The sequence below is a fragment of the Coffea arabica genome, chromosome 5c (assembly GCF_036785885.1).
Source record: "Coffea arabica cultivar ET-39 chromosome 5c, Coffea Arabica ET-39 HiFi, whole genome shotgun sequence".
Lineage (NCBI taxonomy): Eukaryota > Viridiplantae > Streptophyta > Magnoliopsida > Gentianales > Rubiaceae > Coffea > Coffea arabica.
Genome location: NC_092319.1, coordinates 34390622 through 34462710, shown reverse-complemented (window position 1 = coordinate 34462710; position 72089 = coordinate 34390622). Strand labels below are relative to the sequence as shown.

Here is a 72089-nt window from a genome sequence, read left to right as displayed (position 1 = left end):
TTGGAAATTTGAGGCCGGTTGCTGTTATTTTTGTGTTATGTTTAGTTATTGTACTATATGGTTGTAAATAAGAGTTGACTGTACTCCGCTAGTGGTTACTATTGAGTAATCGGGGACCTTCACCTAAAGTATCGATTCTCGCGTCAAAAGGTAGTAGTTACTATGAGTGCGTGGTCCCGTAGCAATCAAGGTTTGTAAAATCGGGATCCTACGTAGGATCGATTTTAGTTTCACAGAATCGGATTGTAGAATCGTAAGATCCTACCAAAAGCTCCTAATTGCAATTAAAGGTTGCAATTCTTTGATAAATTACAAATATACCACAAATATTTCATTTACTTGCAAAATGGAGCTTCGTATTTCACAAATTTACAAAAAAATTGTAGGATCGTACGATCTTACGATCCTACACGATCCTACCGATCCTGCTACTAGCAATTGGAGCTGAGTAACCGGGCTCCTCCATCTGGCAAATGTTGGAGTTCGCGTCAAAAGGCTCTAAGGGCTATAGACTAAATCTTTTGTTACTCAAAAAAAAAAAAAAAGAAACAAAAACAAAACAAAAAGAAAAAAAAATAAAATAAAGATTGTGTTAGTATGTGAATAAGTCAGCTTATCGGTTCGTGATCTTAATGTCGAGATTTTGGTTAATAGTTGGACCATTTGATGATAAATATGAGCAACCATTCTTTTTTCTTAGATTAGTTTGCTTTAAATTGGTGGAGTTGGTGGTTGGGAAGCTAACTGGGGTGATTTTTCTTGGATCTTAACTTGTGAAGCTTGATATATGTTTTTCTGGATATCTTGGCAATACGGTAGTTGGAGCAACAGCCATTGTCAAATTTTGGTGTTCAATTGATGTTCTCATGCTTGAGAGCAAGCATGGTTCAGGTGTGGGGGGAATTGATAGGGTGTTAATTGCTGATTATTTTATTATTAATTTCTCCTTTGTCCTTGCCAAATATGGTTTTAATTATTAATATTTACTTATATTTGCCAATCTGGTCAGCAGCTTCCAAGTAGAGTTCGGTCGCTGATTAATTTGGATGCAATAGGTTATCCATACATTCGCAGATTTACTGTGTAGGAGTAGTACTCCTAGTTCTCCGGCATGTATTGAAGGTTGGGATTTTTTCCACCTTCTTGGTTTTTTCCTTTACAATAAATAAATGATCGGGGGTTTTCCCTTTTATTAAAAAAAAATATTTGGTATCTGGACTTAATTTCAGGGAATGGAGCAGAAAACTACAAAAAAGGAGGTATTTTCTGGAGAAAATGGAGACTTCTAAATACTCCACAGACCTGGCCCACATTGCTGAGAAGAACCGGACTTCCATTCCCCTTTTTTACTGACTAAGAGTCCTCCTACCAAGAGAAAACATAATACAAGGAATTTGGCAGAGCTTTCTTTTGAGTACTTGGACTCTCAATTTCGGCGGGGACCACGGATAAGAAGCATGAGTCATTTGGACTCTTGGAAAAGAAACGTACAAAGGCTTGTGAAATGGAATTGGACTCTCAATTCCGGCGGGGACCACTAGAGATAGCATTAGACTTTCTTTTGGCTTTAAAAAGGGAGAAACGTACAGAGGGTTGGTGGCTGAGTTTTTAGAGACAGTTTAGTTTTCTTTCTTTTCATTATGCATGCGTTTTCTTTGGTTCGTATGTACGCCAGAAGTATTGTGACAATCTTGCGTGGGTTCTCCTCAATAGGGATGAACTAAATCCCTTCTTCTAGTCAAGAACAATGGAGAATTTGGTTCGACTTAAATTGTGAGATCTAATCGATTTTAGCTTTCCTATTATTTTCTGGTATCCGTATATTTTCTTATGGTTATTGTATTATTAAATTGTCCTGGGCTCGGATGTTAGATTAATTCAATAACCTAGAGCCAATTAGAATAATTAAATCCGTAATTGTTTGATTGTTTTAAATTAGTGGTAACTGGCATAATCAAGATTATGTCAGGAAAATATACGGGCTAATTAGTAGACAACCCTCGTAGCGTGTTGTCTGGTTAGAACAGGGTTTCTCTAAATCTTAAGGCAATTGTGAAATTTAATTCTATGGTCGTACCTAGGATTATTTTGCAATTAGGGTAATAGCTAACGGTCGTACCTTAGTTATCGATAATTACGGAGGAATTGATTGTCATCGTTTATTTGATAATTATAACTTGTTTGTCAGTTTATATGTGGAATATTCTTGCATCGATGATCAATTAGAAGAACCATTTCCGAAGTTGCTTCTTGACTAGAGCTGTCCAATACTATTTGAGTTTCTATAGTTTGCTATTTAATTTCTATTTAATTGTAATAATTGATTAGTATAGTTCATTGTTAATTTTCCTAAAATCCCCCGTTGTTAATTTGAGCTTTAAAAGAGACAAATATCCTCAGTCCCTGTGGATTCGACTCTGCTTATCACTGTCTACAGAAATTATATTTTGTTTGAGCAGGTATTTATTATTGCACAGGTTTCAACAACCTGTCATATTTCAAAAAATATCTATCAATTTTTTGGGTAGACATTATAGTATTAATCAATATTATTATATCATAGTAAAAGCATGTACAGAAGTTTTAAAAAATTGGTATGGTAACTAAACACTTAGAATGCATCAATTTTCTAAAGCCAATTTTAAAGAATATGTAAGAAGAATGACTTGAATTATTCATACTATATTCACAAACAATTAGAAAAAGAATAAATCTTATACACACTGACACCATATATACTATCATCATTGGATCTATGATACATGTGCAAAAATTAAATTTTAAATTTAAATATTACATAATTCTTATTCATCCAAAACTGACGATATATACACTATTAGTGTAGGAAAGGTTAATCGATTAGAAAAAAATAAAAAGTGTGCTAGGCACGAGCTAAATACTAGTATAATTTGAGAGGAGATTAGGAATTTATATTGACATTGGAATAGCTTCAAATTTAAGGGCAAAAAGGACTCCAGGATAACTGGAAAAACAAAAGTTTTGCAGATCCAAATGGATACATCTAAAAGACTATGGGATTAACTTGAAAATGACACGAAAGTAGATCGAGCAAAATAAATTTAATCAAATCTGAAAATTGAAAATTTTCCGCTTGTCTAGGTATCCTTCAACGAACCTATTTAACCTTTCTCATTTCCTTGCACGCGCCCGCAAGTCATGGTGTCAACAGAGAAATCAGTGGACTTTGGTTGCCGACTCATTTGAAACCAATTTAAACTTAAATTGAAAATTTTGATAAACCAAGGAATACACTTTCGTTTAAAGTTCAAAGACCAGGATGCTCACTTTACCTAAATTTTATGAGCTTCATGGATAGAATCACCATGCCATATAGATGTGATGCGTATTCCACAAAAAGATAGCCTTAAGCATGGAGTCAATGGAGGAACTCAAATCAATTTGTTCTACTGTAATTGTGGTTGCCAATTTGCCAAGCAAGGCCTTAATTTTTGTTTATTAGATCTGAGAGTTTTTTCAAAAATTTGTATGCCAAATTTAGGATTTTTAGGCCCTCCTATCAATATTCATCCTAGAATTTCAAATTTGTTGTTACAAAATTTCTTTCCAACAATGATGACACGCATTGTTCTTTGCCTTTAGAAAATGTTTTGCAACTTAGAACCCTTTAACTTACTTGTATCGCTTGATTAGTTCTTACTAATAGGACCCCAAAAGGAAAAAAGGGAAAATGAAAGGCAAGAAAGTTAAACCCATTTGGATGGCCGTGCTTCAATGTCCAAGAAGTTGGGGGGAATCCAGAATTTGTATTCCAAGTCAATTGTCAAGGTTCAAATTACATTCCTTTTCACCATTACGAGGTAGCCAAGGTCCTGTCTAAATCAACTTGACCATTCTTCTAAAAGGAAAAAAGCTGGACGCTTCTTGTAATGACTTATCCAGATTCTTCAGCAAACCAGCCAACCATTTGTTGTTTAGAGGTCCATATCACACATATTGCCAGTTAAAATTTCTCTATAATCCATATCAAAATCGCGATTGGGATTATCAAATTCTTAATGTGGCTATATAGTTCACCTCTACTCGTGGCGTCCCCGTCTTTTCTTCACATAGCTTTTCCCCTAAATCTACCTTTCTAATTGTAAAGAATCAGATCATTATTTAGGTGATTCAGCCAAAAGAAGAAAAACCAAAAAGATGTTTATTTAGGTGTAATATATGTGAAGAAGACAAAACTTTAGAGCCGACCATAACATAAAATGGACCATCTTGTACGAAACAAATCACATGCCCGATGAAGACAACTACAGCTTAAAAACGATTTACACAAAATCAATACACAACCAAGTGAAAAGATTTTTGTATGTATATGAAAAAAAAGAGAATTTCAATCAATTAGAGAAAGCCGAACCAATGGTAACAAATACGTGAAAAACATGCAACAAAAAAAAAGAACAACAGATAAAAGGGATTTTCATCACGTCTTGGAAACCAATAAAGAAATAATACTATAAAGCTCCAAAATTTTCTTACAAACACAGATTCTCTGTAGCTCCAATGCATGATTCGTGCATGTTTTCCACGGACAGATTATATAAATTTTAGTTTCGAACTCTGAAACAATTGATTTAACAAGTTTTAGTTTAAAGGCCAAGTTTTTCTCCTATAAGTTTTTTTAACAACGTTATATATATTAACTCAAAAAACTCCTCAAAATTTTTAATATACACACTTCAAAAATACCAAAAAATACAAAAAAAAAAAAAATTCCCTTCTTTCCTTTCTTTTTCTTCCTCCCCCACATCAACCCACCACCACCTCCAATGCCGGTCACCTCTTTCGACACCGGCCATCTCTTCCGGAAAGGGAAAAAGAAAAGAAAAAGAAAAAAATATTTACATCTAAAATTTTTTTTCTATAACTTCTACAGTAAATTATAGTAAAGTTTAAATAAGTTTTACTTTCAAACTCCGCTTCCAAATAGATTGGACCAAATTGATTTAAAAGACCCCAGATCTAGCAAGAACATAGAAAATAAAGAAAATAATAACCATAAAAAACTCTCATTAAGAGACAAAAAAATTTTTACAAGGAAAGTGCAAGACAAGAATAAACTCTTACTAGGAGAATCCTAGAAGAGAAAATTTATTTCAAAAGCAAAGAAAAAAACAATTGGGAGAGAGACCAAGGGAACTGGAGAATGAGAGGTGGAGTTCGTTAGCTGAAGAAATTTTTGAAAGAAGAGGGAAAGAAGGGGCGAGCAAATGAAGCGATAAATATGAAGAAGTATCCAAATGCATGTGCACTTGATTTCTACATGACCTTTTTCTATTTGTGGTCTAACGGCAGGATACGCATACCAAATAAAATAATGTACTCATTATGAAATTCTAACATTATCATGCACCCAGTAAACTGTATATAATAAATGGATTAATTTTATATACACTGTTAGTGTATACACTATCACTATTAAATATATGACACATGTACAAAATTTAAATTTAAAATTCAAAAGTTGCTCATGTGTCATTTATCTAACCGTGATAGTGTATACACTAACAGTGTATATAAATTTTTTTTTTCCAAAATGGTAACATGATATTAATCATAAAACTAATAGAAAATCAGAGCAACTGCTCCATTAAGTCTGCTTGAGCTAGCTCCAGCAGCCATGCTGGGAAGTCACACTTCCATTCAGCAACATCTATCAAACTTATAGATATTTTGCTAGATGGTGACTCACAAAGTTGTTTATCCTTCTAGTGAAGGAAAAACAACATTCATCAAAGTCTTTTTTCAATCTCCAGATATCTAACGGAATGGTTGCAATGCTGGCCTCCTCCTCCTTTGCATTGATCTTATCCACTACAAGTTTACAATCAGATTCGAATTCTACTTTCCTCCATCCCTTTAGTTTGGCAATTACCATTGCTTCCCTTAGCGCCAATGCTTCCTCTATTTTTGCATCTACACAGCTTTTGGTTAGGCACGCCCAGGTGCTTATCAGCTTTCCTTGGCAGTTCCTAGCCACGATACCCCACCCCGCTTTGTTGATCTTCCTATTCAAGGCCGCATCTGTGGTGATTTTGATCCAATTTGCTTGTGGTTTTTTCTAGCCCTTGTCCACCTCTGCCTCTCCTGTTCCTTGATCTTCTTTTACTGTCCCATCCTCCTGAGCCATCTGGTATTCATTCCATTCTGGTACCGCCTTGTTAACTGCCATCATTGGATCTCTGCTCTTATTATTGAATTGCTTATCATTCCTAGATTTCCAGATTTGCTACAGAATGTTCACAGTGAGAGCTATATGCTCCCTTCCATTCTCCCTATTCACAACCCCTCTGAGCTCTTCCCACTAATGCCAAAATTGTTGCTAAACACCTCTAATCCATCGCAATTCAATGGAGCAGCTTTCCATATTGCTCCAGCGTTGCCACAAAGAAATAGCATGTGCTCCAGTGTCTCAACATTATCACTACAACACCTGCACACATGATCTCCTTTTGCACATTCCTCCTTAACCACTGTATTAGTTGGCAAAATTCCTTGCAGACATTTCCAAATGAAATGTTTTAGCTTACTCTTCATGTTCAGACCCCATAAAAAATTCCAACTTTGAGACTTGATTCTCCTGCTGCTGCTTGATTCTAATGTTCTTTTGGGATAGTTGTTCCCCTTCTTCATTTCTTTTACTTGTCTATAGCCAAATTTGACTGTATATGCTCCTGTACTTGATTTTGCCTAGCAGATCCTACTTTTAATTTCCCCAGACTAAATGGTATCCTCAATATGGGCATTCTATCATTTTCCTCAAACTCCTGCAAAAGCAAATCTCTATTCCATTTTCCATCCTTGATCAGCTCACACACCCTCTGGATTTTACTATCTAATTTCTTCTGTGATTTTATTTCCATCGTCAAAACCAAATAGCCATCTGTCCTCCCATACCTTAATGGTTTCACCATCCCCCACCCTTTTCCTCATCTCTTCTTCCAATACTCCTCTTGCACTCAGTAAGCTCTTCCAGCACCATGAGTCTATGCCTCTTTGTTGTGTCTCCCAAATTGACTTTCTTGAAAAGTATTTGGTTTTCATGATTCTACTCATCAGTAAGTCTGGCCTCGTTAGGATTCTCCATAGCTGTTTCCCCAATAAAGCCAAGTTAAAGTCTTATAGGTCCCTAAAACCAAGTCCCCCATCTCCTTTGAGATCAGTCATTCTGCTCCACTTAAGCCAGTGAATTTTCTTCTGACCCTACCAGAACTTGGCCATCTCTGAACATATGTTTCTACATAATTCCTTAGGCAATCTACAACAGGACATGACATAGGTTGAGAGGGATAGGATTACAGACTTTAGTAGAATCTCCTTGTCAGCTTGACTCAGAAGTTTTTCCTTCCATCCTCTAAGTCTGTTTACTGTTTTCTGTCGAATGAAATAAAAAACTTGCCTTTTTGATCTTCCTATAACTAGAGCGAGTCCTACATATTTGCTCTGCTAAACCTGTTTCATACGTACAAGCTTCTTGAGCACCTCTTCTTTATGCTTTTCTTTTACATTTCTGCTGAAGAAGATGGATGACTCCTCTTTGTTTATCAGTTGGCCTAATGTTCTACCATAGACTTCCAATACCTTCATGAACTGAGCAGTCTCATCAGCTTTGGCTCAACAAAAAGTTAGTGAATCATCTGCAAAAAAAGAGATGGGACAAGCTGGGAGCTCCATTAGCAATATTCATTCCAGACATAATGCCCCATCTATTGGCCTTTTCTAATAATGCAGAGAACTCTTCAGTACAAATCAGAAACAAGTAGGGTGATAAGGGATCACCCTGTCTTTATCTTCTAATAGGCTTAATGAACCCTCTCTTTTCCCCATTAACATTTATGGAATAAGTGACACTGGTTATGCACTCCAGAATCCATTGAATCCATTTTGAGCAGAATCCCATTTTCTACATTATCTTTGTCAAGAACACCCATTCTACTCAATCATAATCCTTAGACATGTCTAGTTTAATAGCCATATAACCATTTTTTCCAGTTCTTTTATTTTTCAGGGAGTGAATACTTTCATGAGCAATAAGGACATTGTCTAAGATCTGCCTTCCAGGAACAAAGGTAGATTGGGAAGGGCTAATGCAACAATCAAGGATAGTTTTGAATCTGTTATCAATACTTTTGATATGATCTTATAGATGACATTGCACAAACTAATAGGTCTGTACCTTGTGATCATGGTTGAGGAATCATATTTAGGGATGAGACTAATCATGGTTTCATTTATAGACTTGAGAATATGGCCAGAATGAAAGAAATCTTGGACTGCATTAATAACATCTTTTCTAATAACATGCCAAAATTTTTGGAAGAAGATAGGAGACATACCATCTGGCCCTGGAGACTTGTTAGGATGCATGGAATTCACTGCATGGCTAATTTCTTGTTTTGAAACTGGTCTGATCAGCTTTCTATTCATCTCAGCAGTTATAGTTTGTGGGATCCCTTCCAAGATATCACTGAAATCAGTAGGATCATCAGTCGTGAACAATTGTTAAAAATAATCCACAATTTTCTCACTTATCTCCTCCCCATTATTGCACCACTCCCCATTTTTCCTTTTTAACACATTAATTTTATTCTGTCTTCTCCTGCTCATCACACTGGCATGGAAAAAACTAGTATTCTTATCTCCCTCTTTAAGCCATTTGAACCTTGCTTTCTGGCTCCAGTAGATTTCTTCCCTCTTATAAGCATCCACCAGTGTCCTTTTTAGCCCTATAGTTTTTACTCTATCTTCACTATTATTACTCTCCCTCAACTCTTTGATTTGATCTATGTATTTTTTTTGAATTCATATTCAGTTTCTTATTCCAGTTCAGAAGATTTATTCTAACTGGTTTTTATCTTGGTTTGCACCCTATACAGTCTAGACCCCTACTGATTAGTATCCCATGCTTCCTTTACTACTTCCCCCACACAATCTTGCATAAGTCATCTCCTATCGAACACAAATCTTCTTCTCCTTTTCATTTCTACATATGTAGTATCTAAAATCAAAACACAATGGTCAGAAGCTTCAGTTTCAACATTAGTACACTTGGCCTTTCCAAAGTTGTCACACCACTATTTACTTCCCGTTATCCTATCAATTCTCTTTTTAATCTCTTTCTTCTTGTCTTAGTTATTACACCAAGTCCAAGGTACTCCCTCAAACCACCCAATATCAATCAACATATTCTTATTGATAAAATTGTTAAAGATTTCAAAGCTGGTATCTGACCTAGTTCTACCTCCCCACTTTTCCCATTAGAAGTGATATCATTTGGATTCCCCATCATTGCCCAACAATCACCCCAAATTTGTTTTCTTCTCTCTATAACCTTCCATTGTTGTTCTCTAAGTTTACCATCTGAACTAGCATATATGCACACACACTACCAGTCTCTTTTCCTTTCATGATCAACAATTAACAACTCGATAATAAAACTTGTAAACAAAATATTTTTCACATGAACATCATTTTTCCAGATAACAGCCAGACCTCCAGTAATACCCGCTGGATCTGCTCCAAATAGGTTATCAAACTTTACCCATTGTTTAATACTGTTCATAAAACTCTTCTTTTTTGTCTCTGATAGAAAAATCAGAGAAGGGGAGTGAACTCTAACAAGTTCCTTGAGTTGGGGAACTGTCAAGGGGCCCCTCGCACCTTGATAATTGTACACCAGAGCTCTCATTTGGATATGGGAGCCCCACTAAGGGAGGGCTCCACCACCTTAGTAATCATCAGCACATCTTCAGTCCTCTCAAGCAACCTGGCCTTCTTTTTATTCTCTGATTCCCTCTGATTCCCTACTTGATCTCCTCTATTGGCATCCTTCTTTCTTTTTCCTGTTTCCAGCTTATTCAGATTTTTCCCTACCTCAGAAAAGGGTTTTCTTCTACTAACTTCGTGCACTAGTCTCTTCCATGTTTTACTAGTCCTATGATTTCTTGTACTAGTTTTGGTCGTCTTGCATGCATAATTTGTTTCCTTCACCCTTTCTCCCCTCATCTTCCCCACCATTTCCCCTTTAAAACTGTTGTTACTCTCTCCATCAACTCACATAATATCCTTACTGTCTTTTCCCTTCTTAACATTCTCCTCTTCTATCACTTTATACCTCTGAATCCCTCCTCCCCTATCCTTTTCTGTTATTTCCTTAACTTCTTCCTGTGTATAAGGCTCTACCTTGCTCTCTTCCCCCTGCTAGATGTTTACCTACTCCTATAATCTCTTGTCTCTCTTCAAACCTACTAGTTTTTCCCCTCCAAACTACTCCATTCTGAGCATCACCTCCTAAATTTGAGGTTCCTGATTTTCTAGAGGCACTGTGGAATTCTTTAGTGTAAGTTAGTAGAGGATACTATTGAATTCCAACTTCCTCTTCTAGATTTTGTTCCCTATATCCTTCTCTCTCTGGCTTCTCATCTTCCCTCCCATTCCTGAATTTCTTCTTAGGACTCCTAGGAAAGCTAGCTCTAAGCCAGCTACCATATTGATTTTTCTTATCCATGTTCATTCTCTTCCTGATGCAATTTCATTCATTATGTCCTTTCAGGCCACAACAGAAACAAAAATTTGGACATTTTTCGTATTTAGATTCAATCCATCTTGTCATACCATTGCTTTTAACCATAATTCCCCTAGGTAAAGGCACTTTAAGATTTAGTTCAGCAAGAATTTTTAAATGTCTACCATCCTTACCTCCTCCCTAGGGAATAATAACCTCTTTGACACCGGTAAAGATGCCTCCTATTTTGCGCCTAGCTTCCTTCATAGCCCAATAAAGATGTATAGTCCAGGTCCGGACCCATACTAGAGTCTTACTAAAAGCCATCTCTGCTTCCTTCAACCCTGCTTTCCATTCTAGCAACACCAAAGGCTGACCATCATAGATCCATGGTCTTTTGCTTAGCACTAGCTCAATGTCCTTCCTACTCTCAAACATAAATTGGAACATATTGGCTCTGATTTCTGTAATTTTTAAATTTCTCAGTTAAGGCCACATATTATATGCAAAGCTCTTCATATCGGTAATATTGGCATGTTTTCCCCCCTAGACTTTACCAATTAAACTCAGTTTGCATTCCTTTATTCCTTCTTCCAGCTTCTCATTTTCCAGACAAACTCCCTCCCTTTCACTCTCGGATAAGGGGAATTTCCTCAAAACCTCCTCTATACGCTCCATCTCAGAAGATCCCATAGTCTATACTACTTCAGGTTCCAAATCTTGCAACTCCAGTCCAGCTCTTGAAATCGCCACCGTTTTCCACTTCTCCATACATTGTCTTCGCGGCTGAGCAGTAGAGCCCTAGGATCAGGGATCTAGGATGAGGGACTTGAAAAACTCAAACAAAAGAAGAAAGAGAAAAGGAAAAAAGAAAAGGAAAGGAGAAGAAAAAAAGAAAAAAAGAAAAAAGACAAAAAAATCGGATTACACTTCTTGCCGAACTAGATGGATGAATTTGTATGGCTATTAACTAGAAATGCTCTTGCTATTTTAGGATAGATTGATGTTCTCAACAAAGAAGCTTAAAATGGAATGAATCTCTTTAAAGTTCAGACAGAATTCTATCAGGATAGATTTCAGTTATTTTGGGATTTGGAATTTGAAAAACTGTTAGGAAACTTGCCTCCCACGAGAGGGGGATTTCTCTTTCCATAATAGGGAAAAAAACTCTCAGAGTGAGAGACTAGTTCAACAGTACATATAAAATTTACTCATAATAAATTGTTATCAATATAAACTTTTACTGATTAGATAATAGTGGAACCACCTATTAGCCAATTTTAAACTCACCATTAGTGTACGTCAGGTTAATTGTCCACTAATATTGTAAAAGGATTTAACACAAACCACACAACAATTGAACGGATGAGCTGCTCATACAGTTAATAGGTTTAGTGTGACAGCCCTACCTTCCCCTAAGGCGTACCAAAGGAGTTAGCGGACTGCCTGCCCAACTCTCGTCAGGACTACTAAAACGGTACAACACCAGCTCAAGTCGTTCGGGTGTCTATTAGCGCGCTTAACCAAACCAACAATCGAGAAACGGAAAACAAAAGTTAAAACGTAAAGCAAATAATGACTGCCAGGTCACAATCCGCTCAAGACCCAATCAAATGCAAGTAACTTCATACAATCCTTGAAATGAACATATACAAGTCCCGTATAATACATTAAACATGAGTACACACACTAATATAAACCACATCTGTAGGGTTACAAACCAAAAGAAAGCATTTAAATCCAGGTACAATTAAGGTTCTAACTATTGAGGAGCTACACAAAATCTCTCAACTAGCTCTACTCAACTCATTCTTCAAAAGCAAAAGTCCAAAAGGTAATTCCCTGTAAGGAAAATAAAATTAACGGAGTGAGCTTTCGCCTAATGAGATACCATCACGTAATATATCAGGAGCACATAAACACAAGAATATTCAATCCAAATACGTACGTCAAGTAAGCAAAAGCAACAACGCCCAAATATAAGGAATAAAAGCCATCCAACACAACCACAAGCACCCAAGCAATTCATAAGCCATTCAATATACTTCATTAGGATCACAATACCCCTCAATTAGAGCCAATTAGAAGTGCAACAATCATCCATAGAAAACCCCCAATTTGAAACCCTAAATCTGAAATTTTTCGCAAATAACCACAATTAACGTACAAGAGAGCTATTTAACACCATTTAGAACCATCAATTCAAGCCCAAACATATCCATCATAGGAAAACAGAAATAAACCCACAAAAATCAGAAAATTAGCTAGCTTCACTCCAATCCACCAAATCTTCCGTAAAATCACGTATATAGCTACTATAAGGCACCAATTGGCCAAAATTAGAAACAAAAGATGAGTTCCAAGTAAGATACCTTAGTTCTTCAAGAAAGGTTGTAGCTTAGGAGGTTTTCTTCCAAAACAACACCACCAAGTTCTTCAAACACCCTTAGCAAGATGATTTTATGGACTAATTCAAGAAACAATCGGTTAATTTTCAAGATTTGGCAAGGATTTGAAGATGGAAGGTTGAAGATTTCTTCCCTTTTCTTCCTAGAGGAATTCGGCCAAGAGAGGATGAAGAATGAAGATGTCTTGGTCAAAATTAGACCTTTAAGTAAAGATAAAGAAAGTTAGGCAAAGTTAAGCAAGTTTAATCCAACAAGAATTGGACACTTGGCACTTTGTTTTGTTTAGAGTTATCTTCTTGTCCCTCCATAATTAAACCATCTAGATAACCTCTAATCATCTACTAACACCTAGTAATTAAATCCCTTTATGAAAAATTGAACTGAATTGGCCGAAATTCTCTCACTAAATACACTAGCGGGCCCCACGTCCAAAATATACTTCCAATTTCTCACGAACTACCTTATACTAGAAAAATGATTTAAAAACTATATTTCCTGATAACATGTGGATAAAAGTAATATAATAAAGAAAATAAAAGAAAACGGGTGCACAGGAATAAAACCCTAAATTTTTTTTTTCCGTTCTGGGTTCTCACATCCTCTCCCCCTTAAAAAATTTCGCCATCGAAATTGCTCACCTGGGTTACTAAACAGCTCAGGGTATTTCTTTTGCATCTCTTCCTCCATCTCCCAGATTGCCTCTTCTATTCCATGATTCCTCCATAAAACTTTCACTAATGGAATTTGTTTATTCCTCAGTTCCTTAATCCTTCGATCGAGTATTTGTATAGGTCTCTCTTCGTAAGTGAGTACCTTATCTAACTCAATCTCCTCTGGTCGCACAATGTGGATTGGATCATGGTAGTACTTTTTCAACATCGAAACATGGAAAACGTCATGAATCCGAGCTAAACTTGGCGACAACTCGAGTCGGTACGCTACTTTCCCAACTCGTTGAAGAATTTTGTAAGGCCCCACGAACCGTGGTTGAAGTTTCTTTCCTCTACCCGCAGTGACGCTTCGTAGTGACGTGATTTTAAGGAAAACACGGTCTCCAACTTCGAACTCCAAATCTTTCCTTCGGTTATCGGCGTAGCTCTTTTGTCGGCTTTGAGCTATTTAGAGTCTTTGACGGATCAATTTAACCTTTTCTTGTGCATCCTCCATCCAAGGAATGGTTGTTGGATCTAGAACTTTTTTTTCTCCTACTTCATCCCAATAAATGGGCGAACGACACTTCCGTCCGTAGAGAGCTTCATATGGTGCCATTTGAATGGACGAATGGTAACTGTTATTGTAAGCAAACTCTACCAAAGTCATATGTTGACCCCAGTTACCCCCAAAATCCAGAATACAAGTTCGTAACATATCCTCGAGGGTTTGAATCGTTCGCTCCGACTGCCCATCCGTCTGGGGGTGATAAGTGGTACTAAGGTTAATTTTGGTCCCTAAGTGCTCCTGAAACTTTTGCCAAAACCTCGATACAAAACGAGGATCTCGATCTGAAACTATACTCACTGGAACCCCATGTAACCTCACAATTTCATTCAGGTACAACCGAGCCAGCTTATCCATAGAATCCTTCACATTCACAGGTAAGAAATGGGCCGATTTGGTCAACCGATCAACGATCACCCAAACGGCATCATGTCCTTTTTGAGTTCTTGGCAGTCCAGAAACAAAGTCCATCGTGATATTTTTTCACTTCCATTCGGGTATCTCAAGAGGTTGTAATAGTCCAGAGGGTTTTTGGTGTTCAGCCTTAACTTGCTGGCAAATCAGACAGGTTTGGATATATTGGGCAATCTCTCTCTTCATCTTATCCCACCAGTACAATCGTCGCAAGTCTTGGTACATCTTATTACTACCAGGATGGATCGTGTATTTCGATCGATGGGATTCCTCCAAAATTTTTCTTTTCAAGTTTTCATCATTGGCTACCACCACCCGGTTCCTATATCTTAAAATCCCTTCAGGACCCAAATTGAAATCAGGTAATGCTTCCTTTTCTACCTTTTCCTTCCACTTTTGTACCGTCGGATCCTTCTCTTGAGTTTCTTTAATTCGATTAAGAATAGTAGAGGTTACCCGAATATTTTCAAAAGTTATTTTCTTGCATCCCAATCTAGGGTTCCACTCGCTAGTTGCTCCTAACATCTCCCACTCCTTGACCAACAACCCTGCTACTTGAGCTTTCTGACTTAGGGCGTCCGCTACTACATTAGCTTTACCCGGATGGTAATTGATTGTGCAGTCATAATCTTCTAAGAGTTCCATCCACCGGCGTTGCCTCATATTCAACTCTTTTTGGGAGAAGAGATACTTAAGACTTTTATAGTCTGAATAAACCTCAAAGGTAACCCCGTAGAGATAGTGTCTCCACTTTTTCAGAGCAAAGACCACCGCAGCTAACTCCAAGTCATAGGTAGGGTAGTTTTGTTCATGGATTTTTAGTTTCCTAGAGGCAAAGGCAATCACGTTCTTGTTTTGCATTAACACACACCCCAAACCTTCCCTCGAAGCATCGATATAAACAGTGAAACTGTCATTCCCATTAGACAAGGCTAAAACAGGAGCCATGGTTAACCTTCGCTTCAACTCCTGAAAACTGGTTTCACACCTAGTATCCCACACAAAACGGCCATTTTTCTTCGTCAGATCGGTTAAAGGGCCGGCTAGTTTGGAAAAGTTTTTAATAAAGCGTCGATAATACCCAGCCAACCCTAGGAAACTGCGAATCTCAGTGGGATTTTCTGGCCTCTTCCATTCAGCTACCACCTCTACTTTCGCGGGGTCTACCGTGATACCTTCTTTTGAAATCACATGTCCCAGGAAAGAAATTTTCTCCAGCCAAAATTCACACTTACTAAATTTGGCGTATAGTTGATGATCTCTCAGGGTTTGTAACACTAACTTTAAACGCTGCTCATGTTCCTCACGGGTTTTAGAATAGACCAAAATGTCGTCAATAAACACGACAACAAATCGGTCCAGGTAGGGTTTGAAAACCCGATGCATCAGATCCATAAAGGCGGCAGGGGCATTGGTCAACCCAAAGGGCATGACTGCAAATTCAAAATGCCCATATCTAGAATTGAAAGCAGTATTTGGTACATCTTCTTTCTTAATTAGCAACTGATAGTAACTCTGTCGGAGATCTAACTTTGAAAAGACCACTGCGCCTTGTAACTGGTCAAACAGTTCATCAATATGGGGAAGTGTGTATTTGTTCTTAATGGTCATATTGTTTAGTCCCCGATAATCGATACACAATCTTAAAGTCAATCCTTCTTCTTAACAAATAGTACCGGAGCCCCCCAAGAAGATCCACTTTCATGAATTAACCCACGCTCCAACAGATCTTGCAACTGCAATTTCAACTCCTTGAGTTCAGCAGGTGCCATTCGATAGGGGGTCTTAGAGATAGGTGACGCTCCTGGCAATAGGTCAATCTTAAACTCTATCTCTCTTTTCGGAGGTAAAGTTACTAATTCATCAGGAAACACATCCGGATATTCACTTACAATAGGCACATCTTCAACCCTTAGCTTATCAGTGGGAGTGTTTATCAGAAAAGCTAGAAACCCTTGAGCCCCTCTATACAGAAATTTCCTAGCCTTAATACCCGAGATCAATGCAGATGAGACTAAACTACCTCTTACATCTAGTCTTAAGGTTGCCTCCCCCGGTATACGAAGTTCCACTATTTTCCTCTTACAATCAAGTTGTGCATCGTACCTTGCTAGCCAGTCCATACCCAGTATAACGTCGTACCCCTGAATGGCTAAACTTATAAGGTTCCCCAAAAGCTTCCTCTCTCCTACCCAAATTTTGCAATTCGCATACATCGAACCAGTAATCAAACGTTGGTCCCCCATAGGAGTACTAACTTCTAAGTCATAAGGCAAGCTAATAGGGTTTATATCAATGCCGCACATAAAATTGGGGTTAACAAAGGAATGGGTAGCACCAGGATCTATCAAAATCCTAGCTAGACGATGGAAAACCGGGATCGTACCTTCTACAACCCCAGAGGAATCAGGGACTTGATGTTGCTCCAGGGAGTAAACCCGAGCTGGCACCTTTAGCTTTGTCCCTTCTACCTTAGACTGTCCCGAGTTGGCCTTCGACGACTGGGTGGTTGCTCTCGCCTCCCGAGGTAACACTGGACAGTTAGCTATTTGATGCTCTGCACTCCCGCAGCGCAAGCATCTTCTCTCCTTCCTCCAACAGTCATCCTCGGTGTGGTTTGATTTTCCACAAAATCCACAGGGTCCTCGTGCAACTGAGGCCGAACTTCCTTGTTAGGTGCTTTTCTGCGGGCTCCGTCCATTATGACCACCCCTCGGCGGAGTCTCTTGCGTCATCCCCGGTTGCCTTCCTCCACCGGCTCCTCGTCCAAACTTGGGAGGGGTCCCTTTATCTCCTTGGGTCGAACTACTCCCCGTTTTTTCACCTGAAAGTTTCTTACTTGAAGCCTTGCATTTTCAACTCGCAAAACTTTCTCCACGGTGTCACTAAAGGTATTGATCTGGGCTACCGCCAGATCCTTTTGAATTTCCACATTGAGCCCCTGAATAAAACGTCGAACTCTCCTTTGCTCCGTCAGAATGAGTTCAGGGACGAATTTAGATAAACGAGTAAACTGGCTCTCGTACTCAGCTACCGATTGAGTCCCCTGACGGAGTCTAATGAACTCGTCCTCCTTCTTTTCCTGGACTAGAGGGGGAAAGTATTTCGCATTGAAGTCCCTCACAAAGTTTACCCATGTTCTTGGTGTTTGTTCTCGGTCCCACTTCATTCGTATCACGTTCCACCAAGAACGTGCGGCCCCTTCCAATTGAAAGACAGCGAAAGTAACCTGCCTCTCCTCTGAATAGTGTAGGGCGGTAAAAATATCTATCATTTTCTCTAACCACTTTTCGGCCACGTCCGGATCTGGCCCGCCCAGAAATTTTGGTGGAGAGAACTTCTGAAATCTCTCTAGGACCCGATCTTCACTCTCTACTACATGGCCAGGGTTCCCAGGTTGCTGGATAGGAGGTTGGCCCTGCTGTTGCACTACGTGGGCTAACAGGTCAGTCATTTGCTGCATAGCAGCAGCTATCTGGGCACTAGGGTCAACCCTAGGTTCAGGATTTGGTTCAGTCGTGGTATCCCTAGTACCCTCGTCAGTTGTGAGTTGCCTAACCCCGCGCCCGCTGTCTCGCCCACTACGAGTGCCTTCCATTCTTTAAGTCAATCTAAAGTCGAGGCACAAAATAATATTAAAAGTGCATATAATTATAGTCATATAAGCATGAACAAAGAATCAAAAGTAAACACCACTTAAGGCATATATTCACATAGCACATTTATACATGGAACACATAACTGTGTCAAACAGTCATACATAAGCAGTCAGGCAGATATATACAAAGGTACTCCCGTGAAGCTAAAAGAGGGTCTACCAAAATACACTGTACAACCTAGGTCCCAAAAGGTGCAAAACAACTAACCAAAAACTTTTCCTAGGTATCCCTCACACGGGATCAAAACAAGGTTCAAAAATCCTAATCTAGTCCTTGACGGAGCCAACCGACTCCCCCCCAGAACTAGAGCTAGGGGCGCCTCCCTGACCTGGAGCTCCGCCACCTGGAACTCCCCCTGGCGCATTGGCGCCAATCACTCCCTGGATTAGCGCCCCACACTCGTCGATAATAGCGCCGGACCGGTCTCTCACTTCCCGGACTACTCTAGTAAGGCGGTCGTTAACCACCTGCAACTGCTCTCTCAGAGCGTCCGTCCTCTCCCGCTCCATGACCACGTCCCCCTGGAGCTCTCCAATCCTATCGGCCTGCATCCGCATGATGCCCCTAAGTCTAAGGGTCTCAGTGCGCTCCCTGGCGGCGTCACATCCAAGCCTCCGTCGCTCGGCAAGTACCGCCTCAACCACGTGGTCCGCGTAAGAGTAAAACTGGCAACGCTTACAGCGGCGGGTTCGGCTAGCGGTATACCACAGCCGAATCGGACCTCCCGGTCTCTCCTGGTAATCGATAACCCGAGGGTAGCCTCTGAGGTGGCTCGTCTCCGCCCGCTCCACTAGTGCCGGCCATAACCTACAAAGATAGCAAAGGTTTACATCTTAGACAATATATTCACACTTAATGGCGTCTAAACACAATCCTCAAAATGCTAAGAATTAGGTCTTAGGTTCGCCCAGGTTATTTCTAATCTAGGCTCTGATACCACCTGTGACAGCCCCACCTTCCCCTAAGGCGTACCAAAGGAGTTAGCGGATTGCCTGCCTAACTCTCGCCAGGACTACTAAAACGGTACAACACCAGCTCAAGTTGTTCGGGTGTCTATTAGCGCGCTTAACCAAACCAACAATCGAGAAACGGAAAGCAAAAGTTAAAACGTAAAGCGAATAGTGACTGCCAGGTCACAATCCGCTCAAGACCCAATCAAATGCAAGCAACTTCATACAATTCTTGAAATGAACATATACAAGTCCCGTATAATACATTGAACATGAGTACACACACTAATATAAACCACATCTGTAGGGTTACAAACCAAAAGAAAGCATTTAAATCCAGGTACAATTAAGGTTCCAACTATTGAGGAGCTACACAAAATCTCTCAACTAGCTCTACTCAACTCATTCTTCAAAAGCAAAAGTCCAAAAGGTAATTCCCTGTAAGGAAAACAAAATTAACGGAGTGAGCTTTCGCCCAATGAGATACCATCACGTAATATACCAGGAGCACATAAACACAAGAATATTCAATTCAAATACGTACGTCAAGTAAGCAAAAGCAACAACGCCCAAATATAAGGAATAAAAGGATACGGATGGCTCTCAAAAGCCCTTTTCCTCTTTTGCCATACTTGATCTCATCTCATTGACCCTCCGTCAATGTATACCAGGTAATCATGACCGTAGACTCCTCTTTACTCCAATTATCCGTCCACCTCACTTTCCCTTTACCGGGCCCGAACACCAAACAGTACAGAATTGGTATTATTCGAGTATACCGGAATCAAGGGTCTCATACCCAAAGATTCCCAAATACAATCCCCATGGCTTGTCAAATGTCCCCGACCAAGTCCTTACTAGCTCGAGTCCATTGACTTCCAATAAGGTAGAGCTCAGAGTGAACGGCAAAAGTCCAGAGTTACAGTAAAGGTTGGTATCCAATCGACACCAAATCAAGTACAGTCAAGAGTATTCAAGTGATATCATAAACAAGCAAGTAGGCCTAATATAATAATCAGTCAAGGAGGCCAGAGAGTACGAGAGTGGTAAAGTACACCCTTGCCTCACCTAGCTCAACCAATCATCACAACTAGCCCAAATCACAGAATTCAAGTACAAGAAAGCCACGGAATAACAAATATGTGAGTAGTATACTCACCAAGTCAAATAAAGAAATTTCACAAGTTTTCGCCCGACGTGAGTCTCGGATCACCGGCGCGCCCTATAATAATCAAGAAAGTACAATTAAGACTCAAACACGAGTCGAATACCTTATACTAGGAACTATTAAGGTAAAACCCAAATATAGCTTGGAAAATAGGAAATGCATAGCATTTAGGGTTAACAGTAGAAACAATCCCTAAAATTGCTCATTTCTATCCAATCACAACCCAACTCACAAGAACCCAATACCCCAGACACTCGGACAGCATTTCCCCTAAAATGTCAGCTTTTCCAACCTACAAAACAACCATTAAAAGCCATCCAACACAACCACAAGCACCCAAGCAATTCATAAGCCATTCAATATACTTCATTAGGGTCACAATACCCCTCAATTAGAGCCAATTAGAAGCTCAACAATCATCCATAGAAAACCCCCAATTTGAAACCCTAAATCTGAAATTTTTCGCAAATAACCACAATTAACGTATAAGAGAGCTATTTAACACCATTTAGAACCATCAATTCAAGCCCAAACATATCCATCATAGGAAAACAGAAATAAACCCACAAAATCAGAAAATTAGCTAGCTTCACTCCAATCCACCAAATCTTCCGTAAAATCACGTATATAGCTACTATAAGGCACCAATTGGCCAAAATTAGAAACAAAAGATGAGTTCCAAGCAAGATACCTTAGTTCTTCAAGAAAGGTTGTAGCTTAGGAGGTTTTCTTCCAAAACAACACCACCAAGTTTTTCAAACACCCTTAGCAAGATGATTTTATGGACTAATTTAAGAAACAATCGGTTAATTTTCAAGATTTGGCAAGGATTTGAAGATGGAAGGTTGAAGATTTCTTCCCTTTTCTTCCTAGAGGAATTCGGCCAAGAGAGGATGAAGAATGAAGATGTCTTGGTCAAAATTAGACCTTTAAGTAAAGATAAAGAAAGTTAGGCAAAATTAGGCAAGTTTAATCCAACAAGAATTGGACACTTGGCACTTTGTTTTGTTTAGAGTTATCTTCTTGTCCCTCCATAATTAAACCATCTAGATAACCTCTAATCATCTACTAACACCTAGTAATTAAATCCCTTTATGGAAAATTGAACTGAATTGGCCGAAATTCTCTCACTAAATACACTAGCGGGCCCCACGTCCAAAATATACTCCTAATTTCTCACGAACTACCTTATATTAGAAAAATGATTTAAAAACTATATTTCCTGATAACATGTGGATAAAAGTAATATAATAAAGAAAATAAAAGAAAACGGGTGCACAGGAATAAAATCCTAATTTTTTTTTCCGTTCTGGGTTCTCACATTTAGCATGGCAGGGACGGGATTTTTAAAAAGTGGGGCTGAACTCAAAAAATGTGTGCAAATTTTACTTTACGAGCGTAAATTTGAAAATCATAAAATGTGCGTTAATTCTTTGTGACTATATCGCTTAATGATTTGGTCTTTATATATAATCCCAAATCAATGTACATTATTTCAAACCAAATTTCTATATGAAGAAGTTTTTTATGGTCTTAAGATGATTTTTAATAGAGTAATAATAAAAAATAAGTCTACAAACCATAAGTAGGAAGCTATTTCCCCAATATTGGATCAAGATACATGATAATATATCAAATTCGTATAACTATTCATGTCTCTACCTTCTCATTTCTTATGCACCGGGAAAAAAAATCTCTTTGCTTTAATACTGAATTTCAAGGAGGTAATACATAAAATTCTAAAAAAAACATGTATTATGAAGTTAAATTATGTACATGAACTAACTAAATAGAAATCTAAAAGTATTTAAAGTCTAAAAGATAATAATTTTCATGAGGCAAAAATTAGATTGGGGGGAGGGGGGTAAAAGTATGATTTTAAATGGAAATTCTTCAAAGTATTAAGGAATCAAAAGGAATTTTTCATAACTTGGGAGCAGCTGCCCCTAGCCCCCTTGTGACTCCTCCACTGCCGACTGCCATAAAAAAACAAAAAAAGATTGACATAATCACTTAAATTTGACTGATATATGAAACAAAGTCGGTAATGCAAGAAGTTAGAAGTTTTAACTATTTATCCTTACTTGTCTTCTTAAAGAGGACAAACAAGACGATAGAGAAACCCAAGTTGGATTCATTCAATTAGCCAATAAAACTGTCTGTTTCCTTTTAGAACCAGTAAGGAAAGTGAAAACATCTATCGGTTAGACCAAGGACCGCCATGCTTGAAAACCTTATTCCATTCGGCAGCCACGGGTTTATGGATAAAAAAAAAAAAAAAAAGGATTTGGGCGCCTCAATAATTGCTAAATGATGAATAAGGAACGGTTGGAGGCAAAATTGATTTTCAACGGTTGAGATCAGTTTTTGTATAGGTTGCATGAGATAAATGTTAACATATTTTAGACGTAAAATTGTAAATTTCGATATAGGTCATATAATTTTTTTTGCATGAATTATTACTTAAATGGTATATGCATTTAAGTATGAATTAATTTATTCTGCATTATCAACGTATCAATTTTTTATCAATCTGAATGAATTTAAGTGCATGACATATACTTTTTATTTAAATGTAAGTATTATATATATAATTACTAGTGTAAAAAATCTTATTATACAAATCCATCCAAGTATTCAAGCAATTTTGTATGATAACAGCTCAGATCAAATTTCAACAAATAATAATAATAATAATAATAAAATAGGGCAGCCACACATTGTTGGTCTCTTTTTTTTTTTTTTTTCCTGACGGAATGGGTGTTCGGGTCAAGTCCGTAAAGGCGGCCCGACTAATCCCACTTCGGTCCGGCCCAGCGCCCCAACCAGACCTAACACGTTAGATGCACGAAGAAGCCGATGTTACTGCGGAGGTTCGACCCCAGGACCTGATGGTCCCGAGGAAGAGGCGCCAACCACCAGCCCATTCACGTGGGGGCTAGCCACACATTGTTGGTCAAGAAACAAAGAAAGTGTCCAGCCATCAGAAGTGGACCTTTGCACTTCAGGTAAGATGGTCGAACAAGGCAAAACGACCAGAGCAACTGGAATTTAGGTCATGTGTTGTTGGTGGGCCAAATGGAAATTTCCATCCATTTACAACCTTTCGACCACTACATGATTTTCAAGTGCTCTCAGAGTCTCCACTCCTGCCAGCTTTCGCCTATAAATTGCCACCCCAAAATCCAAATCCCACACACAACACACAAACACACAAAATACACAACAAAATCCAACTCCCGCGCACAAAAAACACATTTAGGCAAGAAAAATAGCCACCACAAAGGCTAGTAAGATGGAGAACTTCCCAGTAATCAACATGAAAAACCTCAATGGTGACAAGAGAGCTTCCACCATGGATATTATAAAGGATGCTTGTGAAAACTGGGGTTTCTTTGAGGTACTACACATTCCTTTTTTAAAAAAATTTTCTTTCTGATATAAGGCAAACTAGTTTACCTCATTTTGTTTTTTTGATGTAACAAACTGCTGTACCTAGGATTTTCATGAGTTAGTTTTAATTTTAATGGTTCTAAGAAGTTTACATTATTAACTTTTGTTTCTTTTCTTTTGAAACTTTGATGTAGTTGGTGAACCATGGAATCCCACACGAGATGATGGACACAGTTGAAAGATTGACAAAAGGTCATTACAAGAAATGCATGGAGCAAAGGTTCAAGGAGTTGGTGGCAAGCAAGGCTTTAGAGGGTGTACAAGCTGAAATTACTGATATGGATTGGGAGAGCACATTTTTCTTGCGCCACCTTCCTGTCTCAAACATTTCACAAGTCCCTGATCTAGATGATGAATACAGGTAATAATTATAGCACATTTCCTACTTCAACAAATATTTTGAAGCAAGTCTTATGTGGATAAGTAATGATTTTGCTGACAGAAAGAAAACTAAAAAAAATTTGAAGAAATCATCAGTATGAATTCGTCTTTATGTTACTTGTAATAATCCATAGCTTGGTTGTTAAAGGTTGTAAATTTGAGTATTTGTAAACATTTTATTTGCGTTCTTAGCACAGATTTTCTTCTCATCTTTGTATTATTAGAGTGTTGCTTACAGATGTGGAAAGTTATTCAAATACTACTGTTGCGCTAGTTAGTTCCTAGGTCCCAACACAATAAGAAGTTTTGAGCTGACTGAACCATACTTCCGTGTCCCTTCTCAAGAAACAGATAGATTTGGATTTCCATTCAGGTTTATCAATAAAATAGCCTTTCATCAGACACAATTATTGACAACTTCGCTTAAAATATGCTAAAATAATCCCTTGTTAACGCCTAAAAAGCAAGATATATCCATAGCTCTGTCATAGGCTATTTTTCTCTTTTTATTATTTCCACCTATCCCATCAAATTTTCCTCATTATTTTTTTCTTGTGATGCAGGACCATCATGAAGGAGTTTGCTGTAAGATTAGAAAAACTGGCTGAAGAACTTCTTGATTTGCTATGTGAAAATCTTGGTCTTGAGAAGGGCTATTTGAAGAAAGCCTTTTATGGTTCAAAAGGTCCCAATTTTGGTACCAAGGTTAGCAACTACCCTCCATGTCCCAAGCCAGAATTGATTAAGGGACTTCGACCACACACTGATGCTGGTGGGGTTATCTTGCTTTTCCAAGATGATAAAGTAAGTGGTCTACAACTGCTCAAGGGTGATCAATGGGTTGATGTCCCTCCAATGAAGCACTCTATTGTGGTCAACCTTGGTGACCAACTCGAGGTACACTTTAATTTCTTGGGATTAAAATTTTATACTTTTATAAGTAATATGATAAAGAAACAATAGATTTCTTACTTTCATACCAACATAATACGTATAGCTACACTTGTGCTTCATAAATAAATATTACTTATGAATAGATTATTTCTCATAAAGATTACTTATAATTACGGAATATCATACTAGATTTAGAGGGATGATTGTTATTTGTAAGCAACAATAAACATCAATATTAATTTATGCAAAAATTAACAAATCGAATTGACTGTTTATTCATTTATGCCTTTTTATTTAGGGTTCTAATTATGTTACAAATTAATCACAGGTGATTACCAATGGAAAATACAAAAGTGTGCTCCACAGAGTCATAGCTCAAACAGATGGAAATAGGATGTCACTTGCTTCATTCTACAATCCAGGTAATGATGCAGTTATTTATCCAGCACCAGCACTGCTGGAAAAAGAAGCAGAAGAAAGAAAAGAAGTCTACCCAAAATTTGTTTTTGATGACTACATGAAACTCTATGCTGGACTTAAATTCCAGGCCAAAGAGCCAAGATTTGAACTCATGAAGAACATGGAAGCCAATGTTACCATGGGTCCAATTGCAACTGCTTAGACTCATAGAAATAAACAGTGCTAGGATGTTTTCTTCTCCCTCTTATGTTTTCTACTTATTATTATTATTTTTTTATTGTGGGGGTTGTTTGTTATTCCTAGTCATTTGTTGCTCCAGACAGGAGGGTCCTTTCTACATCTGAGGGACCAAAATTTATTATGTAGTAAGAATTCTAAGACAAAGAAATAAAATAAGCTATACATTTCTCCAAAATCATTTGTGTCTACTGTTGCAAAGCTATATGGTTGATTGACCTAATATTTGGTTTACTTGCCTTTAAAAGTCCTTAAAATTTTCTCAATTATTAGACACTCAACATTTTACTTTAATTTATGAATGCCGGATCAATTTAGTCCTCAAATTTCTAACAAATCTGACAAATCAAATGTCTGGTACTTCGAACAAAAATACAATTATGTTTGGAACTATGAATTACAATTAGCAAACTTAAGAGAGAAAACTTACAAGGAGCAGCCGATATCAATATGCAAGAAAAGCTAAGTTTGTCACACATAACTGCTTATTTAATAGTTGTAAGAGAATAATTAACATATTATGAATTTAACAGTAATGCATTAGTAACATGGCTGAGAACTTAAAATTGGCAATATCCTTCAAAAAGCCACTTTTTGGTACCAAATCAGGAATAACATAAACAAGTCATCAATAGCCAAGACAAGCCAACGATTTGTTGACTACTAGGTTTAAATGAAAAAACAAAAAAATCCATTCAACATTCACCACATTTACGCTTTGCCCCCTTCAACTAAACAAACAGGCAGTTTATCCCACTAGCAAATCTGATTAGTGATTTTGTGGTCAAAAGTCAAAAGCAAGCCAAGTTATCCTCAAGCTGACAGAAATATGGTTGACTACTAAAGGTCAAAAATTTTTAGAGTTAAATATATTTTGTAGAATCATTTAAGAACCAAATGATAATTGGGATGTAGTTTAGAGGAAAATCCAGGTTGATTGGTGAGATAAAAAGAGTTGTGTGTAAGTTCAAGAATTTTCTCGTTGTTTTTTTCTTGTTTTTTTTTTCAAGCTTTTTTCTCGAAAGACATGTCACTATTATCCCTCACCTTTTATATATCACAAGAACAAGCAAACACACACACACACACACACACATGTAACTTACACTTTCTAGTCTTTTACTTTTCACAAGGAGTTGAATTTTGTCTGCTTCTTTCTGTGGATGGAGGCATAGGTTCTTCCCAAGTATAAGGATTAAATAACCAACGACTCATAGAGTAGTTAGCCACTAAAGAGTTTTAAAATTCTCATTGAGTGCAGGTCAAGGGATCATGACCTATATTCTAAAAAATTTAAAATTTTTTGAAAAAATTTCACCAGCAGGTACTCAGATACCCGTTTGAATAGGCGGTGATTCAGTCTCTGGCAAAAAAAAAAAGTATGAGGATTAAATACTGGATTTTTATGATATAAACTGTGTGTATAGGTACACCATCACAAGGTTTGTGAGATGATGTAATTTGTACACCTCGTCCACAATGGAGGCTCTCTAACAACTTTCAATCTCCCAGGAATTATTGGGCAGAAATGTGCCCCATATGTTTGAACCATTTATTTCATTTGTTGATCTTGCTACCAACAGTAAAAACGATAGCATTTGTTTTGTTTATTAATTTACCAGTGACACGAGACAAAACGAGGTCGGTGAAAGCAAAATTAAATTGATTAATCAAGATTTCATTCTGTGGCATATGTGGTAGCAACAAAATTAAGTTTCTCTCACAAAATTACAAATAAAGTGGGTAGACAATTTAGCAAAAGCATATGTCCAAAAATCTTTGAATAAAATGGATAAGTTAGTTACCCATAGTGGGTTATAAAAGTAAAATTCTGATCAAATTTGTTTAAGGGCCATATCACAACTGGGGTATAATCTTATAGGTGTGTAGTGTTATGTCGTTTATCAAAGTAAGTGTAGTTTAAATAAGGTATATTATGAAGTTAAACTTTTATGTAATATTTGCAAGTATGTATGCTTCCAAAATTGGAAAAGAAGAAATTCACTTAAAATGCCAAGTTAAATGTTGCTTTTAGTTAAGATTATAAAACCCTTAGCTTATTGAGATCATAGTAGGTAAGATACAAGAGTGCTATAATATCAAACATTATAGACATCATAGAATACAACGTGGCACTTTTTTATCTTAGTTTTTGTTATCCCTAAATCGCTATCATGTCTTTTAATTAGAATTACTGCATTTCAATGTGGCACTAATTAAAAGAAATAAAACACTCCAATTGATTACATCTCAATAATGTTGATAATTACAATTAAAAATTGCCCATTAAAAATTATTTACCTATCCTTAGACTCCATTTCCAATTATTAAATAGATCAAAATTTCTTAATCGAAGCATGCAAAATTTCTCATTGGCCAATTGAGATTGTAAAAAAAATGAATGTAAAAAAATAGATACTCTGAAAAAAAAAATAGAGAAACATACAAGGAAAAAGATCCCTTATTCATTTGTATATCTTCATACAAATATCACAAGTAAATTTCACAATTATGTACTTTTTACAAATATGAAGAAATTTAAAAAATGAAATGAAAAATCCAACTATTTCAATCAAATGAATTTAACTATCTCACAAATAGAGCTTTCTCTTTCTCATTGAGAACATTTCCCCCCTATTGGTGGAGCTCAACACTGTTTCAAATTTCCAAAAATTCAAACCCACTTTTACCCACCCTAAATTCCAACCCAAATTCCTAGTCTCAAACACAGATTTTCTTAGCTAAAAAGCCCGCACAAGAGTAAATGCAAAGAAGTAACTACAGGAACTAATTTTAACAGCAAAGATTATAAATGCTTTGCTGCACTGAAGTAGAAGATGCAAGCCGGAACACAAGATTAAAGAAGTAAAAGCTAGACAGTGGTGGGCTGGATCTTCACAGACATAAATCTGTCCAACTTGAGGCCAATTCATACTCTTTCAACCCTTTGTTTAGCTAACTTTTCATTTTTTTTCCTTTCTTTTTCTTTTATCTCCCAGCCTAGCATTTACCTAGTGGTAAAAGCTGATTTTCTTTTGATCTGTTTTGGAGTGGTTAGCTTCTATTCATTATCAGATAGATTTGGGATTCCTTTAATATCTTAGCTCGTTACTATGGCAGAAGAGCTAACTAAGATAATGCAGAAGTTTGCCTTAAACAACCAAGAGTGCAATATAACAGATCTGGATGTTGGAGATTCTAGTCTTAGCAGACAGGAATGGTTGCTAAGTTTGATGGGGAAAATCCGGAGTGAAAAGATAGCCAACTTTATTGGAGTTAAAAACTTTGTCACTAATGCCTGGGGCTACCCTAAAGATTTGAAAGTGATAGATTGGGCCTAACCTATACCAATTTATAAACCCAGGAGTGGAAAGTCGAGAAAGGATAGCAAATGGGGGGCCATGGATAGTGGATATCCAACTGCTAGTTTTGAACAAATGGTACAAAGGAATTGAGGATGACCAAGATGCATTCAGAATAGCCCCTTGAGGTATGTTATGAAGTTAAACTTTTATGTAATATTTGCAAGTATGTATGCTGCCATAATTGGAAAAGACGAAATTCACTTAAAATGCCAAGTTAAATGCTGCTTTTAGTTAAGATCATAAAACCCTTAACTTACTGAGATCACAGTGTGTAAGATACAGAAGTGGTATAATATAAAACATTATAGATATCATAGAATACAAAGTGGCACTTTTATAACTTAGTTTTTGTTATCCTTAAATCACCCTCATGTCTTTTAAATAGAATTATTGCATTTCAATGTGGCACTAATTAAAAGAAATAAAACACTCCAATTGATTACACTCAACAATGTTGATAATTACAATTAAAAATTGCCCATTAAAAATTATTTACTTATCCTTAGACTCCATTTCCAATTATTATATAGATCACAATTTCTTAATCGAAGCATGAGAAATTTCACATTAGCCATTTGAAATTGTAAAAAAATCAATGTCAAAAAATAGATAATCTAAAAAAAAAACAGAGAAACATACAAGGAGAAAAGTTTCTTTATTCATTTGTATATTTTCACACAAATATCACAAATAAATTTCACAATTATGTACTTTTTACAAGTATGAAGAAATTTAAAAAATGAAATGGAAAATCCAACTATTTCAATCAAATCAATTTAACTATCTCACAAATAAAGCTTACTCTCTCTCATTGGGAGCCTTTTCCCCCCATTGTGGGAGCTCAACATCTTTTCAAGGGAAATTTGCCAAATTGGTCCCTCACAAAAAACTTTTTTGGTGCCTAACATTTAAAATCTGTCAGAATAGTCCCTAACATATAAATTATGAGCCAGTTTGGTCCTAGTACTCGTATTTGCTCATTTCTCTGACTAAAAATAGCACACCTCTCTCACATGGGCATAATTTTAAGGGTAAAATCGAAAAACATTCGTTAATCCATGGTTTTAGACTAAAGAAAGAGAATATTCTCTTCAAAGTTCAAGCTCTCCAATGGCTACTCTTCCATAACTCCACCCACTCCTCCTAGAGTCAATCTTGAGTTATTTCCCTAGACCTACTCTATCAGATGCATTCCACCATCACCACAATGGCAACTCAGTGTTTCAGGGGGTGAGAGAGGTTATTATTCCTCAAGCAAGAGGTAAAGAAGGAAGGCACTTGAAGGTGCAAGTCTTGGTTGATACTTTCCAGCCACTACTGAGGGGCACTATTGTCAAAATGATTGGTTCCATGAGATGGATAAAGTTTAAATATGAGAGATGCCCAAATTCCTACTACACAAGTGTAGCTATTGGACATAGCGAGAAAGGTTGTAAAACAAGAGTTTCTGTGGGGAGTGGACAACAACAGAACCAACATTGACCTTGGATGAGAGCAAACCCTAGGAAAGGATTCCCACAAAAAGAAAGTAATAGCTACAGATCCCCTTCCAAAAGGAGTTACTGGGGAGTGCTAAATGAAGAAGTAGTTCGAAAAGAGTCAAGCAAGGAGGAATTAGTTTCCAACCAATGTAGCCAAAGGGAGAAGGAAACAGATAGAGGGAGCAACAAGGTAAATACCTCTAGAAGTGAGGAAACAAGAGCAATGCTAACAAAGATTATAGACACAAATTAGAGTAATATCTTCAAATGTGGCAATGATCCAACAAAGAATATGATGAGAACTTAAAACTAGATGCTGTTATAAAACACTACTATGATTACTAGTATTTAACAGGTACGTCAAACATGTTAATGGTGGAGTAAAATGAAAAAAAAAATAACAGTGGGATAAAAAAAACACTTTTTTTTTGTTATTGTATTTCTTTTTTTATTTCAATTGATAATAATAAGTTGAAAGTACAGCATTTCGAACAATTTTCCTAGGGCAATCCATGACGCAGACAAATCGTCATGCAGCCGGCCTATTAAATAACCAGAGAGAAGGAAGACCTAATCTATCCAACCTGAGTGCCCCTCTCGCGAGCTGAGGGAGCATATGGTCATAAACCTTCATCTGGACAAGAGGGTGCAAGACTCCCTCATTGGCGAGGATGTCTGCCACCGTGTTTGCTTCACGAAAACAATGAGAGAAATGCCCTGGATCCTCCGCAAGCTGCCATATGTGGAATACCTCTCTCCGAACTTGCCACGGACACTGAAAACGATGTTGCAATATACCTACCAACACCCATGAGTTGGATTGTACTCGAACCCGTGTGAAACCTTTCTGATCGCAAAGACGGAGACCCACAAGCAGAGCCAATACCTCCGCGCGTAAACTCGTACCAACCCCCAGGCAAACTAAATATCCTATCAAAAATCGACCCTTTGAATCCCGGAGAACACCACCCCCGCCACTTACTCCTGGGTTGCCCTTAGAGCACCCGTTTGTATTAAGTGTCACTAGCCCCGTACCTGCTGCCCGCCACTGAACAATCTTGCACTGACGTAAAACTGGGGGTTTGGAGAGCCTATCAAAAAACTGACCAAAAATTGGGAGGAGATTCCCCCTGTGAACCTTGCTGGTGACCGCCAAAACAACATCATGGATAATGCCCTGACAAATATCTCCCGATGACAATCTAATCCCCTCCCAGACCGCTTTATTTCTTGCCTTCCAAATATGCCAACAGATGAAACATGGGAGAATCGAGACCACCACCCATCTTTGACCCTCCGGCTGCCTGGCCAACCACCACATCACCACTCTGTCGCGCACCTGACTCCGAGGCAAACCTATTCCACAAACGGCACCAAAGAAACCCCATACCTCCCTCGCTTGGTGGCCCGATGCAAAAATATGCTCAATAGACTCCCCTGCCGCCGGTCGACAACAGAAGCACTTTGACGGTAGGTGGACCCCAAACTTGCCCAAGATGTCATCGAGTGGAAGTCTCTGCAACAATAATCGGAGCATAAAAAATGATACCTTTAAGGGGATCTGGCGATGCCAGATGTGGGAGAATATCCCGGAAGCGTTTCGCAATTGCCTGACCTCTTGAAACGCGGAAGATAAAGAGAACTGCCCGGAAACCGACGGCATCCATATCAACTCATCCGGCCGCTCGCCATCCAGGGGTGGCTGTTGTAATATCAACTCCATGATGTCCCTAGGGAAATGTCGGGCAAGAAGCATTGAATTCCATCGTCCATCTACCATAAAATCCTTGAATGTCAGGGTTCCATGAACCGGGACTCCGTGGAAAAGCGCTCCACTACCCATCAGTTGTCATACCAAAAATCACAAGTTCCCGCATTCACCAACCACCGCATGGAGAACTCCGCTTGACGGCTCACATTAAGCAACCATTTCCAAGTAGCCGACGCCCCTGCACTAAGTTCCGCCTGACAAGGGTGAGAATGTCGACAATATTTTGCTAGCAAGAACTTAGCCCATAGAGAAGCCCTCGTGCGGAACTTCCACCATAACTTCAATGAGAAGGCCGTACAATTTATTGTTGTAAAGTACAAACATGACTCTAAATAGAAAAGTTTAAGGTAAAAAGCGTTTAACTTAAAATTTAGGATTAAATGTTGGAGTTGATATTAAATTGAAAGAGAAAAGGAAAGAGATGGATAAAAAAAAAATGATGGTCAAGTGCCGTGAGAAGTTAAACTTCTTTCAACATTTCTAAATTTTAGCATTAACCTATGTTCTTCCTTTATTTTTCTTCTTTTGTTAAAAAATAATAAATTAATTAAAATTAGGAACTGTTTCGACTTTGTATTCTGAAGATGCATGCATAGTTAAATATTTAAATGCTCTGAACTAGTGAACTTTACAATTTCTCTACCTATTGAAATTCTCCATTATGTGCAGTTACCCATCAAATAAGACGACCGAAGCTATTGCTATTAGATTAAAATGATTGCTTTAACCTCAAATAAATTAACTTGTGGAAGTTTATTTTGAGTACATAGAGACACCATGTTTGTGTGCTTCACTTATTTTCCACTCACTATTTGATATCCAAATTCAGCACTTAAAGTTAATGGATTCAGATCTTAATATGTGCAGATATGTTTAATAAAAAATTAAATACTTGAATTAATTAAGTGTCACTGAATTTTTTAGGCAAAACTTGCTCTCAAAAATAAGTGATAAGGTATCTACTTATCACTTAATGTAATATACACTCAAATGTATTTAATTTAATACTTAATAATTTAATAATTTAATGGATTCAGATTTCAGATTTCAATTTTCAAAGTTTAGTTTTATCAAACGCAACCTAATGTCCTATAGTATTAAGTGTATTACTGAGCTATTAGTTCTAACATGTCACAGCAGACATGTTTCTCTTTTTACCATATTTTATGCTTATGCCTATTTGTTCATGTTTACCTTTTGAGTAGGGTGAATAACAACATTTGAATTCTTTACCTCCATAGAATGAGCATCGACCACTAGACTATCAACCAATGGCATATAATAGCACTTATTTCCACGATAAAATGGTCTTTAGAGTAGGAAAATTTGAATACACACACATGCATACAGATACATATACATACACATACATACATATATATATACACACACAAACATGTATGCATGTATATATGAAGTACTAACTCTAATTAACCATTTTCTCTCTCTTAGGTGACATGCATAATTATTTGATGGGTCATTTGAATATTTAGAATTTAGCCATATTTGTATCCAACTCCTCTCTAATTAGTTAATTTTTTTATAGTTTTCATCTCTTCTAACAATTTTTATCTTTTCAAATAAACTTAAAACTGAATATTCATTGATAAATTAATTGCTACATCTTGTGTTTTTAATTGAGCACAAAATTAGTTCTAGGTTTACAACCATTGTTAAAATTTAATTATACACGCACATATACATGTATGTGTGTGAAAGTATTAAAAATTTAATTAACCATTTCTCTCTCCTAGATAGCAAGCCTAATTGAAGAAAATTTGTAGGTCATTTGCATACTTGGGTTTTATCCATATTTGTATCTAACTCTTCTCTAATTAATATGTTATATAATTTTTCTCTCTTCTAACAATATATATATATTTAAATAAATTTGTTTACCCTTTGTATCGGTACGGCTTAAATTTACTTAGTTTAATTATTATATCTATAGAGTTATTAATGTTTCTAGAAATTAAATATTCCTTCATGAAAAATAATGTTTGGATCTTTAGTATTTAATTTGGTACAAATATATAGTTCTAGGTTTATGGTCATTTTATACAATTTTAATTATCTCAAAAAATATCTATCAATTTTTTGGGTATACATTATAGTATTAATCAATATTATTATATCATAGTAAAAACATATATATAAGTTTTTAAAAAGTGGTATGGTAACTAAACACTTAGAATGTATCTATTTTCTAATACCAATTTTAAAGAATATGTAAGAACATTGACTTGAATTATTCATACTGTATTCACAACCAATTAGAAAAAGAGAAAATCTTATACACACTAACAGCATATATACTATCATCATTGGATCTATGATACATGTGTAAAAATTAAATTTTAAATTTAAATATTACATAATTCTTATTCATCCAAAACTGACGATGTATACACTGTTAATGTAGGAAAGGTTAATCGATTAGAAAAAAAAATAACAAGTATGATAGGCACGAGCTAAATACTAGTATAATTTGAGAGGAGATTAGGAATTTATATTGACATTGGAATAGCTTCAAATTTAAGGGCAAAAAGGACTCCAGGATAACTGGAAAAACAAAAGTTTTGCGGATCCAAATGGATACATCTAAAAGACTATGGGATTAACTTGAAAATGACACGAAAGTAGATCGAGCAAAATAAATTTAATCAAATCTGAAAATTGAAAATTTTCCGCTTGTCTAGGTATCCTTCAACGAACCTATTTTACCTTTCTCATTTCCTTGCACGCGCCCGCAAGTCATGGTGTCAACGGAGAAATCAGTGGACTTTGGTTGCCGACTCATTTGAAACCAATTTAAACTTAAATTGAAAATTTTGATAAACCAAGGAATACACTTTCGTTTAAAGTCCAAAGACCAGGATGCTCACTTTACCTAAATTTTATGAGCTTCATGGATAGAATCACCATGACATATAGATGTGATGCGTATTCCACAAAAAGATAGCCTTAAGCATGGAGTCAATGGAGGAACTCAAATCAATTTGTTCTACTGTAATTGTGGTTGCCAATTTGGCAAGCAAGGCCTTAATTTTTGTTTATTAGATCTGAGAGTTTTTTCAAAAATTTGTATGCCAAATTTAGGATTTTTAGGCCCTCCTATCAATATTCATCCTAGAATTTCAAATTTGTTGCTACAAAATTTCTTTCCAACAATGATGACACGCATTGTTCTTTGCCTTTAGAAAATGTTTTTCAACTTAGAACCCTTTAACTTACTTGTATCGCTTGATTAGTTCTTACTAATAGGACCCCAAAAGGAAAAAAGGGAAAATGAAAGGCAAGAAAGTTAAACCCATTTGGATGGCCGTGCTTCAATGTCCAAGAAGTTGGGGGGAATCCAGAATTTGTATTCCAAGTCAATTGTCAAGGTTCAAATTACATTCCTTTTCACCATTACGAGGTAGCCAAGGTCCTGTCTAAATCAACTTGACCATTCTTCGAAAAGGAAAAAAGCTGGACCCTTCTTGTAATGACTTATCCAGATTCTTCAGCAAACCAGCCAACCATTTGTTGTTTAGAGGTCCATATCACACATATTGCCAGTTAAAATTTCTCTATAAGTATCCAAAAAAAAAAAATAATAGTAAAATTTAAGTGGTAGGTGGAACAAGAAAAATGAAATGTTCCCCTTAATATAGTACGTATTTTATTAGTTTAATATGTTTAATGATCTAATAGCAAATAGTCAGAAAATTGTTGAATCAAATATTTAAATTACCTTTCTTCTTGATCTGCATCAAATCGTTGACTTATAAAAATTTTTATTATAGATTTTGTAAAATAATCAGTACTCGACGACTTTCAACAAGTTTAATAATAATATTTTTCTCTTTATTTATTAAAAAAAAGAGTAAAAATTTTTGTAAATCACAAAATTTGAATTCAAGATGTGTCAATGACTCATTGATAAGCACAACATAATGGAATTTAATTGTCATTGTCATCATCTGTTATTTAAACTTGTACCCATCCTTTGGCACGAGGGAATTGCTCTACCATTTTCTATTTCCTCGTCTCTACCCACTTTTACTTTTCAAATATTTCGTCAGATTTGAAGATTTTCTAGTCTTACTAATTAGTGTTATTTTCGGAATTTAGAAGTGACTAGATAGACAGAAGCTTCACGTGGTTTATAGCCTGTGAAATGTGTACCTCAAAATTTGTTTTCTGATACCTAATTCTGCAAAAAAAAAAAAAAAAGGAAAAGAAAATTAAGTTATGAGACTTGCAAGGATACACTATGGACAAATTATATTTTGTACCCTAAAACTTTATATTAATTCCCATATATTATTTCTAACCAACTTTTTTTTCCCCTTTTTTTTTTGCAAAAGTGCCCAATTTTAAATTTAGGACTCAATCTAGAAATTTATATAAAGTTCATATATGCAACATGGAAGGTGATTATAATCCGACCATTATTAAAATTGGAGTCAAAGAATTGGACACTGTTGAACGTAATATGTTTTGAGAGAAGATTAGGAATTTAAATTTGCATTGGAATGGCTTAAAACACAAGAATAAAAAAGGTTCCTATATAATTTGGGAAAAAAAAAGTTTTAAGGGTCCAAGTTGATGCTTCTAAAAGATTAAAGGATTAATTTGAAAGTGACACAAAATTCAACTGAGGAAAATGAATTTTAACCAAATCTTGAAAATCGAAATATCTTTTCCCCCATTTCCAAGTACGCCACCTCTACTCGTGGCGTCCCCGTCTTTTCTTCACATAGCTTTTCCCCTACTCGAAAGCCAAAGCTAAATCTACCTTTCTAATTGTAAAGAATCAGATCATTATTTAGGTGATTCAGCCAAAAGAAGAAAAACCAAAAAGATGTTTATCTAGGTGTAATATATGTGAAGAAGACAAAACTTTAGAGCCGACCATAACACAAAATGGACCATCTTGTACGAAACAAAACACATGCACGAAACGATTTACACAAAATCAACACACAATCAAGTGAAAAGATTTTTTGTATGTATATAAAAAAGAAGAGAATTTCAATCAATTAAAGAAAGCCGAACCAATGGTAACAAATGCGTGAAAAACATGCAACAAAAAAAAAAAACAACAGATGAAAGGGATTTTCTTGACGTCTTAGAAACCAATAAGAAATAATACTGTACAGCTCCAAAATTTTCTTACAAACACAGATTCTCTGTAGCTCCAATGCATGATTCGTGCATGTTTTCCACGGACAGATTATATAAATTTTAGTTTCGAACTCTGAAACAATTGATTTAACAAGTTTTAGTTTAAAGGCCAAGTTTTTCTCCTATAAGTTTTTTTAACAACGTTATATATATTAACTCAAAAAACTCCTCAAAATTTTTAATATACACACTTCAAAAATACCAAAAAATACAAATAAACTTCACTTCTTTCCTTTCCTCTTCTTCCTCCCCCACATCAACCCACCACCACCTCCGGCGCCGGACACCTCTTCCGAAAAAAGAAAAAGAAAAGGAAAAGAAAAAAAAAATTTACATCTTAAAATCTTTTTCTACAATTTCGACGGTAAATTACAGTAAAGTTTAGATCAGTTTTACTTTCAAACTCTGCTTCCAAACAGATTGAACCAAATTGATTTAAAAGACCCCACATCTAACAAGAACATAGAAAATAAAGAAAATAATAACCATAAAAAACTCTCATTAAGAAACAAAGAAATTTTTACTAGGAAAATGCTAGACGAGAATAAACTCTTATTAGGAAAATTCCAGAAGAGAAATATTTATTTCAAAAGCAAAGACAAAAACAATTGGGACAGAGACCAGGGGAACTGGAGAATGAGAGGTGGAGTTCGTTAGCTGAAGAAATTTTTGAAAGAAGAGGGAAAGAGGGTGAGCAAATGAAGAGATAAATACGAGGAAGCATCCAAATGCATATGCACTTGATTTCTACATGAGCTTTTTCTATTTGTGGTCTGACAGCAGGATACACATACCAAATAAAATATCGTACTCATTATGAAATTCTAACATTATCATGCACCCAGCAAACTGCGTATAATACATGGATTAATCTTATATATATTATCAGTGTATACACTATCATCATTTAAAATTCAAAAGTTGCTCATGTATCATCTATCTAACCGTAATAGTATATACATGACAGTATATATGAAATTTATTCAAATAAATTGCTATCAATATAAACTTTTGCTGATTAGATAACAGTGGAACCACCTATTAACCAATTTAAAATTCACCATTAGTGTACTTCAGGTTAATTGTTCACTAATATTGTAAAAGGTTTTAACATAAACCACAAAACAAGTGAACGGATTAGTTGGTCATATAGTTAATAGATTTAGCATGGCGGGGCCAGGATTTTTAAAAAGAGCGGGTGAACTTAAAAATATGGCAAATTTTACTTTACGAGTGTAAATGTGAAAATTATAAAATGCATGTTAATTTTTTGTGACTATATCGCTTAATAATTTGGTCTATATATTTAATCCGAAATCAATGTAAATTATTTAAAACCAAATTTCTATATGAAGAAGTTTTTTATGATCTGAAGATGATTTTTAATAGAGTAATAATAAAAAGCAAGTCTGCAAACCCCAAGAAGGAAGCTATTTCCCCATTGTTGGATCAAGATACATGATAATGTATCAAATTCGTATAACTATTCATGTCTCTACCTTCTCATTTCTTATGTACCAGAAAAACAAACTTCTCTTTGCTTCAATACCAAATTTCAGGGAGGTAATACATAAAGTTCTAAAAAAAAACATGTATTATGAAGTTAAATTATGTATATGAAGTAACTAAATAGAAGTCTAAAGTATTTAAAGTCTAAAAGATAATAGTTTTCATGAGGCAAAAAATTAGATTGGGAGGGGGGCAAAAATATGATTTTAAATGGAAAATCCAAAGTATTCAGGAATCAAAAGGAATTTTTCAGAACTTGGAAGCAGCTGCCCTGTCCCCCTTGTGACTCTGCCACTGCGACTACCATAAAAAAACAAAAAAGATTGACAAACAAGACGATATATGAAAGAAAGTCGGTAATGCAAGAAGTTATCTTAAAGAGGACAAACAAGACGATAAAGAGAACCCAAGTTGGATTCATTCAATTAGCCAATAAAACTGTCTGTTTCCTTTTAGAACCAGTTAGGAAAGTGAAAACATCTATGGGTCAGACCAAGGACTTTGCCAAGCTTGAAAACCTTATTCCATCCGGCAGCCACAGGCTTATGGATAAAAAAAAAAAGGGATTTGTGCGCCTCAATAATTGTTGAATGATGGATAAGGAACGGTTGGAGGCAAAATTGATTTTAAACGGTTGAGATCAGTTTTTGTATAGGTTGCATGAGATAAATGTTAACATATTTTAAACGCAAAATTGTAAATTTTGGTATAGGTCATATAAATTCTTTTGCATGAATTATTACTTAAATGGTATATCTATTTAAGTATGAATTAATTTATTCTACATTATCAACGTATAAATTTATTATGTTTCTGAACAATTTTAAGTGCATGACATATAATTTTTATTTAAATTTAAGTATTATATATAGATAATTACTAGAGTAAAAAATCTTATTATACAAACTCATCCAACTATTCAAGCAATTTTGTATGATAACAACTTAGATCACATTTCAACAAAACAATAATAATAATAATAATAATAGCCACCCGCCCAAAGGGCCAGTGGTCACCACCAAGCAATTTAATTTTAGTGGTGTGGGAGGTCAATTCTTGCCTCCTACCAATTTGTCATTATATGTGATTATCTTGAATGGCTTTCTCCGATGGTGATTTAACTTTCATCCGCTCCCCCTCCTCTTAAATTAAGATAAATTAGATTATAGTGAGTTTGTTTGGATAAGAGTTTATTTGGATGATTTATTTGAGATATTTACTGTAGCATTTTTTGTGATGTGATGTATGTGAGATAAAAAAGTGATTGGGAAGATAAAAAGGTGATTGGGATTTGTGAGAATAAATTTTGCAAACCAAATTCTCTCTATCCAAACAAACTCACTAGTGTGTTTGGATAGGAGATTATTTGAAATATTATTTGAAATAATTAATATAGCACTTTTTATGATATGATATATGTAAAATAATTGAAAAAATAAAAAAATGTATTAGAAATTATAATTGTGATATAAGCAAATAAATTTGGACAAATAATCTCCTTTCCAAACACATTCATTATTATTGTGATAAAAAAAATAATAACAATAATAATAAAATAGGGCAGCCACACATTATCGGTCAAGATACAAAGAAAATGTCCAGCCATCAGAAGTGGGACCTTTGCACTTAAGGTAAGATGGTCTAACAAGGCAAAAGGACCAGAGCAACTGGAATTTAAATCGTGTTGTTGGTGGGCCAAATGGAAATTTCCATCCATTTACAACCTTTCGACCACTACATGATTTTCAAGTGTTCTCTGGTCTCCACTCCTGCCAGCTTTCTCCTATAAATTGCCACCCCAAAATCCAAATCCCACACACAACACACAAACACACAAAATACACAACAAAATCCAACTCCCACGCACAAAACGCACATTTAGGCAAGAAAAATAGCCACCACAAAGGCTAGTAAGATGGAGAACTTCCCAGTAATCAACATGAAAAACCTCAATGGTGACAAGAGAGCTTCCACCATGGATATTATAAAGGATGCTTGTGAAAACTGGGGTTTCTTTGAGGTACTACACATTCCTTTTTTTTTTTTTAATTTTCTTTCTGATATAAGGTAAACTAGTGTAACTCATTTTGTTTTTTTGATGTAACAAACTGCTGTACCTAGGATTTTCATGAGTTAGTTTTAATTTTAATGGTTCTAAGAAGTTTACATTATTAACTTTTGTTTCTTTTCTTTTGAAACTTTGATGTAGTTGGTGAACCATGGAATCCCACATGAGATGATGGACACAGTTGAAAGATTGACAAAAGGTCATTACAAGAAATGCATGGAGCAAAGGTTCAAGGAGTTGGTGGCAAGCAAGGCTTTAGAGGGTGTACAAGCTGAGATTACTGATATGGATTGGGAGAGCACATTTTTCTTGCGCCACCTTCCTGTCTCAAACATTTCACAAGTCCCTGATCTAGATGATGAATACAGGTAATAATTATAGCACATTTCCCACTTCAAGAAACATTTTGAAGCAAGTCTTTATGTGGATAAGTAATCATTTTTCTGACAGAAAGAAAACTAAAAAAAATTTGAAGAAATCATCAGTATGAATTTGTCTTTATGTTACGTGGAATAATTCACAGCTTGGTTGTTAAAGGTTGTAAATTTGAGTCTTTGTTAACGTTTTATTTGTGTTCTTAGCACAGATTTTCTTGTCATCCTTGTACTATTAGAGTGTTGTTTACAGATGTGGATAGTTATTCAAGACAAGATCTTAACAGGAACATGAAAAGCATAAATACTGTTGCGCTGTAGTTAGTTCCTAGGTCTCAACACAATAGGAAGTTTTGAGCTGACCGAACATAATACACATGCAACCATACCTCTGTGTCCCTTCTCAAGAAACAGATAGATTTGGATTTCCATTCAGGTATATCAATAAAATAGCCTTTCATCAGACACAATTATTGACAACTTGGCTTGAAATATCTTAAAATATTCCCTTGTCAATGCCTAAAAAGCAAGATATATCCATAGCTCTGTCATAGGCTATTTTTCTCTTTTTATTATTTCCACCTATCCCATCAAATTTTCCTCATTATTTTTTTCTTGTGATGCAGGACCATCATGAAGGAGTTTGCTGTAAGATTAGAAAAACTGGCTGAAGAACTTCTTGATTTGCTATGTGAAAATCTTGGTCTTGAGAAGGGCTATTTGAAGAAAGCCTTTTATGGTTCAAAAGGTCCCAATTTTGGTACCAAGGTTAGCAACTACCCTCCATGTCCCAAGCCAGAATTGATTAAGGGACTTCGACCACACACTGATGCTGGTGGGGTTATCTTGCTTTTCCAAGATGATAAAGTAAGTGGTCTACAACTGCTCAAGGGTGATCAATGGGTTGATGTCCCTCCAATGAAGCACTCTATTGTGGTCAACCTTGGTGACCAACTCGAGGTACACTTTAATTTCTTGGGATTAAAATTTTATACTTTTATAAGTAATATGATAAAGAAACAATAGATTTCTTACTTTCATACCAACATAATACGTATAGCTACACTTGTGCTTCATAAATAAATATTACTTATGAATAGATTATTTCTCATAAAGATTACTTATAATTACGGAATATCATACTAGATTTAGAGGGATGATTGTAATTTGTAAGCAACAATAAACATCAATATTAATTTATGCAAAAATTAACAAATCGAATTGACTGTTTATTCATTTATGCCTTTTTATTTAGGGTTCTAATTATGTTACAAATTAATCACAGGTGATTACCAATGGAAAATACAAAAGTGTGCTCCACAGAGTCATAGCTCAGACAGATGGAAATAGGATGTCACTTGCTTCATTCTACAATCCAGGTAATGATGCAGTTATTTATCCAGCACCAGCACTGCTGGAAAAAGAAGCAGAAGAAAGAAAAGAAGTCTACCCAAAATTTGTTTTTGATGACTACATGAAACTCTATGCTGGACTTAAATTCCAGGCCAAAGAGCCAAGATTTGAACTCATGAAGAACGTGGAAGCCAATGTTACCATGGGTCCAATTGCAACTGCTTAGACTCATAGGAATAAAACAGTGCTAGGATGTTTTCTTCTCCCTCTTATGTTTTCTACTTATTATTATTATTTTTTTATTGTGGGGGTTGTTGGTTATTCCTAGTCATTTGTTGCTCCAGACAGGAGGATCCTTTCTGCATCTGGGGGACCAAAATTTATTATGTAGTAAGAATTCTAAGACAAAGAAATAAATAAGCTATACATTTCTCCAAAATCATTTGTGGCTACTGTTGCAAAGCTATATGGTTGATTGACCTAATATTTGGTTTAATTGCCTTTAAAAGTCCTTAAAATTTTCTCAATTATTAGACACTCAACATTTTACTTTAATTTATGAATGCCGGATCAATTTAGTCCTCAAATTTCTAACAAATCTGACAAATCAAGTGTCGGGTACTTCGAACAAAAATACAATTATGTTTGGAACTATGAATTACAATAAGCAAACTTAAGAGAGAAAACTTACAAGGAGCAGCCGATATCAATATGCAAGAAAAGCTAAGTTTGTCACACATAACTGCTTATTTAATAGTTGTAAGAGAATAATTAACATACTATGAATTTAACAGTAATGCATTAGTAACATGGCCAGAACTTAAAATTGGCAATATCCATCAAAAGCCCACTTTTTGGTACCAAATCAGGAATAACATAAACAAGTCATCAATAGCCAAGACAAGCCAACGATTTGTTGACTACTAGGTTTAAATGAAAAAACAAAAAAATCCATTCAACATTCACCACATTTACGCTTTGCCCCCTTCAACTAAACAAACAGGCAGTTTGCCCCACTAGCAAATCTGATTAGTGATTTTGTGGTCAAAAGTCAAAAGCAAGCCAAGTTATCCTCAAGCTGACAGAAATATGGTTGATTACTAAATGTCAAACATTTTTAGAGTTAAATATATTTTGTAGAATCATTTAAGAACCAAATGATAATTGGGATGTAGTTTAGAGGAAAATCAAGGTTGATTGGTGAGATAAAAAAAGTTGTGTGTAAGTTCAAGAATTTTCCCGTTGTTTTTTTCTTTCTTTTTTTTTTCAAGCTTTTTCTCGAAAGACGTGTCACTATTATCCCTCACCTTATGTATCACAAGAACAAGCAAACACACACACATGTAACTTACACTTTCTGGTTTTTTACTTTTCACAAGGAGTTGAATTTTGTCTGCTTCTTTCTGTGGATGGAGGCATAGTTTCTTCTCAAGTATAAGGATTAAATAAGCAACTACTTATAGAGCAGTTAGCCACTAAAGAGTTTTAAAATTCTCATTGAGTGCAGGCCAAGGTATCATGACCTACATTCTAAAAAATTTAAATTTTTTTGAAAAAATTTCACCAGCAGGTACTCAGATACCCGTTTGAATAGGTGGTGATTCAGTCTCTGGCAAAAAAAAAACCGTATGAGGATTAAATACTGGATTTTTATGATATAAACTGTGTGTATAGGTACACCATCACAAGCTTTGTGAGATGCTGTAATTTGTACACCTCGTCCACAATGGAGCCTCTCTAATAACTGTCAATCTCACAGGAATTATTGGGCAGAAATGTGCCCCACATGTTTGAACCATTTATTTCATTTGCTGATCTTGCTACCAACAGTAAAAATGATAGCATTTGTTATGTTTATTAATTTGCTAGTGACTCGAGACAAAACGAGGTCGGTGAAAGCAAAATTAAATTGATTAATCAAGATTTCATTCTGTGGCATATGTGGTAGCAACAAAATTAAGTTTCTCTCAACCAAATTACAAATAAAGTGGGCAGACAATTTAGCGAAAACATATGTTCAAAAATCTTTGAATAAAATGGATTAAGTTAGTTACCCATAGTGGGTTATAAAAGTAAAATTCTGATCAAATTTGTTTTAAGGGGCATATCACAACTGGGGTATAATCTTATAGGTGTGTAGTGTTATGTCGTTTATCAAAGTAAGTGTAGTTTAAATAAGGTATGTTATGAAGTTAAACTTTTATGTAATATTTGCAAGTATGTATGCTTCCAAAATTGGAAAAGAAGAAATTGACTTAAAATGCCAAGTTAAAGTTAAGATTATAAAACCCTTAGCTTATTGAGATCATAGTATGTAGGATACAGGAGTGCTATAATATAAAACATTATAGATATCGAAGAATACAATGTGGTACTTTTTTATCTTAATTTTTGTTATCCCTAAATCGCTCTCATGTCTTTTAATTAGAATTATTGCATTTCAATATGGCACTAATTAAAAGAAATAAAACACTGCAATTGATTACATCTCAATAATGTTGATAATTACAATTAAAAATTGCCCATTAAAAATTATTTACCTATCCCTAGACTCCATTTCCAATTATTATATAGATCAAAATTTCTTAATCGAAGCATGAAAAATTTCTCATTAGCCAATTGAGACTGTAAAAAAAATAGATACTCTAAAAAAAAATAGAGAAACCTACAAGGAAAAAGATCCCTTATTCATTTGTATATCTTCCTACAAATATCACAAGTAAATTTCACAATTATCTGCTTTTTACAAATATGAAGAAATTTAAAAAATGAAATGAAAAATCCAACTATTTCAATCAAATGAATTTAACTATCTCACAAATAGAGCTTTTCTCTTTCTCATTGAGAACATTTTCCCCCCATTGGTGGGAGCTCAAGACTATTTCAAATTTCCAAAAATTCAAACCTACCAAATTCCCGGTCTCAAACACAGATTTTCTTAGCTGATAAGCCCGGACAAGAGTAAATGAAAAGAAGTAACTACAGGAACTAATTTTAACAGCAAAGATTATAAATGCTTAGCTGCAATGAAGTAGAAGATGCAAGCCGGAACACAAGATTAAAGAAGTAAAAGCTAGACAATGGTGGGCTGGATCTACACAAGACATAAATCTGTCCAACTTGAGGCCAGTTCATACTCTTTCAACCCTTTGTTTAGCTAGCTTTTAATTTTTTCCTTTCTTTTTCTTTTATTTCCCAGCTTGGCATTTACCTAGTGGAAAAAGCTGATTTTCTTTTGAGCTGTTTTGGAGTGGTTAGCTTCTATACATTATCAGATAGATTTGGTATTCCTTTAATATCTCAGCTCGTTACTATGGCAGAAGAGGTGACAAAGATAATGCAGAAGTTTGCCTTAAACAACCAAGAATGCAATATAACAGATCTGGATGTAGGAGATTCTAGTCTTAGTAGACAGGAATGTTTGCTAAGTTTGATGGGGAAAATCCAGGGTGAAAAGATAGCCAACTTTACTGGAGTTAAGTACTTTGTCACTAATGCCTGGGGCTACCCTAAAGATTTGAAAGTGACATATTGGGACCTAACCTATACCAATTTATAAACCCAGGAGTGGAAAGTCGAGAAAGGATAGCAAATGGGGGGCCATGGATAGTGGATAACCAACTGCTAGTTCTGAACAAATTGTATGAAGGAATTGAGGATGACCAAGATGCATTCGGAATAGCCCCTCGAGGTATGTTATGAAGTTAAACTTTTATGTAATATTTGCAAGTATGTATGCTGCCATAATTGGAAAAGATGAAATTCACTTAAAATGCCAAGTTAAATGCTGCTTTTAGTTAAGATCATAAAACCCTTAGCTTACTAAGATCACAGTGTGTAAGATACAGAAGTGGTATAATATAAAACATTTAGATATCATAGAATACAAAGTGGCATTTTTTATCTTAGTTTTTGTTATTCTTAAATCACCCTCATGTCTTTCAAATAGAATTATTGTATTTCAATGTGGTACTAATTAAAAGAAATAAAACACTCCAATTGATTACATCTCAATAATGTTGATAATTGCCCATTAAAAATTATTTACTTATCCTTAGACTCCATTTGCAATTATTATATAGATCAAAATTTCTTAATCGAAACATGAGAAATTTCTCATTAGCCCTTTGAGATTGTAAAAAAATCAATGTCAAAAAATAGATAATATGAAAAAGAAACTGAAAAACATACAAGGAGAAAAGATTCTTTATTCATTTGTATATTTTCACACAAATATCACAAATAAATTTCACAATTATGTGCTTTTTACAAATATGAAGAAATTTTAAAAATGAAATGGAAAATCCAACTATTTCAATCAAATGAATTTAACTATCTCACAAATAGAGCTTTTCTCTCTCTCACTGAGAGCCTTTTCCCCCCATTGGTGGGAGCTCAACATTCTTTCAAGGGAAATTTGCCAAATTGGTCCCTATCATTTTCACAAAAAACTTTTTTGGTGCCTAACATTTAAAATCAATCAGAATAATCCCTAACATATAAATTATAAGCCAGTTTGGTCCTAGTACTCGTATTTGCTCATTTCTCTGACTAAAAATAGCACACCTCTCTCACGTGGGCATAATTTCAAGGGTAAAATCGAAAAACATTCATTAATCCATGGTTTTAGACTAAAGAAAGAGAATATTCTCTTCAAAGTTCAAGCTCTCCAATGGCTACTCTTCCATAACTCCACCCACTCCTTCTAGAGTCAATCTTGAGTCATTTTCCCTGGACCTACTCTATCAGATGCATTCCACCATCGCCACATTGGCAACTCAGTGTTTCAGGGGGTGAGAGAGGTTATTATTCCTCAAACAGGAGGTAAAGAAGAAAGGCACTTGAAGGTGCAAGTCTTGGTGGATACTTTCCAGCCACTACTGAGGGGCACTATTGTCAAAATGATTGGTTCCATGAGATGGATAAAGTTTAAATATGAGAGATGCCCAAATTCCTACTACACAAGTGTAGCTATTGGACATAGCGAGAAAGGTTGTAAAACAAGAGTTTCAGTGGGGAGTGGACAACAAGAGAACCAATATTGACCTTGGATGAGAGCAAACCCTAGGAAAGGATTCCCACAAAAAGAAACTAATAGCTACAAATTCCCTTCCAAAAGGAGTTACTGGGGAGTACTAAATGAGGAAGTAGTTCGAAAAGAGTCAAGCAAGGAGGAATTAGTTTCCAACCAATGTATCCAAAGGGAGAATGAAACAGATAGAGGGAGCAACAAGGTAAATACCTTTAGAAGTGAGGAAACAAGAGCAGCAAACAGATGCATCAAATGCAAGGCAAAGGGAGGAAGGAATGGAGGCAAGGGACTTGATGGAACTTCACATTGCAACACAAAAAGCATCTGAGGGACACAAGATGGGGATTGGCGTTGTGGCCAAGCTGAATGGAACAAGAATCACAGCTGACTGGGCGCTAGTGGACAGGACCTCGCTACTAGACATCCAAGATGAAGCTGCAGCAGTGAGACTGGCACTCATCAAAGTAAGGCAGCTTGGTTGGCACAGGATTAAAGTCATAAACGTCAATAAACATCTTATTGCCATGCTGAAAAGTGGGAAAGGAGACAATCTGAACATAGTCACGTTAGTGGAAGATATACTTGCTCTAGCTAATCTGTTTCAAATGTGGTTTTTTGAAGTAGGAAAAAATAGTAATATGTCTCTATGTAAAAGCATTAGTCGTTATGCTCTAAGCATAGTTATAGATGAAGAGAGAATTTTTGTCTCTTCTTAGTGTCATCGTACACTTTGTATAGGTGGTTGAGCCATTGCTCAATTATTGTAAAGTTTGGTTTGCTATAAAATTCATCTATCGTTTCCGAAAAAAAAAAGAGGAAACAAGAGCAATGCTGACAAACATTATAGACACAAATTAGGGTAATATCTTCAAATGTGACAATGATCCAACAAAGAATATGATGGGAACTTAAAACTAGATGCTGTTATAAAACACTACTATGATTACTAGTATTTAACAGGTATGTCAAACATGTTAATGGTGGAGTAAAATGAAAAAAAAATAACAGTGGGATAGAAAAAACACTTTAAAGTGTAAAATATCTCCAAATTGGAAATTGAGATGCAATGCGAATGTCACATACAATTTATTGTTGTAAAGTACAAACATGACTCTAAATAGAAAAGTTTTGGGTAAAAAGCGTTTAACTTAAAATTTAGGATTAAATGTTGGAGTTGATATTAAATTGAAAGAGAAAAGGAAAGAGATGGATAAAAATAAAAAAAATAAAAATGATGGTCAAGTGCCGTGAGAAGTTAAACTTCTTTCAACATTTCTAAATTTTAGCATTAACCTATGTTCTTCCTTTATTTTTCTTCTTTTGTTAAAAAATAATAAATAAATAAAAATTAGGAACTATTTCGACTTTGCATTCTGAAGATGCATGCATAGTTAAATATTGAAATGCTCTGAACTAGTGAACTTTACAATTTCTCTACCTATTGAAATTCTCCATTATGTGCAGTTACCCATCAAATAAGACGACCAAAGCTATTACTATCAGATTAAAATGATTGCTTTAACCTCAAATAAATTAACTTGTGGAAGTTTATTTTGAGTACATAGAGACACCATGTTTGTGTGCTTCACTTATTTTCCGCTCACTGTTTGATATCCAAATTTAGCACTTAAAGTTAATAGATTCAGATCTTAATATGTTCAGATATGTTTGATAATAAAAAATTAAATATTTGAATTAATTAAGTGGTACTGAATTTTTTAGGCAAAATTTGCTCCCAAAAATAAGTGATAAGGTATTTACTTATCACTTAATGTGATATACACTCAAATGTATTTAATTTCATACTTAATAATTTAATAATTTAATGGATTCAGATTTCAGATTTCAATTTTCAAAGTTTAGTTTTATCAAACGCCACCTAATGTCCTATAGTATTAAGCGTATTACTGAGCTATTAGTTCTAACATGTCACATCAGACATGTTTCTCTTTTGCCACATTTTATGCTTATGCCTATTTGTTCATGTTTACCTTTTGAGTAGGGTGAATAACAACATTTGAATTCTTTACCTCCATAGAATGAGCTTCGACCACTAGACTATCAACCAATGGCATATTATACCACTTAATTCCATGATAAAATGGTCTTTAGAGTAGGAAAATTTGAATATACACATACACATGCGTACATATACATATACATACATACATATACACACACATGTATGTATGTATATATGAAGTACTTACTCTAATTAGCCATTTTCTCTCTCTTAGGTGACATGCATAATTATTTGACGAGTCATTTGAATATTTATAATTTAGCCATATTTGTATCCAATTCCTCTCTAATTAGTTAATTTTTTTCTTATAGTTTTCATCTCTTCTAACAATTTTTATCTTTTCAAATAAACTTAAAACTGAATATTCATTGATAAATGAATTGCTACACCTTGTGTATTTAATTGAGCACAAAATTAGTTCTAGGTTTACGACCATTGTTAAAATTTAATTATACACGCACATATACATGTATGTGTGTGCACTTGTGTGTGAAAGTATTAAAAATTTAATTAACCATTTCTCTCTCCTAGATAGCAAGCCTAATTGAAAAAAATTTGTAGGTCATTTGCATACTTGGGTTTTATCCATATTTGTATTGAACTCTTCACTAATTAATAGGTTATATACTTTTTCTCTCTTCTAACAAAAAAAATATATATCTTTTTTAATAAATTTGTTTACCCTTTGTATCAGTACGACTTAAATTTACTTATTTTAATTATTATATCTATAGATTTACTAAATCTAGAGAAATTAAATATTCCTTCATGAAAAATAATGTTTGGATCTTTAGTATTTAATTTGGTAGAAATATATAGTTCTAGGTTCATGGTCATTTAATAAAATTTTAATTATTTCAAAAAATATCTATCAATTTTTTGGGTATACATTATAGTATTAATCAATATTATTATATCATAGTAAAAGCATGTATAGAAGTTTTTAAAAATTGGTATGGTAACTAAACACTTAGAATGCATCAATTTTCTAAAGCCAATTTTAAAGAATATGTAAGAACAATGACTTGAATTATTCATACTATATTCACAAACAATTAGAAAAAGAGTAAATCTTATACACACTGACACCATATATACTATCATCATTGGATCTATGATACATGTGCAAAAATTAAATTTCAAATTTAAATATTAATAATTTTTATTCATCCAAAACTGACGATATATACACTATTAGTGTAGGAAAAGTTAATCGATTAGAAAAAAATAAAAAGTGTGCTAGGCACGAGCTAAATACTAGTATAATTTGAGAGGAGATTAGGATCTTATATTGACATTGGAATAGCTTCAAATTTAAGGGCAAAAAGGACTCCAGGATAACTGGAAAATGACAAAAGGACTCCAGAAAAAAACAAAAGTTTTGTGGATCCAAATGGATACACCCAAAAGACTGTGGGATTAACTTGAAAATGACAGGAAAGTAGATCGAGCAAAATAAATTTAACCAAATCTGAAAATTGAAAATTTTCCGCTTGTCTATATATCCTTGAACGAACCTATTTAACCTTTCTTATTTCCTTGCACGTGCCCACAATTTCGTGGTGTCAACGGAGAAACTCAGTGGACCTTGGTTGCGGACTCATTTGAAACCAATTTAAATTTAAATGGAAAATTTTGATAACCCAAGGAATACACTTTCGTTTAAAGTCCAAAGACCAGGATGCACACTTTACCTAAATTTTATGAGCTTCATGGATAGAATCACCATGACATATAGATGTGATGCGTATTCCACAAAAAGATAGCCTTAAGCATGGAGTCAATGGAGGAACTCAAATCAATTTGTTCTACTGTAATTGTGGTTGCCAATTTGGGAAGCAAGGCCTTAATTTTTGTTTATTAGATCTGAGAGTTTTTTCAAAATTTGTATGCCAAATTTAGGATTTTTAGGCCCTCCTATCGATATTAATCCTAGAATTTGAGCTCGAACTAATTAAACAACAGATTAGATAGTGTTAACATGCACAAATGTTCATTGGCTTACAGGTGATTTATTTGAGTTTGAAATCTGTTGGAACTTCTAAGTGTAATCTGTTGGAATTTCAAATTTGTTGTTACAAAATTTCTTTCCAACAATGATGACACGCATTGTTCTTTGCCTTTAGAAAATGATTTTCAACTTAGAACCCTTTAACTTACTTGTATCTCTTGATTAGTTCTTACTAATAGGACCCCAAAAAGAAAAAAGGGAAAATGAAAGGCAAGAAAGTTAAACCCAATTGGATGGCCGTGCTTCAATGTCCAAGAAGTTGGGGGGAATCCAGAATTTGTATTGAAGTCAATTGTCAGGTTCAAATTACATTCCTTTTCACCATAACGAGGTAGCCAAGGTCCTGCCTAATCAACTTGACCATTCTTCGAAAAGGAAAAAGGCTGGACCCTTCTTGTAACGACTCATCTAGATTCTCCAGCAACCAGCCAACCATTTGTTGTTTGGAGGTCCAAATCATACATATTGCCAGTTAAAATTTCTATATAAGTATTTTAATTTTTGTTCAATTGAAGTGTTATTGAAACTTGGGTGAAGTTATTACAAGAAACAGCAAAATCAACAGAAGTAATTCCATTATTATCCAAAAAAAACCATAATTTTTTCCCCCAAATCCAGAATAGCAGCCTCAGACAAATAGCAACCTTATAAATCCACTTTCTCTAACTTTTTAACTTTTTGGTAATGATACAATTACCTCAGCACAATTTCAAGTGTTGGCATTATGCTTGTGCACATTTTACCTTTCCTGATACATACTTTCATCACATCATATTTGGCCGATATACCTCGTGGGTTCATTCTATCTTTTTTATTTTTTGACGTGGAAGTGAAAAAGATTTAAACAGACTAGTTTCACGAACTAATTCCGTGAGAAAGAACTAATACTCGATACCAAATATAGCCCTTTTTTTTAACAACCTATCTACGCATCTTACTCTTTTATTTTTCATAAGATTGTGTATAACTTAGAATTGTGTGATTAATACAATAGTTTACAATTCATTGAGATTACAATTTGATCTACACTTGGAGGTATAAATACTCGTCAACAAAACAATCTATCCCGTACTTTGTAGGACAAATACTAATGTAAAATTAGATTAATATAAAATACTAATGTAAAATTAGATTAAAGTCCTCAAGTCATGAGGACTATATAATAGTTTGATTGTAAATTGAATGACAAGTAAATTTTCAATGTTCAAGATCTAGAGGAATTATTTTATCAGAGAGACAAATTTAGGTGGTAGGTAGAACAAGAAAAATGAAATGCTCCCCTTAATTTAATACGTATGTTTATTAGTTTAATAGGGTTAATTACAATTACCTCCCTTAAAGTTTGGCCAAACTACCAAATGATCCTTGAAGTTTGGTCAAATAACAAATGCCCCCTTATTAGTAACTTCCGTTAAGTATCATAGATGGAATTGGTGAAAAGACAAGATAACCATAAGCATTATTAGTTGGAATAGCGCCTGTATTGTATTTTACAATAGGAACGAATTTTCAAACACTCAGATATAATTTTATACTCTAAGAAAATCATAATTCTTCCTTTTATTTTAATCTTCTTCATCTCTAACTTTCTGAAAGCTTGAATATGGCAACCATGGCAGCAGCAGTCGAAGGCTCTCTAGCCCATCTGGCCATGCTCAGCCACTACCGGCCACTAACATTCAATGGTGGATCTTTGTCAAATTTGCAACTAGGACTTGAAATTTGTGTAAATTATGATTTGATCATCAATTTTGGCCAAAAGTGACCACAAAAGCACCAAACAAGTCTAAATAGCTGTATCTCGTATTCTTATCACTACTCAAACCAAATTCCACAAAATTTTTATGAAAAATTTATTCATGATAAATAGAATAAAAACCAAAAAGCTGCATCTCCTATTCTCATCACCACTCAAACCATATTCCACAAAATTTGTATGAAAATTATGTTCATGACAAATAGAACACAAACCAGCCAACAAGTCAACAAGAAAACATCAAGATCCCTCTATTCAAGAGCCAAAGAGACGAAACCCATTTCATTTTAAATTTATAGATCTCTAATAACAAAAAGAATTCATCTCACTTTAGATTCGCAGATTCCTCACATTTACCATGTAGAAAATTGGCACGGGGCATATAGCAACTATTGATTTGTACCCATTGGAGTAGAAAAGTGACAAATCGTCCATGCAATTATGTGCCTTTTTGTGCTTGAAAGCTAACACATGGTATTATCCCAATTGAACCCTGTACACACTTATTGGTTATGATGAAGAAGTCTTTCGAGCGAAGGTTGCTGGTAAATTATATGTTATCCCAATTAACAATCCTAGCTTCAATTCTAGCCATTAAATTAAAAGGCTATTTAAATCTAAACCCACGACAAGGTGAAACTCTCAACTCGAAAGCACTTTCATTTTTTCTTGATTTTGGTATACTCTCTTTTTCCTTTTTTTTTCATAATTTTCATTTAATTTCTCCTCTGTTTGTTATTGCAAAGCTCTTTTTTTCCTAATATTTTATTATTGTTATGTTATTTCAAATCTTTCTTCTATGAGGTAACAATTAGTGAAATTGACTTGTCATAAAAATTTGCAACTCTTTTCTTTTTCTCTTGTGGTTCTTGGGTAGTCAATTTCTTTTAGGGTTAATTACATTTACCTCCCTTGAGCTTTGACCAAACGAATCGATCCCTGAGATTTAACCAAATAACAAAAAGGTCCCTCAAATTGAAAGATGTATAACAGATACACCCCTCCGTTAGTCGGTTGCCGTTGACCGTTAGGGCTAATTACATTTACCTCCCCTGAGATTTGATCAAATAACGAATCGATCCCTGAAATTTGATCAAATAACAGATTCCTCCCCCACACTAACTTCTGTCACTTATATGTAACGGAAATAGCCAAAAGTTTGAATAACCCTTATTGATTTCCATCAAATTTTTAAGGGTTAATTACATTGTGTAGAAAAGCCTTCTGCTGGTTTGGTTTTACAATGGGTTACTAATATATAGAGTAAAATGCCAATAGAAAGCTGGTACTTCGTTTATATAATAGGAAAAGTATAAGGAGCTGGTACATTATGGAAAGAAAAAATGCGTACTACATTTTCAACCCTCTTATTCATTGAAAATTTTAATTTTACTTTATCTTTTAAATAAATTATTTTTTGAAAAAAATGGGTTCTTTGTTCATATAATTGGGAAAAGTCGTAAAGCATTGGGATTTTATGGGATAATGGGTATTACCCCATGTAACCCAAAATTTGTCACACTATTTCACCAAATTACAAAATACATGTATGGCAAATTTTGCATTACAAGGTCTACCAGAATTTACTCTGATTTTATCTGTTAAATAAATTAATAATTTGTTGGATTCAAAATTTTATCTATTAACCAAAAATTTTTTTTTTCTGAAAACACAAAAATCGATAGGTCAAAAAATTGATGGAAATCAATAAGGGTTATTCAGACTTTTGGCTATTTCCGTTACATATAAGTGACAGAAGTTAGTATGGGAGAGGAATTTGTTATTTGGTCAAATCTCAGGGATCAATTCGTTATTTGATCAAATCTCAGGGGAGGTAAATGTAATTAACCCATAATTTTAACAGTCAACGGCAACAGACTAACGGGGAGGGTGTATCTGTTATACATCTTTCAATTTGAGGGACCTTTTTGTTATTTGATCAAATCTCAGGGATCGATTCGTTATTTGATCAAACCTCAGGGAAGGTAAATGTAATTAACCCTATGTTTAATGATCTAATACCCAATAGTCAGAAAGTTGTCGAATCAAATATTTAAATTACCTTGTTTCTTGATCTGTATCAAATCCTTGACTTATAAAAGTTTTATTATAGAGTTTGTAAAATAATTAATGTTGGACGTCTTTCAACAGGTTTAATAAAAATACTTTTCTATTTATTTATCAAAAAAGAGAGTAAAAGTTTTTGTAAATCACAAAATTTGAATTCAAGAGGTGTCAATGGAATTTATTTGCCATTGTCATAATTTATTATTGAAACTTGACCCATCCTTTGGCATGAGGGAATTGCTCTACCATTTTCTATTTCCTCGTCTCTACCCACTTTTACTTTTCAAATATTTCGGCAGATTTGAAGATTTTCTAGTCTTACTAATTAGAGTTATTTGCGGAATTTAGAAGTGACTAGATAGACAGAAGCTTCACATGGTTTTATAGCCTATGAAATGTGTACCTCAAAATTTCCTCGTGAAAACGACAGGTAATGTATTTTCTGATACCTAATTCTCCAAAAAAAAAAAAAGGAAAAGAAAATTCAGTTATGGGACTTGCAAGGATATACTATGGACAAATTATATTTTGTACCCCTAAAACTTTATATTAATTCCCATATTGCACCTTTAACAGTGTTATCCACCCACTTTGATCCAGTAGTAAACAGGCGTCTAGAAACATTAACCAAAAAGCAGCTCTGAGAATCAAATTTTCTATTAGTTTCTTTATTCACCACCCTTAAACTTCTGATTGGTTTATAAATTACATTTTTTTTCTTTTAACAAATGACAATTATGTGAACCAACAAACTGCAAATCATGCATCTGGTTTGTCTAGTGGGAATGATTGGATTATCAAATTCTTAACGTGGCTATATAGTTCAGCCCAAAAAGATTCCAACAAGCTACTGAGGAATAAAGTATATATGCCATTCATTTTGTTTGTGAGTAAAAGTATTACGGCAATAATTTCTATTATAAGACTTTAAGAATAGATGCATACACTAATGAAGTTTTGATTTTGATGGTGGACTAGAGTGGGCAGAAAAAAGCACTTTGGACTGCAACATGTCTCAAAGCTGAAGGTTGAAATGCAATGTATCACATAGAATTTATAGTTGAAAGTACAAACTTGACGTTAAGGTGTTGTTTCTAATCAACTTTTTTTTTCCTTTTTTGCAAAAAGTGCCCAATTTCAAATTTAGGATTCAATCTAGAAATTTATATAAGTTCATAGATGCAAAATGGAATTATCTTATATGCAATTGATCTAAATGAACATAGGAGAAAATGAAAGACAAAGCTAATAGATGAAAAATGAGAATGGCCAAGCGCCAGAACAAGTTAAACTTTTTTTTACTGCTTTCTATGCATGTGTCTAGTTCTTCATATTCATCATAGAGGAAGGTGATTATAATCTAACCATTATCAACCAATGTATCTGTTTTACCACTTAAAACTGGAGTCGAAGAATTGGACACTGTTGTATGTAATATGTTTTGACAGAAGATTAGGAATTTAAAATTTACATTGGAATGGCTTCGAAAACAAGAATAAAAAAAGAATCCTATATTATTTGGAAAAATAAAAAAGTTTTAAGGGTCCAAGTGGATGCTTCTAAAAGATTAAAGGATTAATTTGAGACTGACACAAAATTCAACTCAGGAAAATGAATTTTAACCAAATCTTGGAAATCGAAATGTCTTTTCCCCCATTTCCAAGTACGCCGCCTCTACTTGTGGCATCCCTGTCTTTTCTTCACATAGTTTTTCCCATGCTCGAAAGTCAAATCTAAATCTACCTTTGTAATTGTGAAGAATCATATCGGACCTGTTTGGATTTGAGAGTTTTTCAAAAACTTATTTTTCATTTACAATGCTACAATAAAAATTTTATAAAAATAACTTCAAAAACATCATATCCAAACAAATATTTTAAAAACAACTCCAAATATACAAAAAATATATTAATATATATATATTAATATATAAATATTATATACAAAAAAATATATTTTGCCTAATAAATATATAAATACATATATAAATATTAATACAAAATATAAATATATATAATTAAATATATTTACATATATTTATAAATATATTTATATTTATTTATTTAATTATATAAATATATTTAATTATATATATTTATATAAATAATACATTTATATAAATTTATAAATATTTTTATTTCAAATATTTTTATAATATGCAAATTAATATATATATATTTTTTAATATGTATATTTTGATATTTATATTTCAATTATGAATATAAGATATATAAAAATTATAGTAATATTAATATATTTCAATTATGTATATTAATATGTATAATATATATATTACATCAATTGAAATAAATATTATATTTTTATAAATAAATACCAATATTTTGTTTAAAATATATTCATATATATATTATTTAAATATAAATAGATTCAAACTCTGAAACAATTGATTTAACAAGTTTTAGTTTAAAGGCCAAGTTATTCTCCTATAAAATTTTTAACAACCTTACCTACAATAACCCCAAAACACTCCTCAAAATTTTTAATATACACACTTCAAAAATACCAAACAATACAAATAAATTTCACTTCTTTCCTTTCCTCTTCTTCCTCCCCCACATCAACCCACCACCACCTCCGGCGCCGGACACCTCTTCCGAAAAAGGAAAAAGAAAAGGAAAAGAAAAAAAAATTTTACATCTTAAAATCTTTTTCTACAATTTCTACAGTAAATTACAGTAAAGTTTAGATCAATTTTACTTTCAAACTCCGCTTCCAAACAGATTGATCCAAATTGATTTAAAAGACCCCACATCTAACAAGAACATAGAAAATAAAGAAAATAATAACCATAAAAAACTCTCATTAAGAAACAAAGAAACTTTTACCAGGAAAATGCTAGACGAGAATAAACTCTTACTAGGAAATCCCAGAAGAGAAAATTTTATTTCAAAAGCAAAGACAAAAACAATTGGGAGAGAGATCAGGGGAACTGGAGAATGAGAGGTGGAGTTCGTTAGCTGAAGAAATTTTTGAAAGAAGAGGGAAAGAAGGGTGAGTAAATGAAGAGATAAATACGAGGAAGTATCCAAATGCATATGCACTTGATTTATACATGAGCTTCTTCTATTTGTGGTCTGACGGCACGATACACTTACCAAATAAAATAATGTAGTCATTATGAAATTCTAACATTATCATGCACCCAGTAAACTGTGTATAATAAATGAATTAATTTTATATATACTATCACCATTAGATATATAACATATGTATAAAATTTGAATTTGAAATTCAAAAGTTACTCATGTGTCATCGATCTAATCGTGATAGTGTATATATTGACAGTGTATATAAAATTTATTCAAATAAATTGCTATCAATATAAACTTTTGCTGATTAGATAACAGTGGAACCACCTATTAACTAATTTAAAATACACCATTACTGTACTTCAGGTTAATTGTTCACTGATATTGTAAAAGGTTTTAACATAAACCACAAAACAAGTGAACGGAATAGTTGGTCATACAGTTAATCGATTTAGCATGGCGGGCCAGGATTTTTAAAAAGAGGGGGTGAACTTAAAAATATGGCAATTTTACTTTACGAGTCTAAATTTGAAAATTATAAAATGCATGATAAATTTTTTGTGACTATATCACTTAATATTTTGGTCTTTATAGTTAATCCGAAATCAATGTAAATTATTTTAAACGAAATTTCTATATGAAGAAGTTTTTTATGATCTTAAGATGATTTTTAATAGAGTACTAATAAAAAGTAAGTCTACAAACCACAAGAAGGAAGCTATTTCCCCAATATTGGAACAAGATACATGATAATATATCAAATTCGTGTAACTATTCATGTCTCTACCTTCTCATTTCTTGTGTACCGGAAAAACGAACTTTTCTTTGCTTTAATACCAAATTTCAGGGAGGTAATACATAAAGTTCTAAAAAAAAACATGTATTATGAAGTTAAATTATGTATATGAAGTAACTAAATAGAAGTTTAAAGTATTTAAAGTCTAAAAGATAATAATTTCATGAGGCAAAACTTAGATTGGGAGGGGGGGGGGAATATGATTTTAAATGGAAAATCCAAAGTATTTAGGAATCAAAAGGAATTTTTCAGAACTTGGAAGCAGCTGCCCCTAACCCCTTGTGACTCTGCCACTGCCGACTACCATAAAAAAAAAAAAAAAGATTGACATAATCACTTAAATTTGACTGATATATGAAAGAAAGTCGGTTATCCTTATTTGTCTTCTTAAAGAGGACAAACACGACGATAAAGAAAACCCAAGTTGGATTCATTCAATTAGCCAATAAAACTGTCTGTTTCCTGTTAGACCAAGGACTTTGCCATGCTTGAAAACCTTATTCCATTCGGCAGCCACAGGTTTATGGATTAAAAAAAAAAAAGGGATTTGTGCGCCTCAATAATTGCTAAATAATGGATAAGGAACGGTTGGAGGCAAAATTGATTTTAAACGATTGAGATCAGTTTTTGTATAGGTTGCATGAGATAAATGTTAACATATTTTAAACGTATAATTGTAAATTTTGATATAGGTCATATAAAATTTTTTGCATCAATTATTACTTAAATGGTATATCTATTTAAGTATGAATTAATTTATTCTACATTATCAAAGTATAATTTTTTATGTTTCTGAACAATTTTAAGTGCATGACATATAATTTTTATTTAAATTTAAGTATTATATATATATAATTACTAGAGTAAAAAATCTTATTATACAAACTCATCCAAGTATTCGGACAATTTTGTATGATAACAACTTAGATCACATTTCAACAAAACAATAATAACAATAATAATATGCAGCCGCCCAACGGGCTGATGGTCACCACAAGCAATTTAGTCTTGATGGTATGGGAGGTCAAGAATTCAATTCTTGCCTTTCATTAATTTACTATTATATGTGGTTGTCTTGAGTGGCTTTCTCTGAGGGTATTTCAACTCTCATCGACTCCCCCTTCTCTTAGATTAGGATAATTTAGATTATAAAAATATTACTATTGCGATAAAAAAAATAATAACAATAACAATAAAATAGGGCAGCCACAGATTATCGGTCAAGATGAAAATGTCCAGCCATCAGAAGTGGGACCTTTGCACTTCAGGTAAGATGGTCCAACAAGGCAAAACGACCTAGAACAACTGGAATTTAAGTCAGTGTTGTTGGTGGGCCAAATGGAAATTTCCATCCATTTACAAGCTTTCGACCACTACATGATTTTCAAGTGTTCTCTAGTCTCCGCTCGTGCCAGCTTTCTCCTATAAATTGCCACCCCAATATCCAAATCCCACACACAACACACAAAATACACAACAAAATCCAACTCCCACGCACAAAACACACACTTTAGGCAAGAAAAGTAGCCACCACAAAGGCTAGTAAGATGGAGAACTTCCCAATAATCAACATGAAAAACCTCAATGGTGACAAGAGAGCTTCCACCATGGAGCATATAAAGGATGCTTGTGAAAACTGGGGTTTCTTTGAGGTACTACGCATTCCTTTTTTTTTAAATTTTCTTTCTGATATAAGGCAAACTAGTGTACCTCATTTTGTTTTTTTGATGTAACAAACTGCTGTACCTAGGATTTTCATGAGTTAGTTTTAATTTTAATGGTTCTAAGAAGTTTACATTATTAACTTTTGTTTCTTTTCTTTGGAAACTTTGATGTAGTTGGTGAACCATGGAATCCCACACGAGATGATGGACACAGTTGAAAGATTGACAAAAGGTCATTACAAGAAATGCATGGAGCAAAGGTTCAAGGAGTTGGTGGCAAGCAAGGCTTTAGAGGGTGTACAAGTTGAGATTACGGATATGGATTGGGAGAGCACATTTTTCTTGCGCCACCTTCCTGTCTCAAACATTTCACAAGTCCCTGATCTAGATGATGAATACAGGTAACAATTATAGCACATTTCCCAATTCAAGAAATATTTTGAAGCAAGTCTTATGTGGATAAGTAATCATTTTGCTGACAGAAAGAAAACTAAAAAAAAATTGAAGAAACCAAGAGTATGAATTTGTCTTTATGTTACTTGTAATAATTCATAGCTTCGTTGTTAAAGGTTGTAAATTTGAGTCTTTGTTAACATTTTATTTGTGTTCTTAGCACAGATTTTCTTGTCATCCTTGTACTATTAGAGTGTTGTTTACAGATGTGGAAAGTTATTCAAGACAAGATCTTAACAGGAACATGAAATGCATAAATACTGTTGCGCTGTAGTTAGTTCCTAGGTCCCAACACAATAGGAAGTTTTGAGCTGACCGAACCTCTGTGTCCCTCTGTGTCCCTTCTCAAGAAACAGATAGATTTGGATTTCCATTCAGGTATATCAATAAAATAGCCTTTCATCAGACACAATTATTGACAACTTGGCTTGAAATATCTTAAAATATTCCCTTGTCAATGCCTAAAAAGCAAGATATATCCATGGCTCTGTCATAGGCTATTTTAATTTTCTCTTTTTATTAATTCCACCTATCCCATCAAATTTTCCTCATTATTTTTTCTTATGATTCAGGACCATCATGAAGGAGTTTGCTGTAAGATTAGAAAAACTGGCTGAAGAACTTCTTGATTTACTATGTGAAAATCTTGGTCTTGAGAAGGGCTATTTGAAGAAAGCCTTTTATGGTTCAAAAGGTCCCAATTTTGGCACCAAGGTTAGCAACTACCCTCCATGTCCCAAGCCAGAATTGATTAAGGGACTTCGACCACACACTGATGCTGGTGGGATTATCTTGCTTTTCCAAGATGATAAAGTAAGTGGTCTACAACTGCTCAAGCGTGATCAATGGGTTGATGTCCCTCCAATGAAGCACTCTATTGTGGTCAACCTTGGTGACCAACTCGAGGTACACATTAATTTCTTGGGATTAAAAATTTATACTTTTATAAGTAATATGATAGTACTAAATAAAAGAAACAAAAGATTTCTTACCTTCATACCAACATATTACGTATAGTTACACTTGTGCCTCATAAATATTGCTTATGGATAGATAATTTCTCAAAAAAATTACTTATAAATACGGAATATCATGCCAGATTTAGAGGGGTGATTGTAATTTGTGAGCAACACTAAACATCAATATTAATTAATGCAAAAATTAACAAATCGAATCGACTATTTATTCACTTATGCCTTTTTATTTAGGGTTCTAATTATGTTACAAATTAATCACAGGTGATTACCAATGGAAAATACAAAAGTGTGCTCCACCGAGTCATAGCTCAAACAGATGGAAATAGGATGTCACTTGCTTCATTCTACAATCCAGGCAATGATGCAATTATTTATCCAGCACCAGCACTGCTGGAAAAAGAAGCAGAAGAAAGAAAAGAAGTCTACCCAAAATTTGTTTTTGATGACTACATGAAACTCTATGCTGGACTTAAATTCCAGGCCAAAGAGCCAAGATTTGAACTCATGAAGAACGTGGAAGCCAATGTTACCATAGGAATAAAACAGTGCTAGGATGTTTTCTTCTCCTCATATGTTTTCTACTTATTATTATTATTATTATTTTTTATTGTGGGGGTTGTTGGTTATTCCTAGTCATTTGTTGCTCGGGTCCTTTATACATCTGAGGGACCAAAATTTATTATGTCGTAAGAATTCTAAGACAAAGAAATAAAATAAGCTATACATTTCTCCAAAATCATTTGTGGCAACTGTTGCAAAGCTATATGGTTGATTGACCTAATATTTGGTTTAAATGCCTTTTAAAGTCCTTAAAATTTTCTCTATTATTAGACACTCAACATTTTACTTTAATTTATGAATGCCGGATCAATTTAGTCCTCAAATTTCTAACAAATCTAACAAATCAAATATCTGGTACTTTGAACAAAAACACAATTATGTTTGGAACTATGAATTTCAATTATCAAACTTAAGAGAGAAAACTTACAAGGAGCAGCCGATATCAAATGCAAGAAAAGCTAAGTTTGTCTCACATAACTATTTATTTAATAGTTGTAAGCGAATGATTAACATATTATACATGTTAAAGCATTTAACAGTAATGCATTAGTTACATGGCCGAGAACTTAAAATTGGCAATATCCTTCAAAAGCCCACTTTTTGGTACCAAATCACGAATAACATAAACAAGTTATCAATAGCCAAGACAAGCCAACGATTTGTTGACTACTAAGTTTAAATGAAAAAACAAAATCCATTCAACATTTACCACATTTGTACTTTGCCACCTTCAACTTAAAAAACAGGCAGTTTGCCCTCTAGCAAATCTGGTTAGTGATTTTAACGGTCAAAACTCAAAAGTCAAAAGCAAGCCAAGTTATCCTCAAGCTGACAGAAATATGGTTGACTACTAATGGAAAAAGTTTTTAGAGTTAAATATATTTTGTAGAACCATTTAAGAACCAAATACTAATTTGGATGCAGTTTAGAGGAAAAATCAAGGTTGATTGGTGACATAAAAAAGTTGTATAAGTTCAAGAATTCTCTCATTCTCCTTATAGTTCTTTTTTTCCCTTTCTTTTTTGCAAGTTTTTTCTCGAAACATGTGTCACTATTATCCCTCAACTTCATATATCCAAGAACATGCAGACACACACACACACACACACGTGTAACTTACACCTTTCCAGTCTTTTACTTTTCACAAGGAGTTGAATTTTGTATGCTTCTTTCTGTGGATGGAGACACAAGTTTTCCTCTAGTAAGTATGAGGATTAAATAACCAACGACTATAGCCATTAGAGAGAGCTATAAAACTCTCCTTGAGTGCAGCTCGAGATTATGGTCTATATTATAAAAAAATTAGAATTTTTAAAAAAAATTTCATCAGGAGGTACGTAGGCAGTGGCGGAGCTAGGAATTAACTTTGGGGGGAGGGGCGAGTCTATAGCAATGAAAGTAAAATATATTTACAAAAAAAATAATATGAACACATATACCACAAGATTAGAAACAACCTTATATAGAATGAAAATTACTTATACGCTTCACATATACAAAAATATCATCATATTTACAAATCTATTTGACTGTGTGGGACATATGAAATTGTGCACGACAACTTTTAATTTTATCAAAGTCATCAATGATTGAATTTATATCAAAAGTTCTAGCAATTTCTTTCTCAATATACATTATCATAGAGTTAGCAAGAAAGTCTTCCTCCATCCTAGAACACAAACAAGTCTTGATGATTTTCATAGCAGAAAATGCACGCTCTGTTGTAGCTGTTGAAACAGGAAGAGTCAAAATAAGACGAATCAATCTATCAATAAGAGTATAGCACATTGACTTTCTTGTCTTTGCTAACACTTGGCACAACTCCTGAAGTGATGACAAATTTTGGAGCTGAGAATTATAGGAAAACTCAATCTGGAAAAGCTCTAATTGAGTTCTTAAGTGTAACTTCTCTTGATCTGTGAAGTCAGCTGAATAAAACTTGTTTGCAAGTTGACAAATTTGTTCAATATTGAAAGCCTGAAAATTATCTTTGGGGTGCAATGCTGGACTAAGAATAAGCAACTCTATTACATCTTCCTTAAACCTATTCTTCATTTCAAGTATTTGAGAATCAACAGTTGCCAAAAACACATCAATCCTGTAGTGATGCTCCATGGTAATTGGATCATTTTGTTTTCGAATTCTTCCTCGACCTGCTTTATAAATGACATTCATATCAGGCATCTCTATATTTCGTGCATCACAAAATGTCTTTACATTGGTGAACAATTCATTCCATCCATTATCTCTGTAACTTTAAAGTCGATCCTTTGTTGCTGAAGCCAATTTAAGGGCACCCAAAATATCTTGAGATTTGCATTGTAAAGCTTGAGAAAGTACTTGTGCAAATCCTAAAATGTCCCTCATCATATGCATAACAAGAACAAAATCAAAGGATGTCATGAAATCATAAACTCTGTCAGCTTCACTTCTTTGAATTGATGTATTTCCATAATTGATAACATCAATTAGGACAGAGCAAATGTCTTCATATTCTATGAATAAGCTATAGATAGAACTAAAATGAGACCCCCATCTTGTAGTCCCTGGCCGTTTTAAGGTACCAATCTGATTCTGACCCCTACCAGTCTCAAGTTCATCAATAGCAATCAATTCAGCAATTCTAGCAGCTCTAGCAACTCTAAGTTGGTCCACACGTTTGCAAGAAGATGAAATTAAATTTATAAGAAGAGATAAGTATGTAAAGAATTGTTCCACAGGAATTACCTCTTGAGATGTTGCTACCAATGTTAATTGCAATTGATGAGCAAAACAGTGAATATAATATGCATAGGGGCACTCCTGAATAAATAATGCTTGTAGTCCATTCCATTCTCCATGCATGTTACTAGCTCCATCATATCCTTGGCCACGAATGTTTTCCACACTAAGATTATGGCGAGAAAGGACATCACATATCTCCTTCTTCAAAGTCAAGGAATTGGTTTCGTGCACATGACCAATGTCAAAAAATCTCTCTTGAGTATAGCCTTGCTTGTCCACAAATCTAAGAACAATAGCCATTTGCTCTCTTTTTGATCTATCTTGAGCCTCATCAACAAGTATAGAAAATTTTGAATCACTAATCTCCTCTCAAATATACTTTTGTATCTTGCTCGACCAAGTGGACAATATCTCCTTTTGGATCGTAGGAGAAGTATAAGATGCATTTCGAGGAGCATTATCAAGGACCACACAGCCACTTTTTCATTATAAGAAGACACATGCTTGATCAACTCAATAAAATTACCTCGATTGTTAGAATCTAAACTTTCATCATGACCCCTAAAAGCCACCGCTTGAAATGCACACCATTTTGCAGCATCTATGGAAACTTGAAGTTGCAACCGATTTTTTGCAACTTGCTCAGAATTTTGCTTCTCAACAATTTTATCAAGATGTTGCAATGAGTTTCCCAAATCATGATAGCATTGCATTACCACTTTGTGTGATGAGTTAGGATCTTTTTCAATGTGATTTAAAAAAGCACAATTTTTTTCCATCATTTACCTTCTTCCATGATCTAAATCCACTAGTTGTGAAGGCCATTGATCCAAAACGGTCCGTTGGCTTGGAAAAAAGTGAGCAAGGAAGACAAAAGGCAGCATTCTTTGTTGGAGAAAATTCCAACCAATCTGGAAACAATTTATACCAAGAGAAAAGGAAACGTCGGCCCTTCTTGTCAACAACCATTGATTCAATCGGAAGCTCAGGTTGGTATGGCCCAAACTTAATATATGCTCTCCGTACCTCATCCCTTTGATGCTCTAGATATTCCCAAATGGATTTTTGCTTTCCAGGATCACGTTCTATGGATGAAATATCAAACTCTAATGATTTAATTCTACAAAATTTCTTTGTTTGATGCTTAGGAGAAGAATCACGAAGAGGACAAGGAGTTTCACCACTTCCACTTGGTTCTAGACGTCTTTTCTTGAAAAAAGAATCAATTGTCCAATTGGCCATTACCACTATATTTGCAACAAAACAACAACCTGTAATCGAAATAAAATTGATTGAGAAATGCTGTTTATGGTCTTAGAGATGGGAATTTGACCAATGCAAAAGACTGGTTTCCCTAATTCCGTTACAAATTTGGCCATTCAACCTGACTGAAAGCCCGGCCATCACCCAAGGAAGCCAACAGGATTCTCAAAATAAAATTAGTATGAAAATTGGAAAAGAAAACCAGTCTCAAAATCAACTAAAATAAATGCTTATCACCCGAATTCGGAAGGCCAAGTACGAAAAACAATACAAGTCCCTCTCGAGCATTTCATCAAACAACTGGCAGGCGAACTTTTTACACCCACATTTCACTAAATAAATGCAATGTCAAACTAACCTAGTAAATGGTAATAGCTTGAAATTCCTGCGACATTGTATTTGTATCCCCAGAAACGGCTTCACCAGTGGGAGAGAATTAAAGGAGTCTGTCTGTAGGTTCTTCTTCTGTGTAATCTTTTCTTTGCGCGGTAGGGAGGAAGTAGTATAATATGCTGCTACTAGATAGCAGTGAAAGATACCAAGTGTACAGTAGCAAACTAGACAGAGTTGCCCCGCGTTTTTTATGCACTTCAAAACTTGACGAGGAATTTGATGACTTGCATATTCAAATTGCCATGTTATTATTAGTAGAGCAATGAGGCCTTCATAAAATGTATGTACATCTCTACTATAACAGAAAAATCTGAGGAGGTGGGCACTGGCCAGTGGGTGTTTCCTTTGCCTTTGTGTTTTGATTTCTTGTCTGTGGCCAGTTGTTCGATGTGACTCCTTACCATTTTTCACTCGAAAGCCTCCCTTTTAGCTTAGCTTAGCTTCTAACTATGGACGGACATGAAGCAAACAAGTAATCCCGCCAAACATTATTGTTTGGGCCCTTGGAGGGGCAGAGTAAATTTTTTGATCAATTTTTGGGGGGGGCAAAACATAATAATAAAAATTTTTTTACTTAGAAATTTTTTTAACAATTGGAGAGGGGGCGGTTGCCCCCTGGCCCCTCCTTCCCTCCGCCCCTGTACATAGGTACCGTTTAGAAGTCCCCAGCCAAAAAAAAAGAGGATTAAATACTGAATTTTATGATATAAACTGAATGTATAGGTACACCATCACCAGCTTTGTGAGATGATGTAATTTGTACACCTTGTCCACAATGGAGCCTCTCTAGCAACTGTCAATCTCCCAGGAATTCTAGAGTATAAGTGTGCCTCGCATGATTGAACCATTCATTTCATTTGTTGACCTTGCTGCCAACGGTAAAAACGATCGTATTTAGTTTGTTTATTAATTTTCCAGTGACACGAGACAAAACGAGGCCGGTGGAAGAAAAATTAAATTGTTTAATCAAGATTTCATTCTATGGCATATGTGGTAGCAACAAAGTTAAGTTTCTTCCAACAAAATTACAAATAAAGTGGGCAGACAATTTAGCGAAAGCATATGTTCAAAAATCTTTGAATAAAATGAATTAAGTTAGTTACCCATAGCGGTTATAAAAGTAAAATTCTGACCAAATTTGTTTTAAGGGGCATATTACAACTGGGATATAATCTTAGAGGGGTGTAGTGTTATGTCGTTTATCAAAGTAAGTAAGGTATCTGTTAGGAAATTGGCAACTTTTTTAGACAAGTTTTTTATTTTGTGTGGAAGTAACTAGTTTTCTAATTGGTTTTAGTTACTTGAAGTATTATCTAGGAATTTTCTATTTCGTTTACGATTAGAAGTTATTTCCTATTTTCTATAAGTCTAGAAATTAGAATTGATTTCTTGTTGTTATTTGGGTTTTGGCCAAATAATGATCCCTATAAAGAGGTGGGTTGGATTGGATACTACAAAGAGACACACAATGGCACACAAAAGGCGACATGTACTCTTATACATGAGTGATGAGAGAGGGTTCTTGAAAAATAAGAGATGGTATACAAGGGTTGGGATTGGATTCAAGTTATATTCTTGTATAAGGTTTGTCTCTCATAATAAAGAATAGGTTTTTCTTCGTAAATGTAGGTTCAATGGTGGAACCGAACCACGTTAAATATTGTATGTTGTTTATCTTTCATGCTTGCGGCTTGTTCCTCATTAAATTGTTGTATACTTGATATTTCAATAGTTATGTGTTCTGCGTTTGGCTCTCACCAAGTGGTATCAAAGCCTATTGCGAGACAGGGCTACTCACAAGCAATTGGATCCCAACAAACTGAATGATTGGATCAAGAGTTTGGTTGTTTAAAATTGGATCCTGGTTAACTGTTGAGATCAAATGGATTGATAGCTATCACCAATTTGAATAATTTAATGGGTCATATCCTTGTTTCAATGGTTTGGCAAAAGCATTGATGGTAAAAGATGGGAAGTCGAAAAGCATAGAGATGCTTGATGGTGAATTTAGGTAGGTGATTCAAGGGTCAAGGAAAAGGTGGAGTCCAATGTTGATTTTGAGTGCGAATCGGTGGAGACTTTCTCACACCTCCAACAGTTGATACTTCATTCCGATGAATTTTAGATTTTGGTTATATTTTTTGGATGGTGTAGCACGTGTTCCAGAGAAACAAAGAGATCTAATTTTCAAGCGTAAGAAGACTCTAATAGTTACCAGTTTTTTGTTTTAGGTGAAATCTTAGAAACCATACGTGGCGAGACAGTCCTGAGAATAGGAAGAAATATGGTGATTTTATCACTTAGTTATCTCAATGATCAGGGTTAAATCTCATAGAAGGGGATCCCGGATTACAAGTGGTGGTGAATCGAAACACTTTCTCACGAGTCAATTGGAAGTTGGAGTTCAGGTAACTAAGCATGTTTATTCGCCAATTGAATTAATTTGGTGTCAAGATTGTATTGATTCAGGTGTGTAGTTGGGTATCATATTATTTGGTTGTTGAAAGCAAATGATTACTACAACCAATTTTCGCCAAGGTGAAAATTTGTTAGGAAATTAATTTAATTTCTTTTTGTACAAGTTTCTTATTTTGTGTGGAAGTAACTAGTTTTCTAATTGGTTTTAGTTACTTGAAGTAGTATCCAAGGAATTTTCTATTTTGTTTAGGATTAGAAGTTATTTCCTATTCTGTATAAGTCTAGGAATTAGAATTGGTTTCCTGTTGTTATTTGGGTTTTGCCTAAATAGTATTCTCTATAAATAGATTGGATTGACATACTACAAAGAGATATATAAGGGCACACAAGAGGCGACACGTAGTCTTATACATTGGTGGTGAGAGAGGGTTATTGGAAAATGAGAGATGGTACACAAGAGTTGGGTTGGGTTCAAATTGTATTCTTGTATAGGATTTTCCTCTCATAATAAAGAATGTGTTTCTCTCCGTAGATGTGGGCTCAATATTGGAGTCGAATTATATTAAATATTGTATGTCGTTTATCTTTTATAGTTGTGGCTTGTTCCTCATTATTGTTGTGTATTTAATATCTCAATAATTGTGTGTTTCGCGTTTGGATCCTAATAGTATGTCGCGAAGTTAACCTTTTATGTAATATTTGCAAGTATATATGCTGTCAAAATTTGGAAAGAAGAAATTCACTTAAAATGCCAAATTAAATGCTGCTTTTAGTTAAGATTATAAAACCCTTAGCTTATTGAGATCACAGTATGTAAGATACATGAGTGGTATAATATAAAACATTATAGATACCATATAATACAATGTGGCACTTTTTTTATCTCAGTTTTCGTTATCTCTAAATCACCCTCATATTTTTTAATTAGAATTATTGCATTTCAATGTGGTACTAATTAAAAGAAATAAAACAATCCAATTAATTACATCTCAATAATATTGATAATTACAATTAAAAATTATTTACCTATCCTTAGTGTCGCGCCCTATTTTTTGCGATGGAAAAAGAAATAAGGTGTTTATAAAAGATGTGATTCTTATTTAAAAATAAATGAAAAGGACCTAGAATGGGACTTAAAAAAAAAGACAATTTGGGTCCAAAATTTAGTCTAAAATATTTTTAAGAAAAAATAGGAGTCGCCACTTGGTATGGAGTTTGAGTGTACCAAGTCACCCCAAAAAATATTTTTTGACAAAAATAAAATAAAATAAAACCCTTTTGACAACTCCAGATCTTCGAAAACAGGAGAGAAAATGGGTTCGGGAGTCACGGTTGAAGAAAGGGAAGGCAAAGATTCGATTAACTCAAACCTAAGGCGCCCTTTCAACCTAGTCTAAGCTAGTTGCGAGATTTAGTCAAAATTTTCCTAATCTAACCCTTAATTTTATCACGTTTGGATGTTTCCTACATGGATGCAAATCTAAATTTATAAAAAATATCGAAAGGGACACAATGTTCATTCAAGGGTTTAATTGAACCAATCGCATTAATTGCGAAGGCCAAAATGATTCCTTGAAAGTGTCACGAGTATGCGAATGATGAAATTAAAATAAAAGAAAAGAAATTAAATCATATACATATATAAGTTATCAAAGAAAAAGGGATTGCAACTTAAAGGGTATGGGAGGCAAAAACTCGTGACATAATTTTCTTATACATGGATTAATAGGGTATTTAAACTAAAGAGTTATGATCACCCATTTCCCATGTTTGAAAAATAATTATCCTAAAATGAATAAGCAAATGAACTAGTTTAAATGAGATGCAATTCTACATGACATGATTGATACCTATAGAGGGTAAGGGATAATATAATAGGGAATATCATGCAAATGAGAAAAGATCCTAAAAATGAAAATATGCATGAAAATGTAATGAATAGCACACAAAGATGAATCTAACGCAAGACGGCCTAAAGGGTCTAGCGTTGGACTAGCCCATTTCTAAAAATCCTTACTAGCGTTGGACTAGCAAGTAAGCGGAGGGAGAAGCCACAACTAGCGTTGGAC

General features: G+C 34.7%; 5 protein-coding genes across 5 annotated transcripts; 3 read left to right on the top strand and 2 right to left on the bottom strand.

The window, feature by feature from the left end:
* Positions 1-23541: 23541 nt before the first annotated feature.
* LOC113691088 (1-aminocyclopropane-1-carboxylate oxidase 1) lies at positions 23542-25917 on the top strand. The gene is made up of 4 exons (XM_027209287.2): positions 23542-23754; positions 23942-24168; positions 24752-25085; positions 25411-25917. Exons 1-4 carry the CDS (start codon positions 23650-23652, stop codon positions 25702-25704), a joined length of 960 nt encoding a protein of 319 aa, XP_027065088.1. The 5' UTR covers positions 23542-23649; the 3' UTR covers positions 25705-25917.
* Positions 25918-40842: 14925 nt separating this feature from the next.
* Positions 40843-43271, top strand: LOC113690378 (1-aminocyclopropane-1-carboxylate oxidase 1). Its single transcript, XM_027208241.2, has 4 exons — positions 40843-41057; positions 41247-41473; positions 42106-42439; positions 42765-43271. Exons 1-4 carry the CDS (start codon positions 40953-40955, stop codon positions 43056-43058), a joined length of 960 nt encoding a protein of 319 aa, XP_027064042.1. The 5' UTR covers positions 40843-40952; the 3' UTR covers positions 43059-43271.
* A 17766-nt stretch (positions 43272-61037) lies between these two features.
* LOC113690379 (1-aminocyclopropane-1-carboxylate oxidase 1-like) lies at positions 61038-63397 on the top strand. The gene is made up of 4 exons (XM_027208243.2): positions 61038-61219; positions 61406-61632; positions 62257-62590; positions 62923-63397. The coding sequence occupies exons 1-4, from the start codon at positions 61115-61117 to the stop codon at positions 63211-63213; spliced, it is 957 nt and encodes a 318-aa protein (XP_027064044.1). The 5' UTR covers positions 61038-61114; the 3' UTR covers positions 63214-63397.
* Positions 63398-64743: 1346 nt separating this feature from the next.
* LOC113689308 (uncharacterized) lies at positions 64744-65406 on the bottom strand. Its single transcript, XM_027207096.1, has one exon. The coding sequence runs from the start codon at positions 65404-65406 to the stop codon at positions 64744-64746; it is 663 nt and encodes a 220-aa protein (XP_027062897.1).
* Positions 65407-65478: 72 nt separating this feature from the next.
* Positions 65479-66246, bottom strand: LOC140007276 (uncharacterized). Its single transcript, XM_072049988.1, has one exon. It carries the CDS (start codon positions 66244-66246, stop codon positions 65479-65481), a length of 768 nt encoding a protein of 255 aa, XP_071906089.1.
* Positions 66247-72089: the final 5843 nt, after the last annotated feature.

Bases quoted from the DNA above. Each gene is read 5' to 3' on its own strand.
- LOC113691088 (XM_027209287.2), top strand. From the start codon at position 23,650: ATGGAGAACTTCCCAGTAATCAACATGAAAAACCTCAATGGTGACAAG. The intron at 23,755-23,941 runs GTACTACACATT...ACTTTGATGTAG, and splicing joins AAAACTGGGGTTTCTTTGAG to TTGGTGAACCATGGAATCCC. The intron at 25,086-25,410 runs GTACACTTTAAT...AATTAATCACAG, and splicing joins ACCTTGGTGACCAACTCGAG to GTGATTACCAATGGAAAATA.
- LOC140007276 (XM_072049988.1), bottom strand. From the start codon at position 66,246: ATGGCTATTGTTCTTAGATTTGTGGACAAGCAAGGCTATACTCAAGAG.
- LOC113689308 (XM_027207096.1), bottom strand. From the start codon at position 65,406: ATGCCTGATATGAATGTCATTTATAAAGCAGGTCGAGGAAGAATTCGA.
- LOC113690378 (XM_027208241.2), top strand. From the start codon at position 40,953: ATGGAGAACTTCCCAGTAATCAACATGAAAAACCTCAATGGTGACAAG. The intron at 41,058-41,246 runs GTACTACACATT...ACTTTGATGTAG, and splicing joins AAAACTGGGGTTTCTTTGAG to TTGGTGAACCATGGAATCCC. The intron at 41,474-42,105 runs GTAATAATTATA...CTTGTGATGCAG, and splicing joins GATCTAGATGATGAATACAG to GACCATCATGAAGGAGTTTG.
- LOC113690379 (XM_027208243.2), top strand. From the start codon at position 61,115: ATGGAGAACTTCCCAATAATCAACATGAAAAACCTCAATGGTGACAAG. The intron at 61,633-62,256 runs GTAACAATTATA...CTTATGATTCAG, and splicing joins GATCTAGATGATGAATACAG to GACCATCATGAAGGAGTTTG. The intron at 62,591-62,922 runs GTACACATTAAT...AATTAATCACAG, and splicing joins ACCTTGGTGACCAACTCGAG to GTGATTACCAATGGAAAATA.